Source organism: Polypterus senegalus, chromosome 12, assembly GCF_016835505.1.
Source record: "Polypterus senegalus isolate Bchr_013 chromosome 12, ASM1683550v1, whole genome shotgun sequence".
Taxonomy (NCBI): Eukaryota; Metazoa; Chordata; class Cladistia; order Polypteriformes; family Polypteridae; genus Polypterus; species Polypterus senegalus.
This window is the reverse complement of record NC_053165.1, coordinates 156,963,729-157,025,695: the sequence shown is the minus strand read 5'-3', so window position 1 is coordinate 157,025,695 and position 61,967 is coordinate 156,963,729. Positions and strand designations below refer to the sequence as shown.

The 61,967-nt window shown below is 41.3% G+C and overlaps 2 protein-coding genes across 5 annotated transcripts; both read right to left on the bottom strand.

Moving 5' to 3' along the window:
* Window positions 1–10,878: 10,878 nt before the first annotated feature.
* Window positions 10,879–20,256, bottom strand: trappc5 (trafficking protein particle complex subunit 5). 3 transcript variants are annotated; one of them, XM_039770432.1, is made up of 3 exons: window positions 20,164–20,256; window positions 17,656–17,925; window positions 10,879–12,137 (listed from the first exon to the last, which is right to left on the bottom strand). In XM_039770432.1, exons 2-3 carry the CDS (start codon window positions 17,923–17,925, stop codon window positions 11,841–11,843), a joined length of 567 nt encoding a protein of 188 aa, XP_039626366.1. In that variant the 5' UTR covers window positions 20,164–20,256; the 3' UTR covers window positions 10,879–11,840. The 3 variants fall into 3 exon arrangements, with proteins under 3 accessions (XP_039626366.1, XP_039626365.1, XP_039626367.1); XM_039770431.1 differs by lacking the exon at window positions 20,164–20,256 and adding an exon at window positions 19,884–20,153; XM_039770433.1 differs by lacking the exon at window positions 20,164–20,256 and adding an exon at window positions 20,064–20,134.
* An 8,470-nt stretch (window positions 20,257–28,726) lies between these two features.
* Window positions 28,727–61,538, bottom strand: LOC120540000 (C-type lectin domain family 4 member A-like). 2 transcript variants are annotated; one of them, XM_039770429.1, is made up of 9 exons: window positions 61,295–61,538; window positions 55,764–55,877; window positions 54,347–54,409; window positions 53,916–53,990; window positions 48,829–48,900; window positions 40,690–40,770; window positions 37,932–38,083; window positions 33,589–33,701; window positions 28,727–29,328 (listed from the first exon to the last, which is right to left on the bottom strand). In XM_039770429.1, the coding sequence occupies exons 1-9, from the start codon at window positions 61,386–61,388 to the stop codon at window positions 29,169–29,171; spliced, it is 924 nt and encodes a 307-aa protein (XP_039626363.1). In that variant the 5' UTR covers window positions 61,389–61,538; the 3' UTR covers window positions 28,727–29,168. The 2 variants fall into 2 exon arrangements, with proteins under 2 accessions (XP_039626363.1, XP_039626364.1); XM_039770430.1 differs by having other exon boundaries at window positions 61,301–61,538.
* Between the last annotated feature and the right edge of the window lie 429 nt (window positions 61,539–61,967).

Below are 61,967 nucleotides of genomic sequence, written 5' to 3'. Positions count from 1 at the left end.
GTGAACGTTGAGATTGTTTTTCAGCACATATGAGATTGATGCGAGGATCAATTTTCGAAAGACAGAGGCGCATTTCCTTGTCGATCATTTGAAGTCTCTCGCGTTAAATAGACTTCATTTCCGTAAGTGTTCCGTTATCTGTTTTTCCAACATAAAATATATTTTTTTTAAACATTATCTTTTTAATCAACCAAAAGTTCAAAAACACTAGCAATTTTAAATATTTTACAAACGTTTTAGAAAATTCCACGGCGCACTGGTGGCCGACAATGTTATATATATTTAGACATGTTCTGTATGTAAAATGTTAATTGTTTAAATAAATAAATAAACAAGAAAGCAGGAACATAAAAGTGAAATGCAACTGTGTCCAGCAAAAACAAACACTGAAATAGAAAGTCCAACCTAACATTAACAAATACAGAGAGTTTGCTTGACACTATTATTTAGTGAAATAACATTCTGGTATTAAATTGTACACATATGATAAAACTAAGTGCAAAGAAATTCTATATAACTTAAAAAGGTTTGAAAGTTTTAAACGTTTGGCTCTGTGGCCTACGCTGTAGTATATTGTTATCATTTCTCCTGTTTGTGCCTACTGTGGCTGCAGAGTTTTGTTCCAACCAGCTTCACAATCAGCCAGTCATTTTCCTGAATTGAATTGGAAAGAGAGAGGGATTGGGAGCCTGTGCTGATAGGACCCGAGTGCAGCCACGCAAGGCTGGACGCAGGATAACGTAATTGTAGGTTAGGGGCTTTGATCAGGGGCCGAACGGAGTGGAATCACTTCTGGCCTTTATGGGATTCAAACTGGCAAGCTTCTGTTTGCTGGTGCAGATCCCTAGCCTCAGAGCCACCACTCCACCCTATTGTTTAATTAGGCAGTGCTTTTTTTGTTCTGCATTTGGGAAAAGTGCAGTGGTGTGAGATTTATATTTTATAACCAATTCAAAATATTTCCAATTCTGTCATAGCTTGAAATGCTTAACTTTTTCATTTTTCTATTGCTTTTTTTATTTATTTATGAGTAGTCTGGACCATAACAATACCATTGAACAAGGAGCACCATAGACACTGGGGAAACAACACTGAATGGTGAAAGTTTGTCAGCTACTTCAGTGTCAGACCGACTAGCGTGCTCATCAGTAAAAATAATGGCTTAGATGACCAGGACACTTGGGAGAATGCAATGGAGATCATGCTGATGACGATGATAAGTGTTCAAGTCAAGGTAAAAACCAGGAAATCATCCCCATGCAACATACATACGTTCATGCTGGCTACATTCTAATAAACATTAGAAAACCCTGTTTTGTAACTTGTGGATTGACACCAAAACTGAGTGATAATGGCTTGCATAGATAAAGTAGGAGTCTGATTAAAAACACAAATCGATTAGAATGAAAACCTTTATCCACAGTGGACCCCTTAAGATTGAAACTAAGAACCACTGGCCTGTAGGGAGTTTATAATGGCCACTGCTCAGGTTACATCTGATGAAGCTGTGCCCCAAATCACACATCATACACAGCTGCCACTCTAGAAGAGCGTCAAGCTTCATCTTTTTTGTTTGATTAGGTCAGGAGTTTCAAATTGCACTCCTGAGGGCATGGCTGAGCCTGTTGTTAGATGTTAATTCTGTCTTACAGTTGACACCTGTGCTTAATTAGGTGTCACATTTGCCAGACTTGATAACTGAGGTTGAGGCTTGAAAAAATACTCACTACACCCCGAGGTTGCAGGATTTCATTCCAACCACATTCTTTAACAAAAGGCTCATTGATGCCAATTAGACCATTAAGTATTCCCCACATTGTGAAAGGTGTTTAAATGCTGGTCAGTTTTGCATTTCTATTTATAATGTAAAGAAGGGTCATAATAGCAGGAATGACTTCACATACAGGCTATCTAAGAAATTTACTCCTAAACTGTTGCGTCAAGGGTATGTGTGAATAAATCTATAGAGTAGACTGTCACAGAGAAATCAGACCCAGCAATTTATTAGGTCAAGACCTGCTGTGTTTCCTAGACATTTGGAGCATCTACTTATTATTTTAATGTGCCTATCTGGCTCCAATTTCTTAACATATGTTATTTATACAATATTGACCCTATGAACATTACGAAAACATTTTCACAAATATTTACATGGAACAATAGGAATAGAAGCACAGAAAAAGAAGCCAAGCAAATGAAATTTTATAGACTTCCACATCCTGAAACACTGGCATGTTAGGTTCCTGAGCAGTTCCAGCTGGGCCTCTGTGTGAATATGAGGACCCAGCGGTGACTCTGTGGCTGATTCTGCGCTGCTGTCTGGAACATTGCTAATTCAATTCCAATTACTGCCAGAAGGGATCCTACTCCGTTGGGCCATTGAGCAAGACCCTTAACCTGAAAATTGCTCAATGGGGTGCTGTGCAATGGCTGACCCTGCACTCTGACCCCCCCTCCCCCAAAGGTCATGGGAAAACACAATTTCCCCTTGGGGATTAATAAATTATATACAAATCAAAAATAGGGATAGGCTTCAAGCTTTCTATGACTCCAAATTGGATAACATGAATTTGAGAATGTTGCCTAATATCTGAAGTATTAAAGGCCAAATAAGAAAAGCTCAGTGTGAGTGAGGGCCTCATTGCATATTTTTTTGGAAGCACACCGTTTCTTTATAGCAGTGTTTCAGAATATCCAGTTAGTAAACTTCTCTCAGTCCCCACTACTTTATAAAAGGAAGAAAGATAAATTCTTAAGCAAAACCATTAAAGACATTTATTAAATCTGTCCTTAGATAACTTTGATTAGGCTTCTGATAAGTGAACAGTGGTTAGTGCTGCTGCTTCACAATTTTGAAGAAGTGTGTTTGAAAGCTGGCAAAGATATGGTGCACTAAGATTAATCTGTTAAATGTGTTTCCTTCTTCAGACATTGCTCTTAGTTAAGACAGAAGTAACTCATAACCACCAAAGAACACAGTGCCTTGTCTGGCTGGCAATTTTGACCAAACACAAATAATATTTATTTTATATAAAACAAAAGTTGTGAAACATCCCCATTTTTCCAGCTTTTGTTGAAATTTAAGCAGTTCAAGTCCAGTAAGTAACCTGAAATGGTACAAAGGTAAGTAGTAAACCACCAGGCCCGGGTTCAAATAAAGGGTGTGTTTGTTACACAATATCTCCAAATTGAAGCACAAAATACAAGCACAAGTAATCTCTCCTCCAATCACCTCTCCTGTCTCCACCACACTGCCCTCCTCCAGGTGAATGTCACCTTCCTTCCTACCAGCTGTTACTCACCTGAACAATAGGGGGGGCGGGGGGTTTGGTGTCCCTTTTACTGAGGACGCAGGAGTACTTCTGGTGCCAGGACTGCTGCCTGTTGGAAGTACTTCCAGGTACATCTCCCTGCAGTACCCTCTTGTGGCAACCATGGAGCCCAGCAGGTCTGTACTGCCTGACTACAACTCCCAGCATTCCCTGCTGGTTCTCAAATGGGTGCCGATATGGAGGGCTGCTGCCATCTAGCATCTGGAGGGTGGGGAATAAACACCCCTAAAAGATATCATTTCCCTATCTTCTTTCATCTCAGCCAGGGAAGGTGTTGCACATGTGCCCGGTTGGGACTCTCATCTATTTGTGGCTTCCTGTCCAGGTAATGAACTATCATCTTCTCCGGCTGGGATGTCCATCCTTCCATTTGGGAAGCCTTGTCCAAATGTAGCCTCCTTCCCTCTCTTAGCCGGGATGCCTTTTTGTCCATTTGGGGCTTTCCAACTGGGTAAGGAATCTTCCTGACACCTTGCTGGGGTGCCCATCCCTTTTGCCACTTATACATATATACACACAGTTCAGGCCAAAAGTTTGGACACACCTCCTCATTCAATGTGTTTTCTTTATTATGTTTTATATTCTAGTTTCTTCAAAATAGCCACCCTTTGCTCTGATTACTGCTTTGCACACTCTTGGCATTCTCTCGATGAGCTTCAACAGGTAGTCACTTGAAATAAAACCATTTCTAGAACTAGAATATAAAACATGTTTTCAGTTATTTCACCTTTTTTTGTTAAGTACATAACTCCACGTGTGTTCATTCATAGTTTTGATGCCTTCAGTGAGAATCTACCAATGTAAATGATCATGAAAATAAAGAAAACACATTGAATGAGGAGGTGTCTCCAAACTTTGGCCTGTACTTTATGTGTATATATATATATATATGTATATGTATATTAGGTCTGTCTGGAAAAAGTCAAGCCATCTTCTTATATAATACGCTACCGTGGCTGGCTGGCTGTCTGTCCAGGATTTTAAATCACCTGTAGCTCACAAACCGTTTGACCCATTGACCTGAAATTTGGACTGTCCGATTTTGGGGTGATGATTTTTATTACTCTTTTAATTTTTATTGTAGAATCAACTCTCAGCAGTGGGCAGCAGGGCAACTGTGCGGCACATGCGTATAGGCACCGTTTTCACCCCTACCACCTTTGCCATCACTTCCTCTACCTCTTCATATCTTAAATCATTCTTGAGGCAGATTGAACACTTACACTCTCTGAGTAAAGGAATGCTAAACTTACAGAGAAGGAGTATGAAAACTATAAGTCAAGTATATTCACTGCGCGTTATCGTGCAGTCCACCGCTACTGGTTGTTAATATAATGCGAACGGTTTGCGTGGCATCGCTGTAACCTGGCAGCCAAAGAGAGTGGACTGGAATGTATACTGTAGGTTACATTAGTGTATTTAGCAAAATCATTTATCATTAATGATGATGGCTCAGCCTTATTTTCTTCTATGATAAATGTGTTCTGAGATTTTTCAGTTAAAGAAGACAGCAGTTTCAAGGTCTCCTACTGTAGTTCCCCTCACTCATCATGGTGCTGGAGATCAGCAAATGCAAGGTAAGAACTGCACTGGGCTCTGTACGCATGAGTGTAACAACATTATAAAGTTTTATGCCCTGTCATTATCGGTGTGGTGTTTACATGTTCCACCCATGTCTTCCTGAATTTTCCCCTGCATGTTCCTGCTTTCTGTATCTCCAATGGCTTGCACCTTAGTTTCATTTGCAAGCCTCCTGCGCTTGCATACCACAATTAGCTCCAGCTTGATTGGAGAACATGTCATATGAGAAGTATGAAACACCAAATAAGATAAATGCTTGTCCAATTATTTTCTTGCTTTCTACCGGATGCTGATGAATGGGAGTGCATTTCTTGAGCTGTAGCCATTGATATTGGGAACTGAACTTATGAAAGATGAAAAGTGATGAATTTAGAGAAATGTGAAGTATGGACCTGGGATAGACACAATCTGCCTTTCTGAAACTTTCCACCCACAGCTCTGCTCTGCCCCTTTGTTTGTCAGTTTTGTCTGTGCCGTTTGCCTACTGATACTAAAGGCTTTTGTGAAGAAAAAAAGGAAAACAACCGTTGTTTGATAACACCTCACTCTGCCAGGTCACATTAAGTAGTCATTATGTGTTCAGACAATAGAATCAACTGCAGTCCTCTTATATTTCCTTTCCTGCTAATCTTCACTGAAATGATGAAAAAGCAAGTACACTAATACACGTTTACTATGGCTTAAGTAAATGAAAGTTAGAGGAGATATGCCTCAACCTAATATTGATTTAAAACTGAAGTTATTCATTACAGTTAAAGGCAAACTGCTGTTGTTCAGATGCTTGGGGTCAGATTAGGTCATGCTAATTATCATTAGAATGGTGTGTTAGTCTAGCAATTTATAGCAGATAATTAATCTAAAAGGTATATCTTTCACATACTGTATGAGGAGAAAACAATATGTGGAAAAAAATCTTTTCACACATGAAAAAGGGAGAGAAGATGCCACCATTTTGATACTGAGCATGGGTGCAGGGATTGTCCGGAGCACAGACAACTCCAGCAGAGAAGTTCTTGCGTATCATTAGCTTTTTTTCTCTTTCCCCTTTTTGAGACAGTAAACCAATAAAAATAGGATCAATTTAATAATAATAATGGTTCACATTTATATAGCACTTTGTATAGTGACTGGGGAGCCATTTCAACCACCACCACCAATGTGCTGCACCCAGCTGGATGATGCGACAACAGCCATTATTGTACCAGTGCACTCACCACATATTAGCTATTAGGAGGTAAAGTGGTAAGAGAAAGATAGTCAGTTAGTGACAGGGGATAATTATCCATCCATCTATCCATTATCCAACCCGCCATATCCTAACACAAGGTCACAGGGGTCTGCTGGAGCCAATCCCAGCCAACACCGGGCACAAGGCAGGAAGCAAACCCCAGGCAGGGCGCCAGCCCACCGCAGCAGGGGATAATTAGGAGGCCAAAAATTACAAGGCCACAATGGGCAATTTAGCCAGGTTATCAGGATACAGCCGATTCTTTAATGACCACAGAGTCAGGACCTCACTTTTACAGCTGACCTGAAGGACGGCGCCATTTTTACGGCACAATGTCCGCCATCACTGCACTGAGACAATTGGATCCACATTCATGCCACAGGGTAAGCTCCCTCTCTTGGCCTCACCAACACCTCTTCCAGGCAAAACCCAAGCTTTTCACTAGATGGATGGTCTCCCAAGTTTTTTTTTTTTTTGTTCTTTATTTTGCCTTATACAGTTTCTTGTATTAGGAATTTGTTAGTTTTCACATCCCCCTTTGGAGGTCAGAGCGCAGGGTCAGCCATTGTACAGCGCCCCTGGAACAATTGCAGGTCAGGGGCCGAGAAGAGTAGGATCTCTTTTGGCAGTGATGGGGATTCGAACCTTACCCTCAGAGCCACCACTCCGACCTACTAAGTTCTGGCCGGGGTTGAACAGGCTTAGCTTTGGGTGGATGACCTCTTTCTGAAGTGCATGTGCAATGGCTGCAGATTATTGTGCTAATTAAGCAATGAGTGGTTTCACAAACTCTTGAAAATTTTTGGTTGAAGGCAAAAAATTACTGGAAAAGCCTGCGAGTTTGAGGACATGAATTAGAATTATTCTGCAGCCATCTACAGAATCAAATTATCTTATCTTTCACTGTCCTTTCTGGGCTGTCATACTTTATATCCCTCCTGCACCCACCTGATATCAGACATTAGAATTCTAACTTTGTAGTAAGGTAGTTATTTCTGATAAGGAACACAGACCGGCCACTGCCAATGTGTTGCAGGTTGATTAGCACCATAACACCCACTGTGTCAAATCTTTGAAGATAAAGCCTAAAAAAAAACAAAAAAACAATACAGAGCAACTTAAGAATGCCTAGCAGGGGGCTGGGTGGTCTTTGGCCTGGAACTCCTACAGACTTTTTTTTTTCTGCAGCTTAACTGGCGTTTTTTTTTTTGACTAATCATCAGACTGTCATTTAGAGAATAAAAAAAAAAACACTTCTATATTTATGGGCTCCCTTAATTAGATAACTATCATACACTGTAAAAAAATAATGTTAAATTTATGGTAAAAAAAACTGGCAGCTGGGGTCGCCAGAATTTTACCGTAAAAAAGAAGGGGACGACATTTTTTGGTCTAGAGTACACTTTAAAAAAAAAAAAAGTTACATTTACGATAAAATACTGGCAGCTGGGTTGCGAAACTTTTACTGTAATAAATAAGGTGACTATTTTTAGGTCTACAGTATAATTTTGTATTAAAAACTATTTGATTTTTGCAGCAAATCCCAACAGAATGGAATGTTTAACCATAACCAGAAATTCATGCTGTGTAATAAATGTGACAATCAACAAACAATATGTATTGTCAGAGTCAAACCCCAGTACACAGTATGCATCAGTAAAGTAACAACAACCAAAAGCAAGCATGTACTATTTAATTATACACATTGAAAACAATTCATTGTTTAAGGAAGTCATGGCGCGTTGTCTGCTGGGGAAGTCAAGTTTTCTTTTGTGGTGTATGGTGTCCTACTTATCGAATACAACCCACCATAAATCAGCTTCCATAACTTCAAAAAACCTTCAGCACGCAGGGAAAAACAAGTCTGCTAACTTAGTTTAAGTTTTTTTCCCTACTATTCAAAGGTATGCGGTTCACCAGGAACAATATTGCAAAAAGGGGCGTGTCCTTATGCAAATATCGTAACCAGTGTTACTGACACAGCACTTTACCGTTTTACATTTTACGGTTGTTTACCTTCGCTATTTTTACAGTTTTACACTGTAAAATTAACAGATTTTTTCAGTGTAACTGTAATGCATCAATAAACGGTATTTAGCGTATTTTGAAGGTAGAAAAATATCGATTTTACAGAACTTGGCTGTAAAATATAATGAAATGTATTGTTTAAGATATACAGGTAATTTTCAGTAGAACATATAAGGTAACTTTCCTTTTTTTCAGAAAAGGTCTTATTTTCACCATTTACAGTATTTTTACCGTTAAATTTACTGATTTTTTACAGTGTATGTAAGTGTGAAATAATTATTTGTGTATACTATTTATGCATTACTATTCTTATCTAATCTTAATTTGTTTTTCTTTGCGTGCAGTTATTTCTTTTGACATCTTGTAAAGCACTTTGAGCTCCATCCTTTGTTTGAAAATGTGCTATAAAAATAAATGTTGTTGCAGCAAGTAGGAATTCCACTGTACGCCATACATGGGACAAAGTGATGAATATTCCAAGACCACCCAGACAGTGACTGGGATGGCAACTGAATCCAAATTCAATTCATTTTTGTGTAGCAGTCTTCACCGAGTACAACCTCAGAGTGCTGTAATGCATTAACAGACGCAAGGTAAATTTCATTATTCACATACATAAAAAATATCTTTAAACACACAGTAAAATGGCAAATTCAATTTGGGTAACATAACACTCAGGGCAATATAACTGTATTAATATTAGAATTGTGAAATTACTAGTTGTTGAAAGTCCAGCTGATGAGTCCATGGAGTCGGTACACGACTCAGACTCCTCGATTTATGGGACCACCGACTCCGAGCCCTCTGTTTGCGACTCCTATTATCTACTCTGTGGATTGAAAGCACACAACATACAAGATACAAAGCACTTCACCACTGCCAGCGTGAATCATCAGGCAATATCTGAGCACCCTAACCTGTTACAAGTTTGGGTTTAAAGGTTTTGCCAATGTCATTATGGCTTTTTTATATTATTTATTAAAGAAGTTACAAACATTGAGTAGTATTACACACAAAACAAGGCTTGGAAGGAGACAATACATGATTTTCTCAAGAGACACTTTTAATGTCCCACGAGACAAGGCAGGGAGACAAAAAAGGATAGCTGCTGCTGCACAGGCTTTTAAATGATTGACGAGCAGCGCAACAAGCAGAACACGCAGCTCGGCAGCAGCGGCTTCGTCTCCTCCGTCTGCATGTCCTTAGCGTGTGTTCAGCCCCCTTCACAACTTGAGCGGCAGAGATGTGAAGTGGGAAAAGGACAGCTGCTGTACAGGCTTTTAAATGATCAGTGAGACATGAAGTGGCTGAAGCGTAGCATGCCCCGGAGAGGGTGGGCAAGCGAAGCGAGCAGGGGGCAAAGCCCCCTAGTTTATGAAAAGAAGACTTTAATCGAGTAAGTATATGCGAGATTGAAAATTGTAACCTATTATATTACAATTTTTATTTAGTTGGAGTCTGCACATTTTTTTTTTTTTACCAATTCTGACTCCAATAACCCGATTTTTTTCCAAAACTCCGATTCCACAGCCTTGGATGTGAGCCTTGTAGTAATACTAACCCCATATGTCAAGCACTTTTAATTATTCATTTATTAACTTTTCAAACCCATGTAATCCAATGCAGAGTCATGGAGAGCTACAGCCTGTCTCTGCTTCATCATGCCCAGGGTAAGATAAGATGGCATCTTCACTTGTATGGAGGAGCTAAGATATCTAACTTGAACAGATCAGGGATGTCATGGCAAAACTGGAGTACCTGGAAAATAAAGGAGGCCGAGAGGCAGTACAGTCTATCAAGTCACCATGTTTTGAGCATACTGTACATATATAAGTTCAGTCAGGTAGCTTGTGCTTAAGACTGTGAGGCACAAGACCACTGACTCAATTCCCTGCCCCGAGACCCTTTGTGACTCTTAGTATTTGATGTAGAAGGGTATCATATAAAATTAGGCCACAATTCTACATTAATGTTTTGTTTTTGCCTTTCGTCAACACAACCTCTGCATTTTTAACCCCTGAAAACGGACTTTTTGAAAGGGCTCTCCAGGGCAGTATACATCTAAAAACATCGGCTCAGCGCTGCAATGTGGGCAGCAGAAAATGAGGACTTTTAAAAACACAGACTTGTTCATGCTTATTATGTGCCCCTTCCCTGACTGAATCCTGCTATTTACAATTTCTCGTTCCCTGATTGGTCTCGCTTCATGGAAGAAAACTGTATATTCCAACATAGCGGACATAGGAGAGTCGCTTTCAGTGTCGCGTACCTGTATGCATCTAAAATTGCATTTTCTACAGTTTGAATGCTGCACATATGTGCAAAAAGCAAATCATTTACTGGTCACTACAGCTTTGCGATAAACACGCTGGCCGGCGGCAGTAACATCCCCTTAAGGATTTTTCCACTGATATGGATTTACCCAGTGTAGGTGAAAGTGTACATTATATGCATCTTTGGTTGTTTTGTTTGGTGATGATGGGGGATACGGTTGTACACAATGTGAAAATGCTAGTGTGTACAGAAACAGTTTTCATTTAAAAATACCATTTATAAATAAAAATGTAGTAGTGTGGATGTGGCCCTAGGGTCTAGTTTATGATCTTGTCCCTCGTTTACAGGTGTAAATTAGTTTAATTTTGCATAACAGAATTAAGCACTGCACCGCTTAATGAAATTAAATGTTAAATCCCCCTCAAATGACTTAAATCAGATTAAACTCAGTACTTTATTCACTGTTAATTGTGGCATATCCTTTTCTCACTGCATGTCGGAGTTTACAGTAGAAGAGGAAATAGTGGTCATCTCTTTTAGAAATAACAGTGCCTCTGCTATAACAGACATTTTTGTTTCATTTTTATTTGTCTAAATGTCATTTAAAGCTGTTCTGTCCTGTATATACTACTGTAGACAGGTCTTCAAGTTCCACCCTGAAGTAGCACTGCTCTTTGTAACGGGACTGGGCTAAACAAAAAGTACAGAAAGTAATCTATGACTTTCTCAGACAAAGTCTTTTTCATGTTTTACAGAATATTAGATCATACAAGCACATTCATTTTAAACTGTCAAATTCCTCAATGCACAAGACAAATTATACACAGCATGTAACAATCTAAATCAAACAGTTTTAAATTCCCTTAAAATGTCATAAGATACTACGAGCAGAAGCGTTAAATGATTTTGAGTCGTTTGCTGAGACTCGCTGGGAGTAATCAATAATGGACATAAGCCATGACAAGAGCGGGTGATCTTTACACTGCGATTACAGATCCCCCTAAACAGTCCAGGTATTTATTAGTTAAGCCTTTTCTTCTCTTCTTTGTCACACCGTTAAGTCCTTAATTGGTTTTTACTGCTGACAGGCGTGTCAATGAATTTCCTGTAAAGTTTCTCCAATGATTAACTCCGTTTACACAGTTAAACTGATTTCTGTGTTCCTGAAGAAACATGCTGTACTGTCATTTGAAATGCCTGACACTGCACTCTAAGCTCACATACCTCCATCGATGAGTTCAGAGTCCAGGTCTCGACAAATGCAGTGTTTTGGATCAAGTGACAAACAAAACGGCTTCCACAAAGAGGCCTTTTACATCCTAACCACCACACATCATTCTTTAAGCATCCCTTCTGCAATGACAGTCTATAAATACAGGCTTGTGGAATAACGTTACTCAGCGTCCATCAAGGGCCTTGTCGCGTGAAATAACAGCCTCGTCAAATTTAATCATGAGCGTGGTGCCCTTATGCCAGTGAGCAGTGACTTTGGCAGGAAAGCCACTGAAGGTGAGGACAGCCTCAACAATGCCCGCCGTGAAAGAGGCACAGTTCAGGGTGCTGTTCTCCTTAGGCACGGATATGTAGGTGTTAATGAGAGGTTCCTTCTCAATGATGTAATAGGTCTTGTCATCGTCATTGGCCTGCTCAAGTTTGTCAGCTTCCTTGCCAAACAATGCCTTCCACACGTTGACCTGGAGACACATGAGAAAACACGGCAATTTATTAGTCAGACATGACAACAATAGCTGGAAGACAGGCTGTTATTTAAACGTCTCTCAAATTATTAACAATGAAAACATTTGCAGCTGTTATTTGTTATTTAGTTAGCCACTTCTTACAAATACAGGGAGATTTGCTCGAAAGAGGCCCAGAATACTCTGTTGTAACTCCTGTTAGGATGAAGCAATCTGAACCAAAAAAATACTCTCTCTACCTTGACGTATGTGGAATCGATTGCATTACATGTGATGCTGGAAGTGGTTTCCGTTTTCTGCCAGATGCATTTGGACGCAGCACTCCATGGTCCTGAACGTATCGGGGGGTGGAATAGCAGCAATTTCGTGTTGGATATTTTCCTTCAAATCTTCCACAGTGTGAGGCTTGTTCCTATAGACTTTTCCTTTGAGCAGACCCCAAAGGAAGAAGCCTGCTGGTGTCAGATCCAGGGACCGTGGTGGCCAAAGCCCCCTTGAAATGACCCTGTTGCCAAAGGAGGACTCAATTTCTGCCATGCTCCTTGCCGACGTGCGAGACATCTTGCTGGACGTCACCTTCCGTTAACTCACGATCATCTAGTTGATTCTGACATCGCTTAAATGAATTGGTGGCCCAATAGGTTTGTACCATGAAGACGCGCTGCTCAATACTGGACACCACCATCTTGATGAGAAGTCGAGTGACGGAGTGAAGGGGTGCGGGCGGTATACACCCAGAAGTTGCAGACGAAGGTTAAACGTCGTGAAGGCTGTCCGGTGCCCATCTCATCACTCTGACACAGGGGCATCCCGGCTTGTTTGAAGCTCTGTATACTGAGGAGCACATCGCACGTTGTTTTGTTCAGATTGCTTTGTCCTAGCGAGAGTTATTACAGAATATTCAGGGCCTCTTTCGAGTGAATCTCCCTGTACTTGGAAGTAAACTTTAATGACAGGATGGAGGAACAAAGAGGAACTATAGAGGAAAGTGCACAGCTGGCTCTTTTTCCTTAGGAGACTGTGTTCCTTTAATGAGGGGCACAGCAACATCCTTCCCATCTACGGTAACTGTGTGATGGCCAATGTGGTGTGCTGGGCTGGTAACATCACTTCAAGAGAGGCCCACAGAATCAACAGGCTAATTAAAAGGGCAGGCTCGGTTATTGGACGCACTCAGGACCCCCAGAGGTAGTAATGATGGAGAGAACTAAAACAGTGCTGTTATGAACAATGCTGCACATCCTCTCTGTGACAAACACTGAGGACTTTCAGACAACGAATTACTCGACTGAAGTGTGTCAGGAAACACAAAGGGGGCTCCTTTACAGCAACAGCAATATGTCAGTATAGCACCTCACTGGGACTCGGACTACCAAGTCAGAACTTTTCTTTCATTTGATTCTTTCTTGCTTAACATGTTCAAACCAAAGGGTGTGTTTATTTATTTATTTACTTGCTTACTTATTTACCTATTTATGCATATATGTTTGTATGTATTTATGTTTTAAAGAGCATATGTAAAAAGCCAAATTTCTCCCTGGGGATACGTAAAGTCCTAAAATTCTGTCTATTTTAGTGGCATCCTTAAAAGCAGGTCCTCAGACTTCTTCACCTTTTCAATCAAAGTTAACTTTAAAGGGTGGCACGCCAACCTGGACACAGTACACCCATTTACTTACATAATGCAGTGCCCAAATTACCAGTCCTGTGACACATCACACCATAATTCCTCCTTGCTGCCAGTCCTTCTCCTCCCGACTCTGAACAACTTAAGGAGTGAGGCTGCTCCTTTTTATAGGGCGCCCAGAAGGACTCCAGGTGCCCAACGAGCTTCTTCCGGCTAGCGTGACCAAATAAGGTCCTGGAAAGGCCCATGCACCCCCTGACGGAGGCTAAGGTTTCCAATAGGGTTGAGCTCCCATGCTTATAACCCATGGCCCTACTGGAAACCAAGGGGGCTGCCCTCTATCGGCGTCGGGGGAGAAACTGTCCCAGTAATACTCTCTCCCAAACAAACCCCCGGTCCTTCCACACTTGGGATGTCCTGACCGGGTAAAGATTCCAGCCACCCACCACAAGGGCTAAGTTACTGTATTGGCCAGTATTGATCCAAACTTCTCATTGACTCAGTGCTGTTGCAGCACACTAAGAAATGTCAGCATCATCCTCAGCAGTGACAAAATGCCGTCATTGACGTTAGCCAGCAAGTTTGAGGGGTGGTGGTAGTGAGCAGACATCAATGGGATTTGACTCCTTCGTTTTTGTTAGTTACTTACAATAGTTAGCCAACAAATACATTAACAGCTATAAAATGATTGGACACATTTTCAGATAGAATTATTTAAACCTGTCTTTGTACTGCATGCTAGAATGAAGATTCTCTAATCTACTTTACAATTTCTAAGTCATCTTAATAAAATGTAGGTTTCACTGTGGCGGACTGATAATGTTACATATACGTACTGTAAGTTTTAATTGTTATAATGTTTAAACAGCAAGGTAAAAGGACAAACCAGTTTTTCTCACTAACCACCCAAACTTTAAGAATGTTGGTATTTATGACTGAATTACTGGTCACCTGTGACAGGGAGGGCTAGTTTTATTATTTAATGACTCTCATTTCCTTACTTGGTTGATTGTTTCAAAGATGCTGAAAACGAAACCAAATTACTTGAGGCAGGGGTGGGCGTGGGGGGTGCTGTGCCCGATTGGTGAATGGCCCAGGACGGTGTGTTTGTCAGGGGCTACATAGGGACAATAAAGAGACAGACTTGTAGGGTGTTGTACCGTGTTAGCCATTATGAATGTAGAGAAAAGCCAAGCAAAATGACCCCTTTTACTGGCTAACTAAAATGATTACAATATGCAAGCTTTCGAGGCAACTCAGGCCCCTTTTCTTCAGGCTTGCATATTGTAATCTTTTTAGTTAGCCAGTAAAAGGAGACAGATTTGCAAAGGAATGCTCTGTCTGTCTGCTGAGGACTTCAAGAAAGCAGGCTGCCTGGGCCTGTGCAGAGGATGAGCCGACCAGGAAGAATCTAATGCAACTTTTAAGTTTCAGTGCCACCTGAAATGACATATCTAGCACTGTCATGGTGTGTGGTCTTGGTTTACAAGGCCACATCCTATTTGCTCTTATGGCCCTAGTTATAATAAAACGTATTACCTATAATGCGTAGTTCAAAGTGTAGCTCTTTCTCCTGCCTGTTTTTTCACTCTGTCTAATTGCCTGAGGTTATAGATAAAGAATGGAAGAGGGGCAGAAGTACTGAACTGGAGTAGTGTATCGGACCACTGACTGGGAAGTGTATGGGATTTAAGCATTTTGGTAAAGTCTACGTAACAAAGAATATAAAGGGGAAAACAGGGACACCATAGTATCCTACAAGACAAAACAGTTACCAGTAAAGTTTCTTTTATGTAAAACTGCTATCACATGATTAGACAATATTAGTTAAAAGGGGGTTTTGGAATGACAAAAACTAAAAATAAACTAAATATGTAAAAAAAGTATTATGTACAGTGTGACAGATGGCTGGGGCTCTTGCCTAGCCGGGATGCCCCTTCACCACATATGCCAGGGGGACAATGGTGGGAAGCCCAGTATCTTCCCCTGGACGCTAGATGGCAGCACCCCTGGGTTGCAGTGGAGCCTTGGACTCCCCCAGGGATTCATGGGGATTGGAGTTCTGTGCCACTCTGTGGGGTTCTGCAGGCGCCGCCAGGGGGTGCTGCAACAGGAGCGGCTGGCCCCTTTTGGGCACTGGTTTCGCCTTACCTGGAAGTGCAGCCAGATGTCAGCAATCAACCACCTGGAGCACTTCTGGGTGCCTAATAAAAGGGAGCCAGCAACCTCCCTCCATTCGATGGCCAGAGTCGGGAGGTGGAGGATGAAGCTTGCTGAGGAGGAGTGGTGGTGAGAGAAGAAGGTGCTTGGTGACTGTACTGTGGTCTGGGACTGTGTTGTGGCTGGGGGGTTCACGGAGAAGACGTGCCCTCCAGCTGAAGAAAAATAAAGGTCTTAGTGTTTTTATACGTGCCTCTAGTGTCAGTCTGTTTTGGGTCGGGCGCTATACAGCGTCCATATCGCGACAGTTCACCACCTAATAGCTAATTTGTGGTGAGCGTACTTGCACAAAAATGGCTGCTGTCAGGTCATCCAGGTGGATGCTACACATTAAAGGTGGTTTAAAGGATCCCCACTCACTAAAGTGCTTTGAAATAGTGAGAAAAGCACTATATAAATGGAAAGAATTATTACTATTATTGTTAAAAAGCTAAACTTCCCCCTTGGGACAAACTAATGATCAGACCAAGCTTATAGTGAACTTGGTGGCAATGAAAGGACTCATTCTGTATTGTAAATGCCATGAAGGCAAGTTTCCTAGGTCTAGAACAGGGGTGTCGAACTTCAGTCCTGGAGGGCCGCAGTGGCTGCAGGTTTTCATTCTAACCATCTTCTTAATTCGTGACCAGTTTTTGATGCTAATTAACTTCTTTGGCCTTAGCTTTAATTAGCTCGACTCAGGCCCCTTAGTAGTTTTTTCCTTATTTAGCAGCCAGACAGTAATGAGACATAAAACAAGCAGGACATGAGCAGCTCACCTGTCCCCATCAAACAGAATCTGAAAATAAAGATGAAGGTCTCACTAAGGTTGATCCCTCAGGTTACCAAAACATTTTAGGAGTTCTTAGGAAAAAAACAGAATATCAACAGTTTTGGAAATGTCTGCTGTGGCAAAAAGAGAGCAGCAACAAGCCATGGAATTGAATAACGGGTTTAATTAACAGCAAGAATCAGCTTCTCATTAAGGAACTGGTTTGAGTTTGAAGCCCCAATTTAGCTGCTCATCTGTTGGCTCATTTCAGGTCTCATTTCTGTTTGGCTGTCATTTAATGAAGAAAAGAATCAATTCAGAAGACTTAATCCTTAAAAACAGGGCTATTAAAATAGAGGGAAAAGAAGTTAATTAACAGTGAAAACTGGGCACTGATTAGGAAAAGGGTGAGAATGAAAACCTGCACCCACTGCGGCCCTCCAGACTGGGAGTTTGACACCTGTGGTTTAGAGGGTCATTACTGTCACGTGTACAGAGTCCACTGAAGTCGTTATTTTTATGTGCTACTCAGCAGACAACACTTCTCTACTCTCAGCACCATGATCAGCAAGTATAACAACATCACCTCAAAACTTCTGTCTTCCATCTTAATTTGATCTCATAAACATTACAGTAATGTAGCAAGCAAAGTGAAAAATAAAGCTGCATTATGCAAGTTCCACAGAATGTACACATTTTGGACACCCCGTGAAATCAACTAAATGGCGCTGAACTTCATAATCGCTTTTCCTATTCTAAGTGCACTTCACTGAGGTGCTTTGCTTCTTGCATAAACCACTCAGTCATGACCTTTTACAGTACATTGGCATAATTACATCAACATATTAAGACTGTGTCAGCACCTGCTGTCTGGCTGTGGCTGTGATTTCACCCATTAGTGGTAAGTGACAACTAACCTTAATGAAGAGGAGCACATTTATGACTTTTGTTTCCCGTTTGCCATTCTTCTCTCGCAGTACCAGCACGTCGAGGATGCGTGCGCCCACCTGCTGTCCCAGTTCTGACAGTTTGGCCTGTAGCTCAGACACAGAATAGACACGGTTCTGGCAGTACTGCACCATCTCCGAGAAGAGCAGGGTGAATGCGCTCAGGCTCACTTCGGTCTTCGGACGTGTAAGCGAGCGGTCCAGGATGGCCGACTTCCCTCTGGTGAACCGTGTATCCATCTTGAGAAATAAAGAAACAGAGAAGCGTCACCTTTGTTTGATTGCAGCTGCCTTCCCAAGTTTCAGCTTTACAGTTACACTGCATCCAATCGAGACTGATAACAAGGAATAGCAAAACGTGTTGTTTTAAAATTTATATAAAGACATAACCGTAAAGCATCTATGACAAATGAAACATACACAATTACAAGCATAAAATAAAAATCTTAAAACATCCATCCATCCATTATCCAGCCCTCTACATCCTAACTACAGGGTCATGGGGGTCTGCTGGAGCCAATCCCAGCCAACACAGGGCACAAGGCAGGAAACAAACCCCAGGCAGGGTGCCAGCATCTTAAAACATTTACATTCCAAATTGGATGAAGTCCACCCCAGCAGCACTAGGTGCAAGCTAACGCAACAGCTTTGGCCATTTTGGGCCCAATCTGGCATGACCAATCAATCTGACAAGCACATATGTGGAGACACAGGGGGGACATTCAAACTCCACATGGACAAGAACCGAGTACAACAGTCAAACTGCTAGTGACTGTGCCACCAAGCCGCCCTGCATTAATATAATAATTCTTTACATTTATATAGCGCTTTCCTCACTACTCAAAGCGCTCAGCAATTGCAGGTTAAGCGCCTTGTTCAAGGGCCCAACAGAGCAATGCTCCAATGCGTTTACATGAACCGAGACAGATAAAGTGGCAGTGTAGTTAAAGTTTTACCTCTTCACCTAATGACTACAGACCAGTGGCCATTACATCCTGCATCATGAAGGCCTTCGAGAGGCTGGTCTTGGACCACCTGGACCCACTGAAGTTCACCTATTGGTCAAAGTTTGGAGTGGACGATGCAATCACCTGTCTGCTCCACATGGCTGGACTAAACAGACAGCGTGATGACAATACACCTTTATAGTGCCTCACTGGAACTGGGCCTGCCCTATTCATCTTTACCCATGTCAGCCATTTTCTTTCTTAGCCATTGTGGTGTGTATTTAATTTAAGGAGGGGTTTGTTGTTTGTCATGTTTATATTTATTGAACTTCTGAGCTCAATGTGGAGTGTCATTTTACGATATTTCAATGTTGCTGATCACAAATATGATCATATTTGATTGCTTACCAGTGGCCCTAGCGCTGCAAGAGCCACATCCAGGAGGTAATAATTTACAAATTTCAAGCATGAACGTGTGGGGTTATTGTTTTAGATTATTTTAAGGTCAGTGATTATGAACGTTATTTTGCATTTTTGATCTTTTTACTGGGGATCTAACCCTCTATGGACTTCTATCTCAGGGTGAAAAAATGACACATTTATGTTACAATCGAGACTTTAAACATTAAAGCATATATTTTAATATTTTAAATACCTGACGCAACTATTCTTGTTTATTATGTTCTTCAAACACGCTAATTCAGACTTATTATTTTAGTTAGTGCGGAGTGGCTGTAACACAGTTTATTCATTGATATATTAGGCCACTTTCCGTCCACCAATTTTTCTAACTTGCTTATCCAGAGCGGAGTCGCAGGGAGACCGAAGCCTAACCTAACAAGCATCGGGCGCAGGGCAGGACGATAGTCCATCACAGGCTGCTCGCTACTCAGAAAAATCAAGCCGAATATCAGAGACGCCCCGGACCGTCCTGTCGGCCACTCCGGCGACTGTCACCCGAGTCTTTCGTGAACAAATTCAAGTGGATGCCGGCTGAAGAATTCCAGTAATGAGCGGACGCTTTAAACATTTTACAACACACGTTTATATCCATAAGACATTCTACATGGATATGGCCAGCCTTTCAAAGTATGTAATCGGATGTACAATTTTTATGATGTTAAATCGGACAGAAACTTATTCTGAACAATGCACTGCGCGAAACATTTACTACATCTCAACTGAAACAGGTATATGATTTATAGAATTTTAAATGAAATGATGGCAGGCGCATTTTATTTCGTACATTACCTGCATTTTCGACAACCCAAATGGCTCAAAGTGATGTCGCGTTACTGATTCCGCACGTTTTACTTTCACTTGCAGTTAAAAACAAATACAAAATCTTTTTCGCGCTAATAACGCAACCAAACATCATCTTATTTCCAAAGCCGTTTTATGCAGAAGTAGGCTCCAAGGCCCGAGAAAAACCTTAAGTGAAAAAGCCAGTGTTACGTCCTTGCACACAACGGCTACAAAAACTCCCCTCCTCAGGTGTGAACGTTTTCTTTATGAAGATACTGACAGATACCTTTAACAACTCCAGCGGAATCAGAGACCAGCGCCAGCCGGATATCCGGGTTGGTCACATGATAAACGAGACCCGCCTAAACCTTTTTTGTATAAAAAAAAGAATGGAGAAAAGTCTGACTCTTTCGCAATATTTAATATTATACGAAAAGGTTTATTTATGTACTTATTATTATTCTTTTTAGGAAAGCCCTGGATTGTGTCCTTAAGAAAACATTAAGACCACAGAGGATCAAACAAAGGCTAGAGAGCAAACGAGAAAGCGATATGAATGCTGGGAAACTGGAGGATACGAAACTGAACCTCGCCTGACTGATGTGTAGACTCGTTTACAGTATTAGATTAATTTAGACTAAAATATCATTTAACCTAAAGTAGTGAATTGTGTAGTTCATCACGAAAATATGACCCAAATCCCTGCTGGCACTGACTAAAAATGGACTTACATGTAACATTCTGTGAAGATGAAAAAAATATATAATTTACTGGAAAGCAAAAACCGTAACAAACAGTAGATGGCGCTAACCAAGCGGATTTTTTCCAGGTCCAAATTGTGCTTCTTAGTCCGTAAATTTGGACAGAATTTCTTTAAACAAAACCAAACTGATTAAATAGCATTTCACAATCCCTAATGATAAGATTTTTTTCAAAATTTGATGTTAATGAAAACCTTTTTGTAGAAGTAAAATGGAAACCCAAAAAATAAAAACAATTAATTATGCACAGTCAATGTTATCCATAATAATAATCATTCTTTGAATTTATATAGCGCTTTTTTCACTACTCAAAGCACTCAGCAATTGCAGGTTAAGGGCACAACAGAGCAGAGACCCCTTTGGCTTTTACGGGATTCAAACCAGCAACCTTCCGATTGCCAGTGTAGCTCCCTAGCCTCAGAGCCACCACTCTCCGGGTTTATATTTCCTGAAAAACCCTGCAGATACGGAAACTGCAGATACTGAAGCATTGATCCTAAGGGAAAAATGGGGATAGGCTCCAGTGGGATGCTGGCTTGGGTGTAGGGCCGTTAATGGGGTGGATGCCCGGGCTCTCGCCCCTCAAGGCGTGGTAATGATCCTTCCACTGTTTCACGTATGGAAACTTTATTACAACAATAGTCAAGTCTGATCATTTTCTGGATGCTCTGGCAGAGGCCACAATCAACTGCAGTGGGCCTGATCTGAGGACCTCCCTACACCGTCCAATCTACAGTAGCACTGGGCAATGTGTACAAATGGCAGGGACTCAATCAGTGTGAGCTTATAACCTGCACCTCATGGGAATTCCTCATTTGTGGGGAGCGATTGCAAGTTCCGGTCCTGGATATCTAACCTGTTTCACCAGACCTGTCATGGCTCATTCTGACATGTTGCTCACTTGAGACAGGCCTCTCCGAATTGGCTGCACATAGAAGTGAGTGAACCGCAGATGACGCAAAATGGATTGCACTTCTTTAATAGCAGATAAGTGAATCTAAGGGAAAAGAATCCATAGATAGTGGGATAGTATCCATTTTCTACCACGTATATGGGTTTGATAAGCAATGATGCCTAGACATCCCTTTTACCTGCCACCTCCTCCAACTCTTCTGGGGGATACCAAGGCATCCCAGGGCAGCTGAGACATATCATCTCTCTGGCTTGTCCTGAGTCCGCCCGGTGGTCTCCTCCCAGTTGGACGCGGTCACTACCCAAAGTGCATGACCATAGATAGGTGAGGGTAGAAACGAAGGTCAACCGGTAAATTGAGAGCTTCGCCTTTTGGTTCAGCTCCCTCTTCACAATGACTGGCTGGCACAACATCTGACCATAACTGCATAACTTCTGACGTCGTTCTGATCTGCCAGTTGGTCTTCCGCTCCCTTCTTTCGTCACTTGTGAACAAGATCCCGAAGTACTTAAACTCCATATATATATATATATATATATATATATATATATATATATATATATATATTTGTATAATTCTGATCACAATCTGAAATTTGGGTGGATACCTACCAGTACCAGGTAACATGTGTTTGGTTGGCCAGCCGGCAGACATCCACCTCAGTTACGAGAAGACATGTTACATAGTACCTGCCAAATAATACAGAGTACACGACACGTATTGCGCTATCTCAGACACAAAATGGCTGCCGAGACGACCTTTTAAGGCCTTCACCTAATTGACGCCCGGATGTTCAAAACCAAAAAAAAAAAAAACAAAACCTTAATAAAAATCTTTGAATTCTTAAAAAAAATTTACCATTGTTGTTTCTTGTCCTAGTGTGTGGATATAAACACAGGAAAATTCAGTTTCTGTATCACATCTTGCCTGAAGAAGGGGCCTGAGTTGCCTCGAAAGCTTGCATATTGTAATCTTTTTAGTTAGCCAATAAAAGGTGTCATTTTGCTTGGCTTTTCTCTACATTCATAACGGCTAACACGGTACAACAACCTAGTACTAAAAAAAAGCTTGAAACAAATCGCATTAGAAAGTAATGTTTTAAAGTTGAAGCTTTTTATTTTACTCAGCAACAAAGAGCAAACCATTAGTGTGTTCTGATTGTAAACTGGCCACGTGAGGGCCCACACTTTGTGTGCAACTCCACGCCATAGTGGCGGAAAAACATGAATGAACCAAAGAAATGAAAACACTGAACACTGTAAGTCGACAAATCACGGCTTGAGCAAAGTGCTGCTGCCTCACTGATGCAGAGACGTAGGTTTCAATCCTGTGCAACTTCAGCACTTTCTTCTTTGTGGCTCACGTCCTGAAGGTTTAAATGTCAAATTGAAGTTGGCCCGGGTGGGAGTGTGCAAATGCGAGAGTGAGAGGCTCCTCAATTGGACCCCATGCTGATGGATTAAACTCTAGGTCCTGTGGTGGACGACCAGGGATCCTGTCCCACCGGGACGCCTGGAAGAAGGATGGACTGGGAGAGGGGCACTATCTTTCCTTTGGCGCAAGAGGGCAGCCCCCCTGGATTCCATCAGGGTCACGGGGATGGAGCTGGGAACCTCAACCCTGTGGGGATCTGTGGCCACCACCAGGGGATGCCTGGACTGTCCTGGAGCCCTGGAGGACATCACTTCCACCACACCAGGAAGTACAGCCGGGAGACCATTACAGAGCACCTGGAGCACATCCGGTGTGAGATAAAAGGGGGCCGCCTCACTCCATTAGAGGAGCCGGAGTCGGGAGGAAGAAGACGGAGTGTGCGAGAAAGGAGTGGAGGCGGCTGAAGGAAGGAAAAGGACTGAGTAGAGTGTGGTGATGTGTGCACTGTGCTGGTGTTGTGTGTTGCACAATAAAGGGTGCGTGTTTTGAAGATTTGGAGTCCGTGTCTGTCTGTGCCGAGGCTGGTCTTTCACAGCCCAATGATCCTCGGATAAAGTCAGTCAGTCATCTTCCAACCCGCTATATCCTAAGTACAGGGTCACGGGGGTCTGCTGGAGCCAATCCCAGCCACCACAGGGCGCAAGGCAGGAACAAATCCCGGACAGGGCGCCAGCCCACCACAGGGCACACACACCTACACCCACACCAAGGACAATTTAGGATCGCCTCTCTGGACTGTGTGAGGAAACCCACGCAGACACAGGGAGAACATGCAAACTCGGGAAGTGAACCCAGGTCTCCTTACTGCGAGGCAGCAGTGCTACCCACTGCGCCACTGTGCCACCCCAAACTGGGTAAAGAAAATCTACAAATACTGTGACATAGTCCAAAAATTATGAAATCAGTTACTAAAATGCTTTTCTTTAGAAAATAATTTGGTAGTTAAATGGCATCAGGTACGAGCACAACTACCACCTTGCGTGTTCTAACCGTAGTCTTCAAAGCGGATATTCACCTCAGTGGCGTATCTGCAGCTGTGATCTCTTTGAGCCGAGAGGGCCAATCAGAAGACACCGCAGTCTTTGAGGCGTCAATAAGGGATTGGGTGGGCCGAGCGTTTTATTCTTTGCTTTTATGATTCTTCTCAGAAACAAGATCAGCTGACATCTAACAGTTAGCTTTTTGTTTCAGATTCTACGTCTTGAGGTTACATCTTCTAAGTTCTCAATGGCTCATGTGGTGCGTCAGCCTGGTGACATTCAGTCGAATCCAACACAACAGCCGCTCTGGACCTCGCCTGTACCGGTCAGTGCAGGTAAGATGAATCCCACAAGGTTTATATTTTGGGGGGTTTAAAGTTGGTGAGAAGAGCAGTGGCTCATATCAGGGCACTAGACAGTAACAATGTGTGGGCTAATGGAGTCAATATTATCACAGGTAGAGAATTAAATTAGATAATCTTATGTATAAACGTCTGCACGTGGAAGTGTGTGTGTCTTTCTGGCCCTTAAGTGCGAGGCTGCTACAGCACGTCAGTGTGCCACCACCACCTGATCAAAGCACCGTGATGTCCTTACATTGATGGATTAAAGGCCAGAAGTCCACATGACCATCATCATCAAATTCTTCCATAAGAACCCTGAATACCATGAGGACTGATTGAGGTCATTTATGTGAGGTAGAATGCCTAGAGGGGCTGGGTGGTCTCATGGCCTTGGAACCCTTGGAGATTTTATTTTTTTCTCCAGACGTCTGGAGTTTTTTTTTTTGTTTTTTCTGTCCTCCTGGTCATCGGACCTTACTTTTACTCTATGTCAATTAGTGTTCCCTAATTTTAATTATTTGCTTTGTCTTTTTTTCTCTTTCTTCATCATGTAAAGCTCTTTGAGCTCCATTGTTTGTATGAAAATGTGCTCTAGAAATAAATGTTGTTGTTATTGTTGTCAGCCAAATGAATCCTCCTAGGAGGAAGATGCCCAGAGTTGTACCTTTCAAATCCCTGACAACTCTGCATTTCCATTTTTTTCTGACGATTTTAATAGTTTTTAGGACCCTGGGCTTTTTACAGCATGGGCTTACACAGCTAGTTTATTTATAAAAGCACATTTAAAACAACAGAGGTTACACCGAAGTGCTGTACAAAGACGCATTAGAGTAAACACAATGCAGACAATCCTACAGAAGAAGATCAATAAGACAACCAGTTATAACATCCACCACAATCCCGTTATACATGGTGAAAGGCGGAAGAAAACAAGGAGGTCTTAAACTGACTTTTAAAAACCTCGATGGAGGATGAAGACCTGACGTGAAAAGGCAAATCATTCCAAAGCCGAGGAGCAACAACTGAGAAAGCTCGGCCTCCCGTTGACTTACAAGGAGCAGTCGTCCAGATGACCTCAGTGCTCTCGGTGGCACATAGGGGGTGAAGGAGGTCACAGATATATTTTGGAGCGACACCATTGCAAGGCTTTAAAAACAAACAGCAAGATTTTAAAACCAATGTGACACTTCACCGGTAGCCAGTGGAGAGAGAAGTTAAAATGAGGGGAGATGGGATCCCGTTTCCTCGACCCAATTAAGAATCTTGCTGCAGCATTTTGAACCAACTTAGGGCGCAACAGAGCAGATTTGGGCAGACCCACATACAGTAGATAGATAGATAGATAGATAGATAGATAGATAGATAGATAGATAGATAGATAGATATTAAAGGCACTATATGATAGATAGATATAAAAGGCACTATATAATAGATAGACAGATAGTGTGGCATGCGGCTGAGGGTGGAGCCCAGCCGGGACGCCCAAGGGGACCGGAGGAGGGCTGGTGCCTCCTCCCGACCACAAGGGGGTGACCGCCCTGGTTTTGTTGGTGACCTTGGGTAGGGGGTTTGGAAGCCCAACCCTGTAGGGGACCGTGGCCACCGCCAGGCGGCGCCCCGGTGCCTGAGGAACCCTGGAGCCCAGCACTTCCGCCACACCAGGAAGTGCTGGGGGGAAGAAGACGGGAGACACCCGGACGGCTTCCGGGTGCACAGCCGGCACTTCCGCCACACACGGATGTGTCCAAGGAGGAGCGCCGGGAAACACCTGGAGCCCATCAGGGGTGGAATAAAAGGGGCCGCCTCCCTGCAGTCGATAGCGGAAGTCAGGTGGAAGAGGACGGAGCTGGAGAGAGGACTGGAGGCGGCCAGGAGAAAGGCACAAAGGACTGTGAGGCCTGGACTTTGGGGGATCGGTGCTGGAGGCACTGGGACGTGCACTGACTAAAGTTTGTAAATATTGTACAAAATAAACGTGTGTGGGTGAAATAACGATGTCCGTCTGTCTGTGTCCTGGGCCTGTTCCACAATAGATAGATAGGAAAGGCACTATATATATACTGCTCAAAAGAATTAAAGGAACACTTTTTAATCAGAGTATAGCATAAAGTCAATGAAACTTCTGGGATATTAATCTGGTCAGTTAAGTAGCAGAGGGGGTTGTTAATCAGTTTCAGCTGCTGTGGTGTTAATGAAATTAACAACAGATGCACTAGAGGGGCAACAATGAGATGACCCCCAAAACAGGAATGAATGGTTTAACAGGTGGAGGCCACTGACATTTTTCCCTCCTCATCTTTTCTGACTGTTTCTTCACTAGTTTTGCATTTGGCTACAGTCAGTGTCACTACTGGTAGCATGAGGCCATACCTGGACCCTACAGAGGTTGCACAGGTAGTCCAACTTCTCCAGGATGGCACATCAATACGTGTCATTGCCAGAAGGTTTGCTGTGTCTCCCTGCACAGTCTCAAGGGCATGGAGGAGATTCTAGGAGACAAGCAGTTACTCTAGGAGAGCTGGAGAGGGCCATAGAAGGTCCATAACCCATCAGCAGGACCAGTATCTGCTCCTTTGGGCAAGGAGGAACAGGATGAGCACTGCCAGAGCCCTACAAAATGACCTCCAGCAGGCCACTGGTGTGAATGTCTCTGACCAAACAACCAGAAAGACTTCATGAGGGTGACCCAAGGGCCCCATGTCCTCTAATGGGCCCTGAGCTCACTGCCCAGCAGCATGCAGCTCGATTGGCATTCGCCATAGAATACCAGAATTGGCAGATGCACCACTGGTGCCCTGTGCTTTTACAGATGAGAGCAGGTTCACCCTGAGCACGTGACAGAAGTGAAAGGGTCTGGAGAAGCCATGGAGAACATTATGCTGCCTGTAACATCATTCAGCATGAGCAGTTTGGTGGTGGGTTAATGATTGTCTGGGGAGGCATATCCATGGAGGGTCACACAGACCGCTACAGGCTTGACAAAGGCACCTTGGCTGCCATTAGGTATCAGGATGAAATCCTTGGACCCATTGTCAGACCCTATGCTGGTACAGTGGCTCCTGGTGCACGACAATTCCTGGCCTCATGTGGTGAGAGTATGCAGGCAGTTCCTGGAGGATGAAGGAATTGATACCATTGACTGGCCACCACACTTTCCTGACCTAAATCCAATAGAACACCTCTGGGACATTATGTTTTGGTCCATCCAATGCCACCAGGTTGCACCTCAGACTGTCCAGGAGCTCAGTGATGCCCTGGTCCAGATCTGGGAGGAGATCCCCCACAACACCATCTGTCATCTCATTAGAAGCAGGCACCGATGTTGTCAGGCATGTATACAAGAACACAGGGGCCATACAAAGTGCTGCGTACAATTTGGAGTTGCTGCAATTCAATTTGGGCAAAATGGACTAGCCTGCCACATCATTTATTCACTCTGATTTTTGGGGCGTCTTTGAATTCAGGGCTCTGTAGGTTGATCATTTTCATTTCCATCAAACGATGTGGCATCCTTTCGTTCCTAACACATTACACAGTCTATATCAGTATAGATATCCAGGAGGATTTCTTTATCCCATTGAGATCTGATGTGTTTTCAAAGTGTTCCTTTAATTTTTTTGAGCAGTTTATATAACCCTATATAACAGATAGATAGATAGATAGATAGATAGATAGATAGATAGATAGATAGATAGATAGATAGATAGATAGATAGATAGAAAAACAGTGTGACTTTAAGAATTCATAGCATTTTATAAAGCACTGTGCAATGGTCCATACCTATAGATAGATAGATATACAATTTTGCTTGAAAGTTTGTGAACCCTTTAGAATTTTCTTTATTTCTGCATAAATATGACCTAAAACATCATCAGATTTTCACTCAAGTCCTAAAAGTAGATAAAGAGAAACCAGTTAAACAAACGAGACAAAAATATTATACTTGGTCATTTATTTATTAAGGAAAATGATCAAATATTACATATTTGCTAAGATTTTAAGAAGCGTTTTTTGAATGCTGATTGATGAAAAGCACCCACGCTTTTATTTTACATGTGATGTATGAGAAACTTATTTTTTTACTTTTTAGTACACTTTTTAACTTAATATAAGTGTGGTTTTTAAAAAGAATTTATATATATATATATATATATATATATATATATATATATTATTTTTTAACTTTTTAGTCTTGGGTTTGTTTTAGTATAATTTTGTAATCAATATTTTATCACTTTCTTTAATATTTCTATCCATTACTATCGCCATCTATTGGTGAAGTTTTGAACTATTCTTCATATAAAATTTCATTTCTTAATTAACATGGATTCATTGATCAATTAGTGAAACTGGTTATTGATTTGTGTATTGTCATCGGAAGTGAGTAAGTGTGCAAAATTGCAAGTCATTTGGAAAATAGGAAGTGGGTTAAATATCGATTACAGGATTTGTACCAGACAACAAACAGGTGAAGTTAAAATAAACGTAGTAATAAGCGTGGTAATAAAACACCAATAAATAGGTAATTCATCAGTGTGCAGTGTGACATTTGATATACTGGTAGGATTAGTTATGAATATGAAGGATTCACAAGCCATTTATTGAAGTATGTAATGTCAGAAATATGTCTCACTTAAGACATTTCTGACCATTCCAAATTGAAGTTATTTTTGTAGGCCACATTGCACAGATGAATTACCATTTTACTGATGCCTTATATCATTTAAACCAAAAGAAGCCTTAAATACGGTCTTATTAGAAAAGAGTAAATGAATAATTGGTGCAATTTTGCAGTGCCTAAACTAAAGTGTTATCTTAACTTTCAACACAGTTCAGCCTTTAATAGTATATGTTGCTGTTCACTGCATGTTTATATCATCAAGTAAAAGGGTTGTATTTTCACAGATGAAGAAATACTTGTCGTTACAAGGTGCATCATTCCAGGTGCCTTTTTCAGTATCTAATGCAATGCAGTCTTCGTTATCATTGTAATCATCTGGTTGACCAGTCCTCCAGAACCTACCAGGTAGAAAAAAAAAATCATCAAATGCATTATAAGATTGTAAAACTTCTCCAGCTGAATAATACATACATGCCCCTTTGGCACTGAATCTGGGGAAAAAGCCATGGGCTGCACATTTGGTGGCAGCCCCCCTGGGTTGCATCGGGGCCACAATCATGGAACACTGGTGTTCACTCCTATTGGGCTCCGTGGCCACCGCCAGGGGGAGCTGCATGGCTTCCTGAGCCTGTGTGGGCTGCCAGACCCGGAAGTGCAGCCGGAATTGGGTCAATTATCACCTGAAGCACTTCCGGGTGGGCTATAAGAGGAGCCTGCAGCCATTACTCGAGGTGCCAGAGTTGGGAGGAGGAGAATAAGAAGAAAATAAATAAATAAATAAATAACTGCCTGGGATGAGTGGAGGAAGAAGAGTGTGTTGGTGTTTTTCTTTTGTGTGTTTTGGGGACTGTGTAGTCGGCAAACATCCGCCACTGGTGCCCTCTCAGTTGCAAGAAGCAGATCATAGAATGTTACATAGTTAACTGTCAAATAATGCAAAGAGGGCACCTGTGGTGGATGTTTGCCGACTTGCAGACCAACCACACGCGTTACCTGGTAGGTAATCACCCATACAATCAGATTGTGATTCAGACTTCAAATGCTATGTATGTAATTACCCCGAACTCCAGGCTGTCAAGTAAACGAACCACATGCTGTGCCACAACATAAAAAGCCTTTGCCTCTAATGCTGACGTCCGAGGTTCGATCCCTGGTGAGGGGTACAGTGGAGTGCGTACACCTGATGAGCCCAAATAAGGGTGAAACACGTGTCACATACTCTTTGCATTATTTGACAGTTAACTATGTAACATTCTATGATGTGCTTCTCGCAACTGAGAGGGCACCCCTGGCGCATGTCTACCGACTTGCAGACCAACCACACGCGTTACCTGGTAGGTAACCACCCATACAATCAGATTGTGATTCAGACTTCGAATGATATAGTAAATAATAGGCTGTTTTTGAGAAAAACAAAAGTATAATATCAAAAAAAAATTTAAATGCCCTCCTCATCCTTATCAATGGACCAACAGGACTGTATGCAGAAAGTCTGAGAGACAGTACTTCTGTTTAAAGATGCTCAGGTCCTTTAACATGCTGGACAATCTGCTCGAGAGTTTCTTGTGGATAGTGTGCTTTTCTACACTGCGTGTTATTGGGAATCCTAAATAAATGGTTTTGAAAGGCAACTTCTGTTGTAAGGTCTACCCTGGACTCCAAAGAAGCAGGGGTATAAAGAGGATGATGTAAAATTTGAAGCCATACTCTGTACAATGTAATGCATTAAAACACTACTGGCTTTCCAGGAGAGTGTGCCACTAGACTATATAATGACTCCACATACTTCACCCTAGCCCATCTTCACCCTAGCCTGTTATAAAATTCACACCCGCATAGGGACATTTTTTACTATTCTACAGTGTGTTTTATCTTGTTTTGATGCAGAAAAGGGGAAATCCCTATCAGAGATCAGTACAGTACCACAAGTACAGTATATAGTGCCTTTCCTATCTATCTATCTATTGGAGCTCAGAATTATTCTAGTGTTGGGTTGTTTCTTTCCAATGAGGAGCTGGTTTAACTTGGTCTCCTAATGAAAAATAACATAACATTCTCAAACTTATCTAATATTCCAATGTAAAAGGTAAACCAGCATTAGCTAGCAGATGGCAATCTTCCTTTAGCTTGCCAAGCTAGATTCAAAAGTGATTTCATGTGGGTCACTATGTTTAGGAAAAAGTGACTTACCCAAAAGGGTAGCCACACCTGTCTTTGACGAAAGTGTTTCTAGCAGGCAAACTGCCATAGTTAGTAATATTAAAGAAAGAGAAGACAGTAGTAAAGCTATACAGTTTCCACAATAAATGCAGCAGTCTATTGAAAAGAAAACGGAAACTGTTTTGCAGGTGCAGGTTCACATCTGGCTTGCTCAGGAATCCTAAAGTGAAAGTTCCATACGTGTGGTTGCTGCTATTGAACAATCTGAAGCCACATTTCATCGCCTCTTCAACCATCACATCTAGCTTTCCTTTGAGAGCAAGAGGCTTGACAGGACTTTAAATAAGAAGAGCAGCTAATAGTGAAGAACACTGGCTTAACTGCACCTTCATGGGGAGCCATAGCTAAAAGACAGAAATTAAGGTTAGTAGCGAGAAATCAGAAAAAAGTGCAGGTTAGCAGGTGCAAGTGAGAACATACACAAATAAGAACATAAACCATACTCATAGGACAATGCTGAGAAAACCAGAAAGCTTGAAATTAAAATATCAGCAAAGAGGGACTAAACGGAACAAGGAACTTGAACCAGTCCCTGACAGAAAGCTGCACCTTCTTGAATACAACCATCCCTTTCAATCAAAAGACTTCCCAATGGTGGGTATCGCTAGACCTGTCAATATAAAAGATGCTTTCAAAGGGAATTTTTAGGAACATTTTTTTTTCTAACTGAGACCCCCGTGACCCTGTATTCGGATTCAGCGGGTTAGAAAATGGATGGATGGATGTTTATATAGCCACTAGGGGGTTCGCCCTCTACTCGCTTTGCTCGCCAACCCCTCCGGCCTGTGCTACGTGCCAGCCACTTGGTGTCTCTGCCACTCACGTTGTGAAGAGGGGGGCTGAACGCACCCCAAGGAGACGCGGTCGCTCCTCCAAAACCCCCTCTTAAACGGTGTTACAATGGGAAACAAATACAGTTTTTTTTTTTACCTCCTCTTTGCTCTATCAGCTGCTGCCGTGCCACATGAGCTGCATCTCACATGGTGTTTCGAACATTTAAAACCCTGTACAGCAGCTGTCCTACTCTTTGTCTTTTATTTCCGGCCCCAGGCGTGGTTAAATCTCTTGGCACAGTATCTCGTCTCACGGGACGCAAGTTCTTAATATTTTTTAGTTTATAATTTAAAAACTGAATAAGAATCTAAAACTCTAACAACATCACATTGAAGTTTGATAAATTCTGAAAAGAATGATGGCAAACATATATATGTAGGTTTTAAAATAAGCCGATTTAAAGCGTGACATAAAAACGTTACATATAATTGTTGCACAAAATCGTTGCACTTTTAGGCTTCAGATTTTGTATATATACTAGCTATGTGCGCCCAACTACGTTGTGCGTGTTAAAGTTGTCTGTGAAGGGCTCCCTGTTTAAACACGGCTACCAGTCGTGAACTGGGCCCTTCGTCGCACAGCATTATGATTTTTTATAAGGGAAACAAAATTACAAAAGAAAACCCTTGGACATTGATTTGATAAGAACGGTCTACTCGGAATCACTGTCCAAATAGTAATTATGTGGTGGTGTAGGAGCATTTCTGCTTCTGTCCGTTCACAGTCCATCTCGTTTTCACGACGCTATCGTTTCCTCTCACTATGTCTTCTCAACCTTTCTCCAATCTCGCAGGTTGCTTTGTGGCAATCCAAAGAGTAAGGTAATATACACGGAGCAATGGTTATAAAAGGGGGACACACAGGTATCCAGGCTCTTTAAAGCATAAATAGGGATCACTTCACTGACATGTGAGCAAGCCACGGTACAACTGTGAGACGCGCAGCACTCGCCGGCTACAACGTAACAATAATAATTTCCGGAACGCGCTGTTACGTTGTCATTCATTTTCCCCACTGTCTTTCTTTTCATTCATATGTTACGTAGGCACTTACCTTTTATCTTCGGCAATCTCATTCTCTAACCAGACCTCCGGAGCTAACCAGCGTAACACTGTCCACCACCACTTTCATTATTCCGGCACATCGTTGACATCCGTGAGTAACAACAACGCATCTAAACTGGAAGGTGGTCTACGCATGCGTGGAATTCGCGGACAAACAAAGATCAAGATCTAAATGAAGATCTCTTTAGTTAATTTAAAGCACAACAGTTTGTTTAGTTTGAATGTCTGTGTTTTGAGGTGTGACTGGCGTACTACAGTCTTCAGTAGTATAAGCCTGGAGGAGATTCTTAATGCAATGCCTGTGTTTTAGCTGTCTCTCTACTGCCATCTAGTGCTTCTTCTTCTAATTAATTCGCGGACAAACAAAGATCAAGACCCAAATGATTTTATATAGAGATATAGAGTATTTAGAGTAGATTCCCTAAAAACCTCCACTGTGAATTTAAACAAGAAAACCCGCATACATTCTGATGAGGTAACCAAAGCACTTGAATCAACTTGCTGATGACAAGGAGTGAGGTGACAGCTACTGAAACCTACGTTGTTGTGGTCGTGAAGTTTGTTCCGTCCTCCCACTTGTAGTTGCCTTCTTCTTCAGTGTCGCTTAGCCCAATCCAGAACAACTTGGAGTTGTGTTGCTCAGTGATAAATTCCTTTTAAAAAGAAAATGTACAAAAGTAATAAATGAAGTGAACAGAAAAGTGAGAGTATGTCAAGTATGATCATAAACTATGTGTTTCTAAAAATGGAGCATCAAGTTGGACGGTTGGGAGACAAAGTAAGAAAGCTGAGATTGTGCTGGTTGGACATGTGCAGAGGAGGGATGCTGGGTATATTGGGTGAAGGGTGCTAAGGATAGAGCTGTCAGGGAAGAGGAGAAGAGGAAGGCCTAAGAGAAGGTTAATGGATGTAGTGAGAGAGGACATGCAGGTGATGGCGGTGACAGAACAAGATGACGAGGACAGGAAGATATGGAAGAAGATGATCTGCTGTGGTGACCCCTAACAGGAGCAGCCGAAAGAAGAAGAAGATAGTGAGCTCATTTTGAAATCTTACATCCAAATTTGAAAATGGTATCATGTTAACAGTGCTGAGATCTGAAAAGTGGGATTTGACATTTAGCTGTTTACACAAAGCACAATCAGGTGTCATCTGTTGATGATGTTAGTAATGTGATGGTCTGCCAAGTCTGTTCCTTTGCAATGACTAGAGTGTTGTCCTTATGCTTGCTATGTTAAGGTGGCCATATGATATACCAGCAGGGGTACCCAAAGCTGTGTGTGTTAAACTAGATAAGAAGGACAGAAAAAGGATGGATGGCCAATCTGTAGCATATTTCTGTTGAGAATCAATGTAAGCTTTATATTTTAAAAATCAAAAGAAGAAAAATAACAACACCTAGGGCCAAAGTATTTAATCCATCACTATAATTAGGTTTAATAATTTGTAAATTTCATGGACTTGTTTTGCAGAAGTCACTATGTTTGAGTGTTATTTTTATATTTGTTTTTAACGATATTGCTTATGTTGATCACAGACTTTGCCTACCAGGACAGCATCAAAACAAAATAACCTGTCAAACCTGCTAACCTGAATTCAGGGCTGTGAGGACAGGAGCTTACCATTCCAGCTTTGGGAGCAAGGCAGAAAGCAACCCTTGACAGACTGCCAGTCTACCCCAGAGCTTATTCACATACATACATACATACTGTACATAATTAAAAACTCCAAACCAGAAAAATGCAAATCAAAAAAGGTGATTCTTAAATGTACTTTGACTTTTATTTCATTGCAGACAGTACGAACACAAGATATTTCACGGTTTGTCTGGTCAACTTCATTTCAATTGTTAATATGCATCCATTCCTGTATTTCAGGCCTGTAACACATTCCATAAAAAGTTGGGATAGTAAAGCATTCCCCACTTTGTAATGTCACCATCCCTTCTCACAACCCTTAAAAGCATTTCAGGGTGTTATTTTCTCCCATTCTTCCTGCAAACACTTTAAGGTGTGCAACAATTACAGGGGTGTCGTTGTGGCATTTTTGTGTTTCTAAATTCTCCATCTATCCATCATCCAACCCTCTCTATCCTAACTACAGGGTCACGGGGGTATGCTGGAGCCAATCCCAGCCAACACAGGGCGCAAGGCTGTTATACTACATTTTTCTTTAATATTAATGTCACTGTCTCTATGCTCACTGGTATGGATTTATTCACATGTGCATGTTAAATTTGGCACACAGGGGCTCAGCAGTTAGAATTGCTAGCCAAGCATTGGATTAGATAGCCAAAGACAACTGGAGGATTGTATAGTCAGCTTAAACACAGGATAGGGTATTTCTGTCCTCTATCAGTACAAAGTCTTATTTCCTTGTTGGGAGAATAAGAACCAGCATGTAAGTATTATGATATTTCTGTATTTTGTGGAGGAGGAGTTCAGCCCCTTCCTGCCCTTGTTTGGAGACAGAAAGGACCAGCAAGTTGATAGAAGAACAGTATAAAAGGCTTGGACAACAGCCAGACCCTTCGAGGCGGTGTCGGCAAAGTTCAGAAAAACCTCCCAGCGTGGGGACGAAAAATGGCAGCCTGTGTTGATCCAGATTCCCACCTGGATAAAGTCTGTCCATATGCCTCCCGTCTGTAACCGCGTTAACCGTCAGTAAATGTAAGCTAAAGTATATTTTTTCTTGTACCGCCGTAATCACGATGGGAGGGATATCGGCTGTTCTGGTATATTACTATATTGTTTAGTTACTTAATATGCCGCAATTTCAAAAGAACACATTTCCAAGAGAGCTAATGCCTCTTCTGAACACAAAGGCAGAAAACAAACCCTGGGTATGGCACCAGCCCACTGCAGGGCACACACACGGGACAATTTCAGATCGCCAATGCACCTAACCTGCATGTCTTTGGACCATGGGAGGAAACGGGAGCACCAGGAGAAAACCCACGCAGACACGGGGTGAACATGCAAACTCCACACAGGTCTCCTTACTGTGAGGCAGCAGCACTACCCACTGCGCCACCGTGCTGCCCTTTTTACCTCATTACTGGGCCTAATTTGACCCTAATTTTTTTTCAAATACATTGCAGGCCTGAAATGCAGGAATGGAAGTATAATAACAAATAAAATGAAGTTGGCCAGACAAACCATGAAATATCTTGTGTTCACAGAGTCTGCAATGAAATAAAAGTCAAAGTACATTTAAGAATCGCTGCTTGTTTCTTTTTTTTATTTGCATTTTCCATACCATCCTAACTTTTTCTGATTTGGGGTTGTATAATTTTCAACTACCAATTAATTACATCAATTATCATACAATCAATTACATTTGAAATTACATTTGAATTAAAAGATACGTAAACAGGCCTAGGAAACTCTATGACACTCTGCCAAAACAAATCAGGGGTACTAAATTTTGCTTGAAATCATTTAGTCTGGTGCTGTTATAAACAAGAATGTATTAAAATAAAGAACTGATCTCATTGCAAACTATATAGATTTCTTTACTTAAAAATACTAGTCATAGTTAGAGTAAGTATGATAAAAAGTTTAGTGGGACTTACTTCGGAGAGATTCATTAAGTTCATTAATATAGTAAACCTTACTTGGAAACATGATATATTCTAAAGCATGCATCTAGTTTGAACTCTTCGAGGGCTGAAATTTATTTCCAAAAAACTCAGTTTTCCGAAAAGCAGACAATGCACTGGTGTCACACATAGATCAACATAAATCGTCAGTTGCTGCGGGCTGTGGCTGCTGTTGGCACTTGTTCGGCATCTCTGGCAGCAGTGGCTGCGCAGGGGCGGCTTGATGACCAGCAGGAATGCACGGCGGGCCGGCACAGTAGGTGGGCGACTGTGGCAGTGTGACGCAATATGGCTTGTACCTCTTGTCGTCATAAGTGGTAGTCCTACTAGGCGATCGCTGCTGTCAGCGTATCAGCTACACGAATGCGTTCAGCATCACGATCAGCAGTTGACCGATAGGCTGATGCTGGTCCCTCACTTTCGTTTTCGATATCCATCTCCAGATCACTTGCATCAAACTCAGAGTCCGATTCAGCAATAATACGTAAAACATCCATCCATCCATCCATTTTCTAACCCGCTGAATCCAAATACCGGGTCACGGGGGTCTGCTGGAGCCAATCCCAGCCAACACAGGGCACAAGGCAGGAACCAATCCTGGGCAGGGTGCCAACCCACCGCAGGACACACACAAACACACCAAGCACACACTAGGGCCAATTTAGAATCGCCAATCCACCTAACCAGCATGTCTTTGGATTGTGGGAGGAAACCCACGCAGACACGGGGAGAACATGCAAACTCCACGCAGGGAGGACCCGGGAAGCGAACCCAGGTCTCCTAACTGCGAGGCAGCAGCGCTACCACTGCGCCACCGTGCCGCCCCTACGTAAAACATCCACGGGGTATTTTGCTTTTATCATTTGCTTTACTCTCGCCATTTTAGAGGCTGTTTGCTCTTCACTACTCATGCACTCAAGCAAAGAGAGTCGAACTCAAATGTAAGGACGAGTTTTGTTGCAGTTTACAGCCCATTACCACCCTCTACCCCTGAATTTCGGTAAAAGCCAACACCAACCCTGAAAGAGTTAAATTTGGGGAGGACATTAAACCTGATGATTAAATATTCACTGCCAAATATGATGTGCTCTAAACCCTGCATCCAGTTTTGAAGTTGGGAGGAACATTGAATCTGAAAACGAAATATTCACAATGCAGATGACGCGTTTTGTTTTGTTTTTCCTGCATCTGTGACATAAAAAGGCCTGAAACATACAGAGACTAGAAAGGTGAGAGAACACCGTCACGTGCGTTGATTTGCATGATAATGGCAGACACTCACCTGCTCTTCTTCACTGTTGATAACAACTAATGTGGCTTTGTAGTTTGCACAGAACTTCTTGGAACTGAACCAGTCCATGGGCTTCAATACAAAGTAGTAACAGCTGTCATTAAGAGCCAGCCACTTAGCACCACAAGGAGAATCAGAGGACCCTTAAAAGAGGATTATGCATTTTTAGTATTCCGATTATCTAGAACCATTTGACAATTTTTCTACTGCTGTGCTCAGATCATGCACAAGAAGCATATGGCTACTTTATTATTACTTTCCACAATGCAGTAAAATGGAAATCCCCAGAATCCCAAGTAAGCTTTGAAACTTTAGCAGACCTGCTGCATCATTTTCAACAGACAGACGTCAGTGATGTTCACATATAGTGAACCACCTCTCTTACTTCCAATGTGATGTTGCCTTTATATTTAGAACTGTGCATCTTGTGTTATAGAGAGTTCCTGCTTTCTCCATTTTATGTTCTGCTAACAGTTATATTGCTGCGAATCTTTCTCAATGATGTGGGATATGGCCGGCCATTCATCCCAGCCAATACTCCCAGGCCACCAGGTGGAGCCCTTCTTACAACATAGAAGTGCCCCGAGTTCCAGCAGGGCATCATGGACAGTGGAGTTTTACATCACAGCCCTGCTGGATACCATGGGGGCCTCCAGGGGACGCTGCAGGAAGGAGCAAAGACTTCTATTTCCCCTATAACCCGGAAGTACGTCTTAGTCACAGCGACAGAGGAAATGACGTACTTCCGGGATGAAAAATAAAAGAGTTTCTGATCTCACCCGGAAGTGCTAGGAAGTCACATGGACTGAGTGTTCAGAAGCACTTCCGGGTCAAGGAATATAAAGGACTCTGGGAAATCCCAGACGGACGAGCTGAGCTGGGATGAAGGGTGGCAACGCATCAGGGAGTGAGGAGGATTTATTGATTATTGATTGTATTGTGATTTACGAGTATTGTGGAGTGTAGGGTGCTTTGCGCACTGTTGTATCAAAATAAAACAAAGTACAGTGGAACCTCAAGATACGAGTTTAATTCGTTCCAGCACTGAGCTTGTATAGCGAATTTCTCGTATCTAGAACAAACTTCCCCATTGAAAATTGTGGAAATCCAGTTAATCCGTTCCGCACCCCCAAAAATATCAACATAAAAATCAATTTTCCTAACAAATAACACTGATAAATAATATATACAAGTGGAACCTCGGTTTGCGAGTAACTTGGTTTACGAGTGTTTTGCAAGACGAGCTAAATTTTTTAATTAATTTTGACTTGATAAAACGAGAGATGTCTTGCAATACGAGTAGTATGGATACACTTTGTCTGCTGAGCGTCATGTGATCATAACTGAGCTGATGGTTCTTCTCTCTCGTGCGCGTCTCTCTCTCCTTATCTCTCTCGCTCGCTCGCTGCGCGCGCCTCTCTCTCTCTCTCTCTCCTCTTGAGGGCAATCGTCTCCTATTCTCTGTCTGCATGTCCGCGATATTTTCGGATACGCTTATAACTGCTACAGCGAAACAATGAAACCACAAAAGCGCACAAACGTGTAGATCCTCACGCTACGGGAGAACAAGGAACACTGAGTGAGCTGACGGGCTGGCAGCGTCAGCTTGGGTGAATCCCCGAGTCGAGGCGGATTGGGAAACGCGTCACGCATACCCACAGCCCGGCTCGTGGCTCGTTACGCGAGCCAATGCTTGTATTTAGATCCGAATTTTTCGCTCATACTTTCCTCTTATCTTGAATTTCTCGTATACAGAGCTGTTCGTATCTCGAGCTTCCACTGTATTGGACTTTTATCTGGAGTCTGGCGTCTGGTCAGAGGGTTCAAGGGGATGACAGTGCCCCCTATCTGTCACAATGAATTTATTAAGACATGAAGAGAAGACCAGGCTTCAGATACATTGCTATAGTAATACCTGTTCTGCACAAGCTAACTAAAGGTCAGGGTTACAGAAGTTAAACATATTTTACTGGAAAAGTATCTGTGTGCATTTTATGCATCAATAGAATACAATATAAGGCAACATAAAGTAATAGGTATTTAATCTGCAAATATTAATCACTGAAATATCCTCACAAATGTGAATCCAATATGAAGAGTGGTCGTGCTTTTTTGATTTCACTGATTTTCTCAGGAATGATGATTCTACTTCTTTTGTGGTCCGTGAAAATAGACCTTGCTGGTGTCATTTTCAGTAGTTTGTCCCCCCAACAATTTTAGATTTTCTCAGAAGTTTTAGGCAGAATTTAGGACATTTTTTTTTAATTTGGTGGAGGATAATGCTACAATAACATTACTAGCTTAATCTTATTCAGGGTCACAGGAAGGCTTGAAATTGCCAGGGCAGCAACAAAAGCAAGGCTGGGACCCACCTGGGACAAGGGGCAAGTCCACTGCAGGGTCCACACATGCTCATGCCAACAAAAAGGCAGTTTGGAAATGGCAATGAATCCAACCTGACATCTTTTGTGGTGTGTCAGGGAAACCTACCCAACCAACATCCATGGACCAAATTCAAACCCAGGATGTTGACAGTAACCACTGCACCACCGTGCCAGGCTTATCCAGAAAGAGTTCTTTCACATTAACCGCAGTATCTCTGCTAGGATGTCTTCCTTAAAGATTAACCCCATATGGGGCCACAGCTCTGGTACCACCCTGCTCTTTCCATGACGTCCAAAACAGGACATTGTCTACTGTGTTGTAAATTTAATAGCAAGAAAATCAATAAAATTATAATTCCCCTCACCTGAGCTCCCTGTTGTATTGGCACAGGTACTTTGCAGGGCTGTCCAAGCTCCAATCGATTTCATAAGGAGATCTGCGATTTCTGTGGGAAGGCATATGATTAGTTGCTGTGAACATTCCTCATTCAGAGTAGTGGTTCAATAAATCTGAAAGCTTTTTGACTTTACCTGATAATCTTACACAGCAGAGTCTCCTGAGATGAACAGAGCACTTGTTCATTGAGAACATCTCTTATATATACTGTAGGTCTCTTCTGGTTCATCCTGCTTCCACTTCAAACCCGGTCACATCACGTCACGTCACTGCCCTGTATCTAGCCTGACCACGTGACCTTTCACTTCGGCGGTGACGTGACACCAATGGGGTCATGAGAGAGGAGCGGGGAACGCGGTAGTCTGAAGGAGGAATAGGAATCGAGAAAAGCGCCATGGGGGTGTATGGGAGTCCGCAGGCAGCGTGAGGAAGGGTTTGGAAGAGGACGAATAGGAATTGAGAAATGCTGTGTGGGCTGTGTGTGGGGGGGACCGGGTTTGACGAGGAAGCAGGACGAACCAGAAGAGAAATATATACCGGGTAGTTTTAAAGTATTTACCCAAATGCTTATTTCAGTTCTTTTCATCAGGTGAAGGCACAACATATAGTTTAAAAAAAGACAAATTTGTTTGAATCGAAGGCAATTAACAGACTTGTTTATCTTATTCAGATGTATTTATCTCTGTTGAGATGAACAGAGCACCAGTAGGAGGCACAGTGCACAAGCTAATTTCACCATGGTGGTGATGAGAATACTGGATCTGGATTTTGGCATTAAATGTCATTTATCACTCCGTATCACTCTCACTGACCTCTTTCACTCTTATGTGGAATTCAAAGACTGCAGAATGCAGAATTGTATATGACATCAAGAATAAACCATATGAAGATTTCAATGTTCAGACTCACAAGAATGAACTAAGCAGTTTACAATTTAAAATTGAGTCTGCACCGTAGATGAAACAAACACTGATTAACCTGTCAACAACAAGGACACCTGAGTAAACAGACAGCAATTGGAAAACTTGTACCTTTTGACTTTATTTAAATAGAGTCTCTTGAAACCTTTAAACTCTGGACTCGAGAACCGATTTTAAACCTACTCTTGTGTATATTTTTAAACAACTGCTATACAGTAGATTGATTTGAATCATGTATCTTTACTGATATAACATCGTATCTTTTATATCATTCTTCTGGAATCTTAAAAAAAATAGATTGTTACAATTTATTAGACCTGGGATAGTTCAGATCCAAATAGACAAACAGCCTGAGAAAGGCAAACACTTATTGATTATTATTGTAATCATTGTTAATTCAAGGTGACGTGAGACCTTTAAGTTTGGGATGCATACTGAGCAGAAAAAGGAAGAGCAGAGTTACAGAGAGAAAAAACAAGAGAACAACAAAACAAAGAAAAACTCAAAGAAACGGGCAAGACCTCTGCAGACTGAACAACACACTGAAGCAAATCTGCATCCAGACTTGAAAAGACTCATCTTCCATCAATAGGGTTTCCAGATTAGAAAATAATAATAATAATAATAATAATAATAACAATACATTTTATTTATATAGTGCCTTTCCCATACTCAAGGCACTTCACAGAGTCTTAGTTACAAAAACAGCAGGGTATATGTAACATTGGATACAAATAGATAGATAGATAGATAGATAGATAGATAGATAGATAGATAGATAGATAGATAGATAGATAGATAGATAGATAGATAGGAAAGGCACTATATAAGTGATAGATAGATAGATAGATAGATAGATAGATAGGAAAGGCACTATATAACAGATAGATAAAATAATAGGAAAGGCTGTGATTTTATATTGTTTTTATCAGTACACACTACTGCTGGAGTATGTGAATTTCCCCTTGGGATTAAAAAAGTATCTATCGGTTCACCGACAAAAGCACGATAGACATATGCGCCCCGACAAAACCGCGACGGACAAATGAGCGCCGTCAAACCCGCTAACTGGTTTTCGACAAATGCACGCCGACAAAATCGTGAGAGAGGCCAAGGGAGTGGGACGCGTACGTGCGCATTTGTACACATTATGTGGTAGGTTAGAACTGTTATAACTGCTGATGGCATGCCGCGAACAAGGAACTCAGTCGAGGGCTGGCATAACGTGTCGTATACAAAGCAGAATTACCAGCAGTCAGGCAGTCAGCAAGTCTAAATACGCTCAACTATCAAGACGTCTTGCTGCAATTCTTCCTACATATGCAGGGCGTGATCTTAAGGACTATCTGCGTGCTGTGCTGATGGCATGCCGCGTCTCATAATATTGACTTCTAAAATAAACATTGTTATATATGCTTTAAACTAGTAATTCATATTTAATGAAACTTTCGCGATTTTGTCGGCGTGATTTTGACACCGTGTTTTAATCGGCGCTGTTTTGTCGGCGCTCATATGTCTATCGCGCAAATGTCGGATCACACTATCTATCTATCTATCTATCTATCTATCTATCTATCTATCTATCTATCTATCTATCTATCTATCTATCTATCTATCTATCTATCTACTTTATTAATCTCCAAGGGGAAATTCACATACTCCATCAGTATACTGATAAAAACAATATAAAATTAAAGAGCAATAAAAAAATTTAAAAATGCAAGGGGGAGAGTGCAAGGCAGGTATAACAGTCTAAAATCTTGTGTAGTGTTAACGTTTACAGTCTGTCGCTGAAGCTGCTCCTCTGTCTGGAGATGATCCTGTTCAGTGGACTCTCCATGATTGACAGGAGTCTGCTCAGCGCCCGTCGCTCTGCCATGGATGTCAAACTGTCCAACTCCGTGCCTACAATAGAGCCTGCCTTCCTCACCAGTTTGTCCAGGTGTGAGGCGTCCCTCTTCTTTATGCTGCCTCCCCAGCACACCACCACGTTGAAGAGGGCGCTCGCCACAACCGTCTGGTAGAACATCTGCAGCATCTTATTGCAGATGTTGAAGGACGCCAGCCTTCTAATGAAGTATACATATATATTGTTGCATGCGGCTGGGGGTGGAGCCCAGCTGGGACACCGAGGAGGACTGGAGGAGGGCTTGTACCTCCTTCAGACCGCAAGGGGACAACTGCCCTGGTTGTGTTGGGGGCCACGGGTAGAGGGCTTGGAAGCCCAACCCTGTAGGGACCCATGGCCACCGCCAGGCGGCGCCCCGGTGCCTGAACAACCCTGGACCTCAGTACTTCCGCCACACCAGGAAGTGCTGGGGGGAAGAGGAGCAGGGACACCCGAAGGGCTTCCGGGTGCGCAGCCGGCACTTTTCGCCACACGGGGGTCTGAGATTGCCGGGAAGCAGCTGGAGCCCATCCGGGTTCCTATATAAGGGGCCGCCTCCCTTCATTCAGCGGCGGAAGTCAGGTGGAAGAAGGACGGAGCTGGAGAGAGGACTGGAAGCGGCCAGGAGAAAGGCAGTTGGACTGTGAGGCCTGGACTTTGGGGGATCGGTGCTGGAGGCTCTGGGACGTGCACTGAACTTTCTTGTAAATATTTGCATAATAAATATGAGTGTGTTGGGTGAAACAACAATGTCCATCTGTCTGTGTCCGGGCGCCCTTTCACAATATATATGTATATACACACACCTCATCTAGACAGTATTTGTCTATTTGCCTCTGTATCTCTCTAGCCTGGCTGCCTGTCAGTTTTAGAACTGATTTTAAAATTTAGTTGCTGGTTTTAAATCGCTACATGGGTATGCTCCCACCTATTTATCTGAATTGTGTGTTATATGTTAGATCTACTGGTCAGTTGTCTCTTGTGGTCCTTTGTACTAAATGCAGAACTAAAGGGGACTTGGCTTTTGCAGCTGCTGCACCGTCTGTGGAATTCTTTACCTAATTACATTAAGGATTTACCTTCAATTGAACTATTTAAAAATAAACTGACGACTCATTTTTATTCTCTAGCTTTCCGTGACCATGTGATATGATGGTTCCCTCCTCTTAGTCATTTGTTTGTTTTCAGTTTACTGCTGATTGTATTGTATTTTATTCCATTTATTTTATTTATGTTTATTGTATATTTTAATGTAAAGCACTCTGGCTACAGCTTTACTGATGTTGTTTTAAATGCGCTCTATAAATAAATTGACATTGACAATTAACTGCAATGTCAGGTTCCCCCTTTAGAAAAGTATGCAGCAGTCTATCCTGTTAACCATCCATGTATCCATTCATCTGTTCATTTTCTGGCCTGCCTATTCCAATTGACACAATGCAGGAACCGAGCATGGAGAGAATGTCAGTCCACCATGAGTCATGCTCACTTAATTATAGCCAATTTAAAATGTCCTGTCTTTAAAAGCTGGAAAAAAAATGAGTGTTTGAGACCCTGCAGTGGCAGTTTTATGTGGACTTCACAAAGACCACCAAGCCAGTAACAACAGTAAACCCTAAAATCCCTTGGCATTGGGAGTGAGAGATGAGGGTTTTAGGCCGGGTGTATACTTCACACGACGCGAACCCTGCTCCAGCGGACGCTCCTGCTATGCAAGCGTTTTACTGTTTATACTTGTAAATCTGGAAGAATCCAGCAGGTGGCAGCGCGAGATATCATCACGGTGAGAAGAGGTTCGGCTTCGCTGTGTTGTGAATTGCCTGGAACGGCCATTAAATATCTCTGAGAAGGATATTTTATGATTACCTCCATCAATCCAGAGATGTGTCCAATCCAGCAAGCATTGGGCACGAGGCAGAAGCAAAATTCCTGGACGGGGCATCACCTCATCGCAAGGTGAATACAAGCACTCACATACACTGGCGTCATTTTAGTGTCACCAAATCTGCAAATCTTTTGGAAGGAAACTGTAGCACACTGAGGAAACACAGTAGGAAAACATGTAAACTCCAGGCAGGGAATACCAACGACGTAACACCCTGTGAGACAGCAGCTCTACCGCTCTGCCACCCCCATGTGTGTAATTATTAACAGTATTCATTATTTAAACGAAATTAACGATTTTTCTGTAAAACGTAACATACATACTTTAATGCATTTCATCATGAAAGTGACATCAAGTAGAAATCTAAGGATTCTAAATGTGCAGAGAGTTAGAATATCATACATTTAAGATCAGTGTGGTGATCAATGCAGGTCAGGAGGTATTGAGGAATATTTCGGACAAGATTAAATAAATAAATTAATTAATTGAAATGAAGATTAGCAGCGAATATGCACCTGACTTTATACTCGTAAAACAAGGGTCAAATACTCAGTTCAAAGTATTAGTTGGAGTTGCTTTGGGCCTTCCATGTCAAAGTACCTAAACTAATACAGCCGTATATCAAACTGGCTCATTCGCCTTGTGATCGTTTTCTCCGATACACCATATAGATTTGCAATCTGTTGTACTTTTAAACCGCATAACAGAAGGTGTTCTATTGACTCAGCTGGAATGTCAAAGGATGGACGTCCAGAGCAGGGTACTGCATCACTTGAACTGCAGTGTAGTCGAGTCCGTTCCACCTGTTCTTCGATAATTTCAAAAACAGTTTCATCTATATCGGAGTCTAAAAGGGCCGCCAACATTGTAATTTCTTCCGATAAATCTTCAATTCTCTCTCTGAAATACGTAATATCTTCGGCAGAATCCATTTCATCGGCAGTAGTAAGCATTTTTCTAATTAATTCTTGTGCTATCGATTCACCAATCAGTAACTAGAGGGCGTGTTAGAGCCCACCCTCTCAACTTTGACGAGTGAACGTGACAGTTTTAGTTCAAGTCGTATTTCAAGATGGTTTGGAGAGAAAAGCCAAGCAAAATGACCCCATTTATTGGCTAACTAAAAAGATTACAATATGCAAGCTTTCGAGGCAACTCAGGCCCCTTCTTCAGGCAAGATGTAATACAGAAACTGAAGTTCCCTGAGTTTATATCCACACACTAGGACAAGAAATTGTTCTTCTATCTCCTGTTAAATTAATCTTAGCCTGAATGAACCTATTAATTTTTTACATTTAAGAGTTTTCATTCAAAAATTTACCATTGTTGTTTCTTGTCCTAGTGTGTGGTTATAAACTCAGGGAACTTCAGTTTCTGTATCACATCTCGCCTGAAGAAGGGCCCTGAGTTGCCTCGAAAGCTTGCATATTGTAATCTTTTTAGTTAGCCAATAAAAGGGGTCATTTTGCTTGGCTTTTCTCTACATTCATAATGGCTAACACGGTACAACAACCTAGTACTAAAGATGGTTTGGAGAAATTAAATGAATAAATAAGCAACGAAAAACATATTTCGTGACACATTTATTTATTTTGGCTCTCATTTCCTGACACATTTATTTATTTATGCTCACATTTCACAGTACTTTTATTTATTTACGCATTTATTTATTTATTTAATTTTGTCCGAAATAGCATAAGGCGGAAGCAACAGAAAAAAAAGACGGCACAGAATACGGTATGTGAGACTTTTAAAATGTGTCGTGTCATTACGATCGGGAATATGCGACGCTTGAATATAAAAGCACCACGAATGCATCTGTATGTCGGCATTTTGCTTCACCACATTGAGTCATTCATCAAACATCGAAGTGCACACTCGTAGGATCCGCATTGTGGCTTTCTGTGACATGTACGAGGTGTGGCAGAAAAGTAATGAGACTGGCAACACTGCAAGCGATCTGGCAACGCTGCGCTGTTGTCCTTGATAGAGCCCGTGTATCAGTCCCCTCCCATAGCTCAGTGCGAGTTTCAACTCCTTCCGTTAACCACGTGATTTTTGTGACTGCTATTAGCGAAGTTGTGTTTTTGGTTGTGCGTCACGCAAAATGGAACAGCGGAATTTGGAGCAACGTTGTGCCATTAAACGGCAAGTGTGACGTTTGAAAAGTTGAAACAGGCCTATGGGGAACATTCTTTATCCCGAGCTCAAGTTTTTCGCTGGCACAAATCATTTTTGGAAGGCAGAAAACACGTTGAAGATGAACACCGTTCAGGGAGGACTTCAACTTCAAAAACCAATGAAAACATCGAGCGTGTGAACACTCTTGTGAGATCAGACCGGCGTTTAACATTAAGAATGTTGAGTGAACAATTAAATTTGAACAAATTTACCGTTCATCAAATTTTGACTGAACATTTGCACATGCGAAAGGTCTGTGCCAAAATGGTGCCAAAAAACAGAATTTTAGACCTCAAAAGGCATTCCTGTGGTTCACCAGCCCCCTTATTCACCTGACCTCAGTCCGTGTGACCTAAACTGAAAAATGTTCTCAAAGGACGTCATTTCGGGACTTTAGAAAACATCCAAAAGAGTGTAACGGACATGCTGAAGACCATACCGGTTGAAGACTTCCAGCGCTGCTACCAACAGTGGGAACAACGTCTCCATCGGTGTGTAGCTGCCCAAGGGATCTACTTTGAAGGGGGTAACATCGATGTTTGAAAAAAATAAAAACTTTGGTAAATAAAAAAATCAGTCTCATTACTTTTCTGCCACACCTCGTAGATAGTAACCATTTTATCACACTGCGCCCCCCGACTTTGTGCTAATTTCTGAGGACTGATTAAAGTGATTCATTACACTACTTTTCTGGGCTGGGGAAGAGCTTTCACATTATCAATTAACATGACTAATTGCATATTATTCTTAAACCCACTTAACCCAAATGAGGGATATGGGAGGCAGAAATGTATCACTGCTATCATTGGGATCAGTTTTGGATAGGTCACAAGTCCATGAAACGTTCACTCGAATACATGACCACGAATTTACATTTGCCAATTAACCTAACATGCACAACTATGAGATGTGGGAAGAAAACTATAGCATACCTGGAAAAAAAACCATGCAGAGAAAATGTCCAAACTCCACACAAGCAGGCATGAAACTTGAATCCAGACTGCTGAATCTGGCATCACTTCACAGAGTTCCAGTCCATTGCAGAGCCCACTCACAGTCATACAAACAGAAACTCACACCATGCAGACAATTTACAGTTGCTGTTTCACCTGTCTGGAGGGCCATTGACATTGACACTGGGAGAACATGCACACTCCACACAGATGGGATTTACTAAGATGCTTTAATTTTTTTTCTTTAACATATAGTAAGTGCCCATGAAGGTTCACTTACCTTTCTGGGACTGTTCAACTGTCATCTGAGTACTGTTCTTAAAGTGACTGCTGTTCTTGATAAGATCTGCCACTGAAATAAGAAAGAATCCATGACGGCCTTGGATGTGACCTCTGCAGGGACAGACCTGCCTGTGTGAGGGATTGCCGGCCGTGTATCCCGGCCAACAACCCCAAACCGCCAGATGGAGCCATCCCTGCAACATGGAAGGGCCCCGAATTCCAGCAGGGCATCATGGAACTTGGAGTTTTTCACCACAGCCTTGCTGGATACCATGGTGACCTCTGGAGGACGCTGCACAGAAGCCCAGGGACTTGTACTTTCCCTATAACCTGGAAGTATTTCACAATCGTGGAAATGATATACTTCCGGGCAGAAGAAAAGAGAAGATTACCCAACCCGGAAGTGTTGGATAATCACATGGACTGAGGGCTCAGAAACACTTCCGGGTCAAGGAGTATAAAGGACTGTGGGAGATCCCAGACAGAGGAGCTGAGTTGGGAGGCAGGGTGGCTAAGCATCTGGGAGATTGGAGGATTGGATTATTGTATTGTATTGTTTATTGAGTATTTGGGAGTGGAGGGTGCTCTGTGCACATTATCCATCCATCCATTTTCTAACCCGCTGAATCCGAATACAGGGTCACGGGGGTCTGCTGGAGCCAATCCCAGCCAACACAGGGCACAAGGCAGGAACCAATCCTGGGCAGGGTGCCAACCCACCGCAGGACACACACAAACACACCAAGCACACACTAGGGCCAATTTAGAATCACCAATCCACCTAACCTGCATGTTTTTGGATTGTGGGAGGAAACCGGAGCACCCGGAGGAAACCCACACAGACACGGGGAGAACATGCAAACTCCACGCAGGGAGGAAGTGAACCCAGGTCTCCTAACTGCGAGGCAGCAGCGCTACCACTGCGCCACCGTGCCGCCCGTGCACATTATTACTATAATAAATCTTATTATTGGACTTTTACCTGGTGTCTGACAAGTGGTCTGAGGGTTCAAGGGAGCGAGAAAGCCCTAATCTGTCACACCTGTTATGACCAAGCAAGGACTAGTAACTGCCAGAGTTTGGCTCATGAATAATTGTAGGTGGGACATTCTTTAACACTGGTCTACAAAAAAATATTTTTTGTTTGCTACTGGGAATTTCAGAGCAGCTCTTTTTTTGAATTTTATTGACTTTATTGTCATCATTCCATATAGACAGATCCATTTTAACAAAACATAGGATTGATAACAAATCAACCCAACCTTCACCCTTGAGAAAGTGAGCATTGCCAATGGAGTAAAACTTAAAGTTGGTCAAAATACATAAATTGATGAGTTTAATAGGCAGATAAAAAAAAAAAAAAAAAAAGAAACGCGAAGAGAATTATTTCCTCTGTGCTTTAAAAGCTTTTTCTAAAATATTATTGATGAGATCTTGCCAGGTTTTGAAAGGTTCTGCCCAGATCCTCTAACTGAGAATTTGATTTTTTCCAACTTCAAACAGTATATAACATCAGTTACCCACTGACTTAAAAGAGGAGAGTTGGGGTTCTTCCAGTTTAGCAAAATAAGTCTGCATGCCAATAGTGTAGTGAAGGCAGTCGGTTTGTTTGTCCTTCTCCACTTTAAGGCCATGTGTGAGCCCACCAAACACAGCTGTTAGTGGATTAGGAGGGATTGGGACTCCAAGGCTGCCTGAAAGGCACTTAAAAATGTTTGTCCAGAATGATGTTAATTTGGTGCAGGCCCAGAACATGTGGCCCAGTGAGGCAGGAGCTTGATTGTAGCGTTCGCAGGTTGAATCTCAACCCTGGAAACATTTTGGAGAGTTTTAAGCGAGTCAGATGTGCTCGATAGATAATTTAAGTTGAATAATTGTATGCTTTGAGCATATGGAGCTCGAGTGAATTCCCTTTCCACTCCTTTTCTGATATATTGATTAAGAGATCTTTTCCCCAGTGTCCTCTTGGATCTTTGAAAGGGAAGCACTATAAAATAATTTTATATATTGCAGAAATGCTGTCTGAGTCCTCCAAACTGAGCAATATTTTTTCCAGCATAGAGGAAGGTATGAAATGAGGGAAACCCGGCAGGTTCTGTTTAACAAAGTTTCTAATTTGAAGAAACTGAAAGAAATGTGTTGCTGGAAAGTTACATTTGGAATGCAAAGGTTGTCTATATAAAGATCTCTAAGCAATTTAATCCCAAATGTTTTCCAGATATTAAAAACTGCATATATTTGCGAGGGTTGAAAGAGGTGGTTCTTGTGCAGAGGTGCCACAGATAAAAGATTCTCCATCTTAAAATTCTTTCTACGTTGGTTCCATATTCTGAGTGAGTGAAGCACAATTGGGTTATTAGTATATTGGCGATACCTTGCATTTTTTGGGGCACAAAGCAGGGAATATTAAGAATAATAATAATAATTCTTTGCATTTATATAGCACTCTTCTCACAGCGCTCAGCAATTGCAGGTTAAGGGCGTTGCTCAAGGGCCCAACAGAGCAGAGTCCCTATTGGCATTTACAGGATTTGAACCGGCAACCTTCCGATTGCCAGTGCAGGTCTCTAGCCTCAGAGCCACCACTCCACCTCCACAGGAAAGAAGTACTGCAGGATTTTATTTTCTATTGCTGACCAAGCCTGTGTATGTTCATCTACTTTGTATTTGTGTCCAGGTTTTTATAGCTTGTATGTTTGCTGCCCAGTAATAAAACTGAAAGTTGGGTAGAGCCATGCCACCTTCTGCCTTAGGCTTTTGTAGGGTCGCTCTTTGGATACGTGGATGTTCCAAATAAATGAGGTTATGGTTGAATCTAATTGCTTAAAAAATAACATATTGATGTACTGTATATTGGAATGTTTTGAAATAAAAAGAGAAGCTTAGGAAGGATATTCATCTTAACAATGTTAATTCTTCCAGCTAGAGTGAGATGAAGGGTTGACCATCTATGCAAGTCTTGCTTAATTTTTTTCCATACAGACGGCAAAATTTTGTTGATAATGAGCTTTGTGTTTACTTGTGATATTTACCCCTAGATATTAAAACTGATCTGCAATGATAAAAGGGAAGGTGTCCAATCTAATATTGTATGCTCGAGAATTCACTGGAAAGAGCACACTTTAATTCATGTTAATTCTGAGACCAGACGTCTTTTGAAATTCTGTAAGTGCTGTTAAGACTGCAGGCACTGCATTTTGTGGGTCTGATATATACAGTACCATATCATCTGCATATGGAGAAATTTTCTGTTCAAGTCCTTCTCTGATCATCCCCTTTATCTGATAAGCATTTCAACAGTGAACTGCCAGTGGTTCCATGGAGACTGCAAATAGCAGTGGTGACAGGGGGCATCCTTGTCTGGTACCATGTTCTAGTTTAAAGTAGTCTGAACAAATGTTGTTAATACCAACTGAAGCTTCTGGATTGGTATACTGTAATTTGATCCATGCACAAATGTTCAGGCCAAACCCAAATTTCTCTAATGTAGTGAAAAGATAGTTCCATTCAATCATGTCAAATGCTTTTCTGAGTCCGACGATGATAATATCTCCGGGGTGTTTGACTTTGCTGGTGAGTATATTAAATTAAACAGGTGTCGAAGATTGGAAGATAAGTGTCGGCCTTTAATAAATCCAGTTTGATCTTGTGATATTACTGAAGGTAGCAATTTCTCCGTCCTTCTAGCTAGGACTTTGGAGAGTATCTTAACATCATTATTCAGAAGTGAAATTGGTCTGTACGATGCACATTGTAATAAGTCCTTATTTTGTTTAGGAAAGACAGTGATTAATGCTTGGTGAGAGCAGCTCTTTATTAAGTTTTTTTACACTGATTTCATACATGAAATCAGAATTTAGCTAGCACATCAGATTTTTGAGATGCACACCACTGCTGTTTTGACACTTTTGAATATCAATATAATATTTCAGCACAATATCTGGAGTTTGAACTCTGTCCCACCAAAATTGTTTTGATGTTTTTATTCTGAAAACAAACCAGAAGATGATACCAGAGATACTTTAAAACAGGTGTATGTCAATTTACCTCAATATAAAAGTGAGGTCTGCATGCTCAAAAATTTTTGAGCCAATTGCTTTTGTCACCTGGACCGCACCATCTCCTTGCAAGAACCAACAGTAGTCACTCATCATGCTCAGAGTAAATTTTCGTCGATATCGGTTTTCCATCACCTTTATATCTTGATGGAATCTTTCCCCATGATCATCTCTGACATCACTTAGATTTGGTGGAAAGAAGTCGAGATGCATCTTCAGTGACATTCTGGCTGCCATAAGCTGATACGTTTCCAGCAGGTTCTCCACAAGCTCAGCATTATTCTCTGCTCTGTGACTGCCAAGAAAATTATGGACAATCCGCATGAATGAGGGTGCTGGTTCAGTGGGGTTCAGTTTCCTTTTGAACTCATCGTCAAGCATCAGTTCACGGAATTCAGGATCAACAAAAACACCTTCCTTAATTTTGGCTTCACTTTTCTCGAGACCAAACTTATTTCTTAAATTCTGAAGTGCATCACTTTTACTGTCTAGTCAACCTAGAAGTCCAAACCTGGAACATCCATCCATCCATCCGTTTTCTAACCCGCTGAATCCGAATACAGGGTCACGGGGGTCTGCTGGAGCCAATCCCAGGGCGCAAAGGAAGGAACAAATCACGGGCAGGGCACCAAACCACTTCCTAAGGACAATTTAGGATCGCCAATGCACCTAACCTGCATGTCTTTGGACTGTGGGAGGAAACCCACGCAGACACGGGGAGAACATGCAAACTCCACGCAGGGAGGACCTGGGAAGTGAACCCAAGGTTACTGTGAGGCAGCAATGCACCACCGTGCTGCCTGAGGTAAAAGAATCCCAGTAGCAAAATGCTTGTTGACCAGTGTAATTAATAGAATTAATAATTAAATCTTAATGATGACTAATTCATCCCAGCCTCAGTTTCATCATAGGTATTAACTAGTTATTCAACGGCAAGGGGCAGTAAGACTCTCCATAATGGCAGCACACATGTGTTTGGGAACTTTCAAAGCTACATGCACTTATAGAAACACGTGCGGACACTTACTGTTAGACTCAAAGTCACTCAGCTTGCCGTAGACATTTCCTCTGTCTTTTTCAATGGCGTCCTGAAGTTTCTTCACTAAAGACACAAAGAAAGTCATAGAGTTGCAGAACCTTTTCTTTAACTTGACTGCCCGAGAAAAAAACTGCAACCCACTATCTGCAGGTCTACGTTGTTCTGTGTTGTCTCTACATGCCCATGCCATCCTACATCTGTGTGACAGCAGTCATATCCAGCGTGTCTCCCTTGCAGCCAGAGACCATGAATGGAACCTAAATTGTATGTATGCCAGTGTGGCATTGTTTAACTTATTCCTGTCATCGTTTTATAAATGTAAACTTGTGCAAGAGCACCGAGCCCACACTCTGCCAAGAGCGTAAAATAAAAAAAAAAATGAAAACTTAAAAATTAGCTTGTGTCAAAAAAAGACTTACCCAGAAGGTTGTACTTTATTACTTTTTCATTCAGTCTCTTTTGTTCTCTTTTCATTCTAAAAACTAGAAGGAATGATTTCTTTAAGAAAAAGAATGAAAATCTTAAACTGTACAAACCCATTCACTTACAATATGGACCCACACTTCCTCCTAGGGCAGGGGTGTCCAACTCTGGTCCTGGAGGGCGGTTTTCATTCTAACCATCTTCTTAATTAGTGATCTGTTTTTGCTGCTAATTAACTTCTTTTGAATTAATTTTAATGAAATTGGTTTTTAAGAAATGTTTCCCTGAATTTCTTCATTGTTCCTCTGAATTGCTTCATTTCTTTCCTTAAATGGCACCCAAACAGAAGTGAAATGTGAAGTGAGTGGCCAACAGAAGGCCAATTAAGTGAGAGCCTCAAACTCCAACCAATTTCATTCCAACTGGCTGCTCAATGAGGCTCTGAGTCTTGTCGTTAATTAAACTCGTTCTTTAATTCCGTGGCTTGTTGCTGCTCTCCTTGTGCAATAGCAGACATTTCTGAAATTGTGGATTTTCTCTTTTCTAGGAGCAGATCAGCATTCCTTTCTTTATTTGCAGATATTGTATGATGGACACCAGTTGTTTTGGCTCATTTTGTATCTCATTATTGTTTGGCTGCTAATTAAGGAAAAAGAAACAATTAAGGGGTCTGAGTCTTCAAGAGCAAGTCAAATAAAATGAGTTCAAAAGATGTTAATTAGCAGTAAAAACAGGTCACTAATTAAGAAAAGGGTTAGAATGAAAACCTGCAGCCACTGCGGCCCTCCAGGACTGGAGTTGGACACCCCTGCCTTAGTGGTTTCTTTTTTCTTAATGAGCAGCCAAACAATAATGAGACATAAAACGAGCCACCACAACACCAGCTCACCTGAAAATAAAGAAAGGTGAAGGTCTCGGTCATGTTGGACTGCTCAGGTCACCAGAACATCTTGACGATGGTCTTAGAAAAAACAGAAAATCAACAGTCTGCTGCGTCAGAATGAGAGCAGAAACAAGTCATGATATTCAATAACGGCTTTAATTAACAGCAAGAATTGGCTTCTCAGTAAGAAACTGGTTGGAGTGAAATTGGCTGGAGTTTGAAGTGCTGCTCATCCGTTGGCTCGTTTCACGTCTCATTTCTGTTTGGCTTCCATTTAATGAAGAAACGAATCAACTCAGAGGACTGAATCCTTAAAAACAGGGCTATTAAAATGAAGGGAGAAGGAGTTAATTAAGCAGTGAAAACTGGTTAAGAAAAGGGTTAGAATGAAGCTGTCCTAGGACACGTGTTGTCTTTGTGTATCTACTTTGCATCACTCACAAATCACACAGTAAAACAGCTCAACTGGTAAATTTTCTCATTTTTCTGTTTCATAACAAAAACATTGTATACCATTTTTTAATACTTACTGTTTTGGAAAGAAATGATGAGAAGTGCTAGAGAAACTATGAAGAGCAGAAGGACAAAGATGGTCAAAAACCAACAGCGTCTATTTGAACTGAATGGTGGTTTGTTACCTGCAACTGGCAGAAAAACATGTTTTGTGAACACAGTATACAGTTTGAAAGCAACACATGATTTTGAAAATAGATAGAACCGTAACATAACTAATAATTTACCCTTCTGCATATGGTGACATGGCTTTTTGTCTATTTCCATCCATCCATTTCCTAACCCGCTGAATACAAATACAGGGTCACGGGGGTCTGCTGGAGCCAATCCTGGGCAGGGCGCCAACCCACCGCAGTGTTTGTCTATTTTTATGGGCAATTTCTTATTAAAAGAATCACTTTAACCGTTCAGTTTCTGAATTTTATTTCCATTAAAGATTTGAAGGGAGCCAATGCCCTGTATACCATAAACATGGCATATAAGGAATGAAAGGTGGTACAGTCTGAACCACAGCTGAAATCCTGCTGTTTCCATAAGGCATGTCATCTATTACAAGGAAGTTGCTACTTTGAAAGCTCAGCCAATGAGAAACAAAAGTCCAGAGAATTAAGAGGGGCTCCCAAACTTTTTCATATGTTTGACTGTAAGCCCTGACTTAAAATCCTGGGCCAGACATACTTAATTCCATCTACAAGTCTCAGTGTCCATGATGGGGCCCCCTCTTTATCAGGTAGGCCCTGAACCTTCTCTGATAATATCATCCGTCACAGACCAAATAACATTCAGGGACAGGTCTTAGAAGCACAGCTGGGCTCCAAAGTTTGAACAAAGGACCTTAACTCAAAGATAAGTAACATTGATGGATAGAACTTTGCACCAATTGTCAACCAAAAAGGTTGGGCTTTTGTGCACCCAAGAAACCAATGGCAAGATATGCTCCTTCCTTTACAACAACAATATTTATTTCAATGGCCCATTTTCATACAAATGATGGAGCACAAAGTGCTTTACAGGATAAAGAAAGAGAAAAAAGTAAAAATACAGAAATAAAATTAGGCAATACTAATTAACATTGAATAAGAGTAAGCTCCGATGGCCAGGGAGGACAGAAAAAACTTCAGATGGTGGGAGATAAAAAAAAAAAAAAAATCTGCAGGGGTTCAGATGCCAGGAGACCACCCAGCACCCCACTAGGCATTCTACCTAACATAAATGACCTCAATCAACCCTCATGGTTTTCAGGCTTCACATGGAAGAATTTGACAAGGATGGTCATGTGGACCTTTAGCCTTCAAACCTTTAATGGAGGGACTGCACGGTGCTTTGATCAGGTGGTGCAAATTGTCACTACGGAAAACCGGAAAAACAACAGCAGCAACACGACTAGAATCTCTAAACCTGCAGATCAATGCGGAATAGCAACCACCGCCGCATTTTTTTTCCAGCAAAACACTTTTGACTAAATGTGGTCAGTTTCGATGAGCAACGCCAAAACCGGGTGGCTCTGTCCTAAGAGTTTTACCCAGCTTTGTGGGGTGTAGGTCTCTACAGGCATTGCGCAGATCTAAATAAGTAAACTTCCTTTTCATTTTATGAAAGGTTCTTATAAGAAACTGGTTCTTGGGCTTTCAAAAGGTTGTTAATATACAGTATGTGAACAATACAGAAAACCTTATTGTATTATTAGGCGACTTATAGATGAAGAAAACACGTACTTTGACTAATTTGTATCATTTTTGCACCCATAGTTCTTTTAAAATCACGAACCCATCCTATTTCACAGATCTATTACCATATACTTGTAGAACCTGTTTTCGATAAACGTATATTTATAAAGACAGTTTCCTTGTGGAATCTTGATGTGAATGGTCCTTTTGTGAACAAAGAATAGTTCCCCTGTGGCACCGCTTTAAAGAACCCCTCTGGCACCTTTATTTTAAAGACTGATATGTTGTTACAAGCTATGCACACTTACGTGCCTGTGTGTGTATGGACTGTATGTACCTGTTGGTGTTGCATTTTTGTCAACTGTTCCGAGAAACCATGCGAATAAAAATGTTATTATACTTTGCAGTTTTATGTTCCCGTGCGATTAAACTTGAACTTAAATGGTTCTGCTGCGTAGTGAAAAAATAAAGATCGCCTTATACATCTGACTTTCATTTATTCCGCAGTATTGGTTCTGTTAGTAAAGAGCGCGATGAAAGATTGTGCGCGTTTCTTCCATGCTGTATTCATTACAAGTGAGGTTGAATCTTTGCAGTTGTCCTCGAAGTCTGATATCACATTTCTCACAATGTGGATTGTACCGATTTTATGGTCATTTTGGTTCGGTCTGCGGATGGGAATACTTCGCGATTATTTTCCAACATGTTGCAAGGTGTTTTTTTTTTTTTTTGTTTTTTTTTTAGTTATTTGAATATGCCGTGCACACATTGGTGGCAAGTGACCAAGAACTTGGAAACGGGTTATTTCAACACCTTTTCTGTATTATCAGCGAAACTAGAAAGAGTGACAAACGAAAGTGACATAGATATTACTCTCCTTTTATCCAGTTTTTATTTTATTTCCAGTTAGTCGAGATTGGATTTCCCGATAATGGTGCTTCCATCAATTACGCGACGCTTGATTTGAGATCTGCGGCAGCGCTACTTAACATAAAGCGTCAAGACACCAATACAGTATTGCATTCCTGAGTCAACATTTTCAAGATGACGTTTTACAGTAAATTGTGCTGATATGAGAACTTTACGCCTTTTCATGAGCCCCGAAGTGAATAATATTTAAAATAACTCCTCAGTACGCTTCACGGCGAAATTTTGATTTGACTAACATCTCCAAGTATTTTTCACTAGCTTGAAAAAAAAATTTTTTTTTATTGTGCTCTGTCCTTTCAAATGTGGTGGAATAGCAGCAAGTCGTTAATTACCGGTTTGCCTCCGTTGCCAAGCGAACAGTCGCTCAACTGACTGCTCAGACGCTAAATGTCAAACCGTTACATGAGCTGTTATTACTCTAAAATAAATCTTCATCCCATTCCGTCGTTCAGTGCAATAACACTTGGACCTGAGGATCACCCTCAACTCTTACAAACACTGGTTCTTTAATGACACTTTAAGGTTCATTACCGGGTTTGTTCCTCATAGAAATATTACTTGACTAAGAACCGTTTCATTCTGACGTTTTGGGTTTTTTTTTTTTTTTGCATATGAAGATGGTTCTTAGTGCTTTGAAATATGTCTAATATGTTGAAAAAAATGAAATCTCTAATTAATATAGGCTAACAGGACAGTAACAGATTTAGAAAACCTGCTAGCTTGTGTTATTGTAAACAGTGAGGGTCTTTTTAAAACCGTGACTTACTGGTATTTCACCCATTTGTCACCATTATGCTGTGTTGAGCCTGTTAAATAAATAAAGGGTGTTTCTGGAATCTTCATGCGGATGCTTTTTTTGGGAACCAAAAATGGTTCCACTATGGCACTGTTCTGTAGAACCAGTCTGACACATTTATTTTTAAAAGTGCACGCGAGAATCACCTTGTGCACTGCAATTGACATTAAGTGGTTCAATACAGCATCATTACGATACGGCAATATGAGTTGTCCAAATATTCATCCACTAAAAGATTTATATTATCTATCTATCTATCTATCTATCTATCTATCTATCTATCTATCTATCTATCTATCTCTATATATAGCGCCTTTCATATCTATCTATCTATCTATCTATCTATCTATCTATCTATCTATCTATCTATCTATTATATAGTGCCTTTCCTATCTATCTATCTATCTATCTATCTATCTATCTATCTATCTATCTATCTAAATCAGCGTTTCTCAACCTTTAAGTATTTGCAACCTGAGTTTTCATAAAAGTTTTAATCGCGGCCCTCTAATGTTTTTTGAAACCCTAATAAAATGTATTCCTATATTTTTTGCTGCCGATACAGCGCTACAGGTTTTATTATACCTACTTAACTTTTCTCGACATTTATCTAACTGTATATTTATTTTTCTAGTATCCTGAGTTTTTGTTTTGGTTTCAAAAGATGTTTTTTTCATCGATTCTTGGCACATCTCTAATGTTTTTGAAACCCTAATAGGCTGAGTATTCCGATCTATTTTTTTGCCGATACAGCGCTTTAGGTTTTATTATACCTACTTAGCCGCCTGATCCAATTCACAATCGCACGATGCCTTTGCCTAACCCAACAGCACTGGGCGAAAGGCAGAACTGTGGATGGGACGTCATTCCACCTTACACCTCATTTTTAATATTCATTTACTTAAATTATCAAAATGTATTTTCAATAGTTAGTTTACGTAGTTTAAATGTTAAATGGGGAGCGTAACGTCTTAATATGTATATATAATATAATATATAAAATTATATTTATAGTGAATGATATTATAACTATTTTCATTAGTTAAAATTAAATCTGTTTACATTGCACAGCAATGAATCTCTTTAGCAACTGAATTATACTCATAAAGTAAAATGTCAAATTTATTTTTCCCAACTTCTGCCTTTTTACCTTTTTTATTTATATTTTTCATATATAATTACAATATACGCACTGTTCTGCATGCGAATCTCCTTTTGAATTACTACCTTGGATCTTACTTCATTAATGTATAATTATATTTTGGTCTAAAATCGTAAATTATTTTTTTTTCCTCCATAGATTGGCGTCCCATTCAGGCTTTCATTTCGCTTACGACGATTCCAGGGAGAACTCAGAAAATAATTTTTCTGCAGTGACACTTTACAGGGTTGTATGGTTACTCATAGTCCCATGCATGACAATTCACCTTTTAATTCTAGGAAATCTTAATTGTATAGTAGGCTGCCTAGCGGATTACTAACAGAGCAAGAAAACCTGAACGAATGGCTTCTGTAGGTTAAAGCTATAGCTTGTGTCATTGTATGCAGCTAGCGAGAGTCTTTATACAATTAGGAGCCCAGTGCTATTTCACGAATGTATATTATATTTATGAAACGTACGGATCTATAAAAAGAGCTCTTTCTGGAACTTTCAGGTGGGAGGTTCTTTTGGGAACACAAAAATCATCCCACTGTGGCATCGCTGTGAAGAACATTTGACTCCTAAGAGTAAAGACAAAAACTCAAGAGCAGTTTGTCCTGAACAAAGCGGGTTTATACATTTTATGAGTGGAGACTTTAGAATTGGTTTGAAGTACATGCTGCTTCTACAGCTTCCAATTACCCTGCAAGAAAAGTTTTATGCACACAGTTAAATTGGTTCATTATTTTAACGCTTATGGATTCTTTAAAAAGATCGATTTTTTCTGTATTTGGCATATTGGCGGTTTAACCGACTGAGTTAAATGAGCTTGAGGCTATAAAGATGTGTTCCTAATGAGAAATTAGGACGAGCTGATCATTGAACAACTGCCATCATGTCATCGACAGGAGAAACTCAAACATTTTCACTTGGAGAGGGGATCTGTTAAAAGTTAATTTTGCCTTCTAGTCAGCAAGAGATTTAAATGAATATATAGAAAACGTTCACTCTCACCATTACCATCAGCGCGACTGCCTTTTTCTCTCGAATTATTTCTACTGTATTCATCGGCTCCATGGTGCAGAATGGAAAAGCTTTCTTTGGTCATTTTTTTGCCTGGTGATAGACACAAAAAAAAAAAAATTGCTGCACGTCCTTTTAAATCTTTGTTTCTGAAGAATATCAAATTTGTTCCTGGAAACTTCCTGTTTTTATTAGTTTATTTAGACGGAAACGATAAAACCGAGATTAGTGTGCATTTCCGTACGATCTCCCTCTCTTTTATCTTCGCTGCGCTCCTTTAAGTTACTCGCTGTGGTTAATAGCTGGTTTACAGTAACACTGCCAAGTCCCGCGTCTACTGCGTCAAAAAGAGATCTGCGCCGTGGGGTAATAAAGCAAGATATTTTTATTTTAATTCCACATAGTGCAATTCACAAAAGGCTTATAAAAAACAAAGACCACAACATTTTTAAACCTGCTTAATTCGGAGTACTGAAGAGCAAAGGCCTAATCTGGAAGCAAAGGGTGAAAAGAAGGAATCTATCCTGAACGGGAGGCCAGTTCATTGCTCGCCCCCTTCACACACACACCGTCACATGGTGAATTTGTTATGGTAATTAAACCTATTAAACAAGACATTGACACATGAAGAATGTCTATCTATCTATCTATCTATCTATCTATC

Coding starts and splice junctions, on each gene's coding strand:
- trappc5 (XM_039770431.1), bottom strand. Junction 12,138..17,655: donor ATGTGCTCCTCTTCATTAAG/GTTAGTTGTCAC, acceptor ATGTGTCTCCAG/GTCAACGTGTGGAAGGCATT.
- LOC120540000 (XM_039770429.1), bottom strand. CDS start 61,388: ATGACCAAAGAAAGCTTTTCCATTCTGCACCATGGAGCCGATGAATAC. Junction 53,991..54,346: donor AATAAAGTACAACCTTCTGG/GTAAGTCTTTTT, acceptor TTGTGTCTTTAG/TGAAGAAACTTCAGGACGCC. Junction 40,771..48,828: donor AGTTGAACAGTCCCAGAAAG/GTAAGTGAACCT, acceptor GCCTTCCCACAG/AAATCGCAGATCTCCTTATG.